General features: G+C 38.6%; 1 protein-coding gene across 4 annotated transcripts; it reads right to left on the bottom strand.

The window, feature by feature from the left end:
* Window positions 1–33,881: 33,881 nt before the first annotated feature.
* MED23 (mediator complex subunit 23) lies at window positions 33,882–71,855 on the bottom strand. 4 transcript variants are annotated; one of them, XR_008436090.1, is made up of 31 exons: window positions 71,745–71,855; window positions 68,972–69,003; window positions 68,780–68,867; window positions 67,823–67,947; window positions 67,571–67,682; window positions 66,681–66,779; window positions 66,030–66,131; window positions 65,014–65,083; window positions 63,340–63,452; window positions 62,082–62,177; window positions 61,523–61,540; window positions 54,825–55,025; window positions 53,293–53,436; window positions 51,781–51,926; window positions 50,966–51,211; window positions 50,625–50,767; window positions 49,922–50,096; window positions 48,045–48,208; window positions 46,828–46,952; window positions 46,132–46,337; window positions 44,968–45,148; window positions 43,285–43,455; window positions 41,849–42,065; window positions 40,809–41,045; window positions 39,542–39,707; window positions 38,527–38,599; window positions 37,168–37,382; window positions 36,538–36,658; window positions 35,750–35,881; window positions 35,564–35,666; window positions 34,887–34,972 (listed from the first exon to the last, which is right to left on the bottom strand). XR_008436090.1 is itself a non-coding variant. In XM_053972229.1 (31 exons), exons 1-30 carry the CDS (start codon window positions 71,802–71,804, stop codon window positions 35,643–35,645), a joined length of 4,002 nt encoding a protein of 1,333 aa, XP_053828204.1. In that variant the 5' UTR covers window positions 71,805–71,855; the 3' UTR covers window positions 34,888–34,972; window positions 35,618–35,642. The 4 variants fall into 4 exon arrangements, 3 of the variants coding, with proteins under 3 accessions (XP_053828202.1, XP_053828203.1, XP_053828204.1); XM_053972229.1 differs by having other exon boundaries at window positions 34,888–34,972; window positions 35,618–35,666; XM_053972227.1 differs by lacking the exon at window positions 35,564–35,666 and having other exon boundaries at window positions 33,882–34,972.
* Window positions 71,856–72,089: the final 234 nt, after the last annotated feature.

Genomic DNA, 72,089 nt, shown 5'->3' with positions numbered 1-72,089 from the left:
TTTTTAAACCTCTTCACTCAGATTGTCTCCAGCTTGAGCAGAAGATGCATGATCCTGTATGCCTTCAGCATTTCTACCAAATCCAAATCAAGGACGTGGCAGGAATACCTATTTTTATATTTTCTTCTGATACGAACCAGGGTGCAGCATGGCAGGTGGAGGCTGGATCATGCCCAGTTCTTTGTCCAGCACAGGTAAGGAATAAGGTTGATCAGGTTGGGTGCCTCAGTATATGTGTACTCACCCTTTGGACTCTTTGGAGTCCACCAGCGTAGATGTAGGTCCTGAAAAGCCAGAGTCTATGTTGGTACCTGAGTGGGAGAGATATTTCAGAACAATGCTGCACCCTTATGGAAAACCAGTAGGTCTACTTCTGGAGAGATACCAAGTTCATTCATCAGGCACATATTGTTTCTTTGCCCGCAACACCATTAAAACACATAATTAGTACTTATTAAACCATCCATGGGGACTGACAGTAAAATGTTGGTAGACACAAGCCTCATATATTGTCAACTCGTCCTTTTCAGGTAAGAAAATAAATGAAGTAAACAGAATAAAATCTGACTTGGCCCAGGCACAGGGGTTAACAGTCTTGGCAAACATACAGCAAGCATTGGTCACATAAAAGATAGGAGAACTGTAGACCTAAATCACTTCTGAAGTGAGACACCTAATTCATCAGCAACATGAGCCATAACTTCAGGAGAAGGGAAGAGCACCATCTACTGAATGGCAAAGGCAGTTATTGCTTTTCTAACTCTTTCATGGGATCATTGGAAAGGACCTCTGAGACCACTGAGATCAACCATTAACCCAGCACTGCCAAACCCACCATGTCCCCAAATGCCACATCCATTCTTTTAAATACCAACAGGGATGGTGACTCAACCTTCCTGGACATCCTTTTCCAATGCTTGACAACCCCTTCAATTAAGACATCTTTCCTTATATCCAATCAAAGCCTCTCCAGGTGCAATTTGACATCATTTCCTCTTGTCCTGTCACTTATCACCTGGGAGAGGAGACTGACCCCCACCACATTACACCCTTCTTTCAGGCCATTGTAGAGAATGATAAGATCTCCCCTGAGCCTCCTTTTCTCCAAGCTAAACAACCCCAGCTCCCTCAGCGACTCCTCATCAGACTTGTCCTCCAAACTTTTTACCAGCCCTGTTGCCCTTCTCTGGACTTGCTCCAGCATCTGTCTTGTACTGAGGGGCACAAAACTGGACACTTTCAGTAGAGGCTGCTCATTCACAGACAAACCAGCAGGTACTGGAGACTGTATGGGGAAGTTACTTAACCAATATTAACAATTGGCTGGATTCTATCAGGGAGAAGAAAGGATTACATCCCTCTCAAATTTTTAAGACATTCCTAGAACTCTGACATTCACAGTAGCCATAATGTCTGAATCCTGTCATACCTTTGCTGTCTTTTACCAAAATCACAGAAATCACTGCATTGGAAGGGACCCAGAAGGATTATCCAGTCCAACCCTTAAGTGAATGGCCCATAGAGGGATCCAACCTGGTGTTATTAACACCATGCTCTATCCAACTGAGCTAATCTCTAGCTAAGCTAACTCATTAAACTTTAAAAATATTTTAAAATAAGAAAAGGCCAGAAGGGGATTTTGTTAAAGATTAATCAATAATACAATTAATGTAATGGATTGTGAGTCAGCCAAGAAATCACTCATCTGGGTTGACCTTTCCTACTATTGTAGTAGTGTGCTCTTCTACCTATCATCGGTCCTTTGCTCTCCACTTAAATATGCTCTTAGAATAAAATAAGCCTCAGAGTTATATTTCTAGAATTTTTTTGGTCATGAGTTTAAGTTATTTCATAGTTTGGCTTTTTAAAGCACTTGCTAAATTTGCTTGGAATATGAAGCTACAGTAATCCACCATCCTCCCACACTGCAGTCTGTTCTAGCCTACACCACATAAAGACTTTTGCTGTCATGGGTGGGAACTGTGCACCGAAGCTCTTAAAATAGATTCAAGAGGAAAAGAAGAGCTACAAAGAAAAATGTGAAGACACTCGAGTGTTCTGTTCTGTACACAGCACAAACTGCATGTTCACATCACCATGTATTTTCAAAAAATTGGCCCTTTTCAAGGAAATTCAGGATAAACTCACCATTTTGATTCAATTTTTGAAAGCTATAACCTTATTAAAGATTAACTTCTAAACTCTGGTCAGCTCAACAAGCACAGTATTACCAGCTCTGGAAAAAGGAATAACAGGTCTCAAACCAGAGATGCAGCCATTATATTTAAAAAATCTGGCCTGTATGTGTTAATTGCACAGTGAAAAGTACCAATCTCCACAACACAACCATTCCTAAAGACAGCATAATCACACAAAAAGCCCCATCTGCATGCTTCCTTAGCCTCTGGTACTTCACTAAACATTTTACCAAAATTATATTGTGACATCTGATTCACTCACACCATGATCCAAATGAAATCAATACATGACATGGTAACATAATTTTTCATCTTTTACTTGGAAGCAATTTTTAAACTACACTAAAGACTTGACAAAGAGATGGTTTTCTTAGATTTGCAAATATAAGACACACCAGTAATGAACAGTAGGATTGTATCAGTGTTCTCCTTTCAGAAATATAATTCATACAATTTTTTAAGAAGTACAGAAGCTCTCAGTTTAAGCTTTATAGGCAAATTGGCAACAAAGCCTGATCAGCTGGTCAGTTCAATGATGTACTGTAAATTAATTTCCCATTTCAAAAAGATTGCCACAAAATCAGAATACAAGTCTGACCAGAGGTCAAAAGAAACTTCAAACCATCAAAATTTAGAAAAATCTTTAATTAAAAAAACCCATAAGGCCAGCAATGATTATATTTTGCTTTCAACAAAGTATCCCAATTTTAATTTGTCTAGCAAGTACAAAACATTTTATAAACAATACCAAAACCTCATTTTGAAAGGGAAAAAAAAAATACGGTGAATCATTTCTATTATTTCTGTTGACATCAATGCAGTGCAAGATACTTTCAAGAAATTATTGACTTCTGACAGAAAAGCAACCTTCTTCAGAGGCATCTGACTGCTGTTGCCTCTGATCTCCCTGTTCATGTCCTGCTGGGTAAGATGTGTTTCCCACACACAGCAATTCTACTGTCAATGCACTGACTGTTAGGGAAAGTCTTTGTGGACTCAATGCAGTGATACACAAAATCCTTACCTACAAACTGCTGCCAATGGCTCTGGTGTCGCATTTTTTCTCTATATTGGACTGACACAATCTCTGCAGCATGGCACTTTGTCTGCAGGATCTCTGGACACAGCAAACCCCTGCAGCTGTAGGTGCCTTTGGGCACTTGTGCCATCTGCTGTTGCTTGCTCCCAGCTTAGCACATACCATTTTATTTTTGAAAGACTGAACTATCAGGTCAGGCTTCTGAACTCCTTGAAAGGAAATTGAGTGATTCTTATGGACTATGATCTGCAGAAGGCCATGATGCAGATGTAGACACCTCTTCTGACACCTTCAGTAAAACTGATTAACTGCATTAAGAACCAGCAGTTCTCCAAGTATCTAATGTGGCAGTTTGGTGTTTTTCAGTAATAATATCTGGAGGCAGAAGAATGTTTAACCTATGCTTTGTAACCTATGATGCTGGAAGAGCATTGCATTCTTTGTGTGGTAAAGCCTCCAAGTCACTTTGCATTTAACCATTTCCTTAACCACACTGAACACTTGCTGGTGTTACTGGTGATCTTTGTGGCTAGAAATGACACCCAGCTCCCAGTCTGGGAGTTGGCAAGTATCTCAGTTCCACCTCAGAGAAGGTAATGGCCCATGGCCTTGATGGTTTCACTCAGAGGACAGGGACAAACACTTGTGGTATTCTGATTTCCCCAGCATGTGAAAGGAAATGAGGGTGATAAATGTTGTCCTGTTGAAGCTGACCTTTCTGTGTAGGAATCTGCATCAATTTTCTTCATTTGTGGAAAGCTAAGCAGACCTCTTCCCAGAAAACTCAGCTGCTTCCAGATACCTGCAAGGTGCTGGCATGCTCTCCACCCTCACAGGAAACTTGAGATGAGTAGATATTCTGACTCTGTGACTGGATAGAGGTAGCAACCCCAGCACAAGGAGAGCTGAAACACCCTGGTCTACAAAAGGAGAAAAAAAGAGCTCTACACATTTAAGATAATTTCTAGAAAGCAGAGCAAAGTGCAATTTAATAAGTGAAAAATTATACATATACATACATATACATGTACATGAAAAATATACATATACATTATACAGAATGCAACTGCCCAAGTACAGAGTAGGGCACAATGGTTAGCAGGTGCCCTTCAGAAAACAGTTGATCTCAGTTGCCTGAGAGCAAGTTAAAAAAAATAATCATCATCCTCAGGGAAAAAAAAAGGAACCTCATCCCAGAATGTAAAAAAGGCAGTATCTGTTATCTACAGTAATACATAATTCCTTTGGTTTACTCAGTACTGGTGAGACCTGACTGCAGAACCAATCCCAGTTTTGGTACTTCAGGGAAGAAACTGATCAATGGAAGAAAGTCAGCCAAAGCGCAACAGGAATTACCAACAGTCTAGAAAGCACAAGCTACAAAGAAAGCTGGAAGCAGCACAAATTGTTTGTCCTAGATAGTAAGAGAAGCAGAAATGATCTGACACAAGTCATGCTAAGAGAGATGCAGTAATTTGCTCACAACATTCACTACAGAGAAGGCAAGTAGGAAACTGTCTCAAGGAGACAAAAGATCAACATCAGAACATCAAAGGAGAATGGTGAAGCTCTGAAATTTATATGTTAATATTTCTCACTCATATCTATACCGTGTGCCCTTATTTACAGGCACAGAAGGTCTCTGTTGAAATTTCTTCTGCAAGATTACTTCCCATCCATTCCACTGGCAGGTGCACTGAAAGATTGATCATGAAGCTAAAGCAAATGGTCATCCATTTCTGAGGAGTTATTGCTGCCCTTCACTATGTTACAGGATGAAGTTACATCACAGCAAAAAAAACCTTAGAGGAAGTTTTTCTTACTGTGCACTGCCAGTGCAGATTTTGTTAAATGTGCATCCAAAGACTAGGCAGACACAGACACATATGGCACCTAACTGCTAAAGTTACCACTCTTCTTAAAGGTGATTGCCAAAAACAAGTCAGTGAAGTGAATAAATTGGTTACTGTAAAGAAAATTAACACCTTTGCAGCCAAAGTCTGGAAAATGAGGGAATGCCTTCACTATTATATCTCTGTGGACGAGGCAGAAATTAATCTGTGTGGACAGAAGTGTATACTAAGTGAGAAAAGAAGAGCATCTATTACCCTCTATTACCACTAAAAGGATGGGAATTGATAGGTACAATAGATACTTTGCTTTAGCAAAAAAATATATATAGAAATATACATTTCAAAATGAGATTGTGTACAACTGAAGTTGGTAGTTGGAACTACCAGGAACTTGACATTAATGTGTTTTCCAGTGCAGTATGGAGCTCTATCTTTTATTGTTCATGAAACACATCATTATGGGTGAGCTGGATGCTACTATTCAGTGAAGAATACTTGCTCTAAAGTACTGATTTCTTCTTCTTGTGTTTCATCGAGTGTAAAACTCAAGCTGTTTTTTAAGAACAAAAGTCTTAACAAAATTGAAGGATTTGCTCCTTTAAATGTCCATTGACATGATTGAGTCTTTTGCACCTTCCACAGTATGGCACTCAGCAGGTCTTTTCTTTCCTTTCTGCCAATCCCTCTAACTAAGGTGTTGAATCCTAAAATATGGATCCAAAAATCCATTGTAGAACAGATTTTGAACAGCAACTCTTTCATACAAACCATTAACAGACATGGGTGATTGAATAGTAATCTTCACCCAGCAGCAGGAGCATTAAAGCTGCAACAGAACTTGTGACCTTTGAACAAGTCACCCCCAAATGATTAAACAAACATTCCTCCTTTCCTCTATATTGGGAACATTACCTCCTGATGGAATAATGATCCTAATTGTGATAACAGCTGTGACAGTTACAGAAAATGGAGGTCACAATGCATAATTGCTAATTCCGCTGCAGTGTCTGTACTCTCAGTTGGAGGTTTCCCTTCATTTCAGAAGCTGAGCATCACCCAATGAATAATTACAGCTTTACTACTATTCCCTACACAGTGAAATGATTTAAACTGAAATCCCTGTGATCATTGTTTCATTTCAGGCTTTTGAACAAATGCCATCTGAAAGGGCTAGGCAAAAATCCTGGTTACCAAAGGTAACATTTGAATGAAGCAAAATGTCATTGTATATACAGAGGAGTTCATTCAGATGTCATTGTCAGCTAACTATGTTTTAAATAATGTCCTCAGAGCACTTAGAGTCAAGCTGCTTTTTGAAAACTCCCTTTGCTATTCTATCAAATGAATTTAACATCTTGGAAATGAGTCAGATTTCTACTTATCTGGAAATAATGTGGCAGAGGTCAACATACATGAATTAATGTATAAGATTTCCACTTATTGCCTCTGGCCTCTGAAGCCCTTTTCAGTTCCTTTTGGTGCACCTGCCCAATCAGATTATTTTCAGTCACTGGGGTTTTGGCAAGCATCAGCCTGGCTGGATGGGGGCTGTCCCTGCAGGTGTCTCTGTGGGTTTCTGGGAAGGGACAGGCTACTTGTTTATTTCACAGCTGCACAGACCAGTGCAGAACATGTTCCTTTGGCTCATACAGTCTGTTGTAAAAGATTTTCGACCCCATTCTTTGCCTCCAAGATTTCTGCTGAGAAATACATGCTTTCTCTCTTCCATTCTCTGTGAGCATCACTATTTTTGGAAACACAGCTCTAGAGAAGCAGCTCAGATCTCCATGCTGTGTGCTGTGGCAGGGCAACGCAACCCATATAAAATAACGTCGTTGTTGGGGGAAAGAAATGTCCACCTCCAGAACACACCATTTTGAACTGTCATCTAATTGGATGCATTCTCAGCCAAAGAGCACTGGACCTGAAAACTCTGGGACATCTTGAGGACTGTAGGATAATAAAATTCATTAGACACTTAGACATTAACTTGTACTTCAGCTAAATCCCTCTGGTCTTGACTCCTCTCTCTCTTACAACTTGATTGGTTGTCCATCAATACATAAGGTCTGATGATGGGATCATTGTTCACACAACCAGCAATGCAGATTTACTTGTGTCACATCTGGGGACTTTTCACTTGAGCAGGACAAGAAATACCCCAATGTACCCTCAGTAGATTGGAGCTTAAAAGTGCAGCTCATGCTAATGTGACTCCACACGTCCCTCTCCTTGCCTGTGAGTGGCATCCTTCCTACACTGAGAGTAGCCCAAAATCCTAACTGTACTTGAAGCAGATGATGCCAGGATTCTTTTTTTTTTTTGTACCTAGAAAATTACAATCCAAGAGTCAGAAAAGGTTCTGTAGAATGTGAGAAGGCTCATGGTGGCTACAGTCAGAAGCAGGGATAGGAGGTATTTCAGCTGATGCCAAGGGAAGAAAACATGATTTGTTTGGATAGGGAAAATAGGCTGCAGAGTGGGGAAGACAGCATCCTTGCTTGAAGAATCACCACAGTTGTGTGTCACGTAGATCTATCTGCTGCTGTTCTTGGATGTACCTCTAGGTTTTGGCCTTCTGGCAAGATGGATCCCATTGGGAAAAGAAAGTAGCCAACAATTGAGGAGAAGGGAAATGGATGGGAATGTGGAAAGTATTTTCACCATTTCCCCACTGCTGGTTTTGAGCTGTGCAAATGACTTTATCATTAAGCTAGTGGTCCCCCCCCAGAAGGCCCTGGCCTCATCTATAGCAGATATGTCCTTGTTGCAGATTTCAGAGGTCTCTGGCTGAGCAACAACTGTTTAACAGACATAAAGAGGAGAACAGGCTGAAATACTTAAAGCTAAATGCACTGACATTTCTGTGAAGTGTGGTCTTGGAGTTATAGACCAGTCAGCATAAAAAGGCTTAAAAATGTCACTAAATCTATACCGAAAAGCAGAACAGGATGTTTGTTGGACATTTGCATTGCATAGAAGAAGCCTGGGTTCTCTTATCACAAGACTGACTTGTATCTCTAATTTAAATCAGAAAAACACTGAATCATAAAATAAGTTAATTTGGAAGTAATTTGTTCCAACTTTCCACTCAGAAAAAGGCTAGCTTTAAAGCTAGAGCAGATATCTCAGGGTTGCATCCATCTGAGTTTCAGTACTTGTGAGGATGCACAGCCTCACTGGCATCTGTCCCAGAGCCTGACCAAACTTCCTGTGAAACTTCTTTCTCCCTATGTTGAATCATAATTTTTCTTGTTGCAGCTTGTGTTGGTTGTCTCCTGTCCTTTCAGTGCGCACCTCTAAGAGGATATGTCTGTGAGGTTCCTAACACTACCCATAATGTGGTTTGTTGAAGGACACAGCTCCCTCCAAAGCCATCTCTTCTCCTGGATGAACAAGCCTCTCCTCCTATGTCACATGCTCATGCATTCCTGACCCAAACCAAAACCATATATTCCTGTTCCAAACCAAGAACCTTTATCAAGCTCATGTGTGAGAGCATCTCTCTGTGGTGTGAGCATAAAGGCAATATCAAGAAGGTACTAAAGATGTGAACAAAGGCAGAACAGAAAGAAAAGAATGGCTTCAGTGTATTCATCCTTGTTAAGGACCCTTATCACTGCCACTGCTCCCCTGCAGTAGGTATACCCGGAATTAGGAATACCTTCAGTAGAGTCAAACCTGCTTTTTAAATTGCTACTCACCCTATTTTGTACTATATGTTGGCAATTCGTATGTGAACTTATATTTTTCCTCCATATTTTGGTTAAGTAAATTATAATTTTAATTCTAATTTAATTCTGAAATACCTTTAGTAGCACTCCATTTACCATATATCAAACACAACCCTCTAAAAATAGTCCTTATTAAATTTACAGGTACTTCAAGCAGCTGCAGGACCTCAGTCTGTAGGAGGGTTTTGTCTCTGTGCAAACAGGAAACTAATGCATTTGTTTCACATCAATACCTTACTAATGGCCATATCCACAGTCTAGTGAAACCAAAAGCCTGAGGGCTGTTGGATGTGGTGGCCTCTGTGGTGGATTGGGCCTCCAGCTACTGAAGTCTGAGTAATCTGTTGGAAAAGAGAACATCTGAGCCCTCTGAAAGCTGCCTTAATCAAGTCTTTTAATAATCAAACCATCAATACCACCACTTTCTACTTTCTATTTGACATCTGCACTTCTTATCACCATGACAACATAGCAATGTGACCTATCTTAGACCCTTCTAAAAATTTAAAGCAAAGTATTTTACCAGCTTGCTAATGCTGATCTAAACCTTTCTAAACAAAGGGAACAGCAAGGCTTCTGTTTGCTAAACTAAAGTGCAAATACACAGGGTTTCCAGGATTCCTGGTAACCAGAAGTCTGCAACACTTTCAGAAAAATTGTTAATCAATATGAACTACTCTCCTGTTCAGTGCAGAGCATCAGAGAAGTGATGGTGTTTCTTTTTCTTTCACTCTCTAAAATAATTTCTTTCAGTATTTGAGATTGAGGTGTTTGGTATAAAAAATACTAAGAAACTACTACATTTTGGAAAACATCCACCAGTTTAAAAGACAAGCTTGCAGTGAAATGATTAATGGATTTTAAATATGATTTAACTAAAATTATGCAAGATTTAAAGACAGTGAAATAGATTCTTTTCTTCCCTGAAGTCCTAAGTGCTATGTAGTATAATTTAAGAAAAATATTCTGTTTATTTACCTATTGATTTATATAATAAACAGGGTCAATTCCAAACAAGGAGACTGATTTCACAGATGGATTAACTGCCTGCTAAAATGTACATGATCTTCAAAACCTTGATCACTGCAACCTTCCAATTGTCAGCCATTCCTGGGTTTTGACATTCCCTCTAAAAATCTCCTTGAATTCCTGCCTGGGGAATCAAAGCCTCACAAATCCCCCTTCTCAGGCAGATCCCTTCCCTCCTTGCTCCTGCTGTGGCACCTGCTGGGGTTCGTATAATCACTCTGTCACATCTGGTGAACAAGAGCAATTGCACAGCTGGGATCCTGTCCTATTTTCTGCCTTAATTACTCATTAGAAGTCTCACCTGAGACGGGAAGAACAAGATTATTCTCTTTGTTGTTTGCATCATGTTGGACCCACATGTCCTATGTAGTTGCGGATAACAGTTGTGAGATACTCTGCAGTTTACCAGAGAGCTCCTCAAGCCTTCTGCTTTGAACTGCACCATTTTGCATGGAGAGAGGAATTGCGAACATCGCTCATTAGCTATTTTACATATTCCTTGCTGTACTATCTTGAGCTAGGTGTTAGATATTCAATCAGCCCCGTGAATTCAATCAGGACTTTAATGGCCTAGAGAGAAACATGACTAAAAATTAGATATTGCAATGTCCTGTTGTCCAGGAATACTATAGGTACCAACTTCCACCTGGGTTCTTACATAGAGCTGTTCTTAAAAGCATAATATTGCTGCTTTCCAAAAGGCCCCAAGAGGGCCACTTGAACCTGAATGTTGGATCAGACATGAAAGCCTCAAGAACTTCAAGGAAGGTTAGACTTAAAACATTCCTTCAACATCCTTGAATCATCAGCCTTTGCAATACCAAGTTATAGAAAACCTCAGAGGGAAGGGAAAAGTCTTAACATTTAATCTGGCACTTCACAGAATCACAGTAAAATTTAGGGTGGAGGTGACCTAGTCCAATCTCCTACACTAAGTTTAGCTAGTTGTCATGCAACTGCAACACATGCACTGAGAACAAGATCCTAAGGCAAACTTATTCTATGCAGTGAAGCCTGGAGGTTTCTCAGTGGCTTCCATACTCACATGGACCAGACATCCAGTTCAGGTGTGAGGGCCCAGAGCTGAAGCATTGAACAGATGCTTGGATGGTCTGTCATTCTAGCATCAGCAATGCTGCTCAAGGGCCCCATCTGGGGAGTCTGCCTGAATCCTATTTGCCATGTTACTCTACTGCCTTTGAAAACCAAGACTACACAGGCCCTAAAAAGACCTCTGCCTAGACTCACCTGCAAATCTCCTTGCAATTGGTATTAAAGTATTAAACTTAGGTCAAAGGTTGAACTTGATGATCTTGTAGGTCTTTTCTGATCTTAGATTCTATGATTCTATAATAATAAGTAAAAAAATGTATTTCTATTGAGGATAAATGGGGAAATAGTTGAGCAATCCAACCTTTTATTTTCAGCTGCTGTTTAGTAAAGAAACATAAAATAAAGACTGGGTTCCACAGACACAAGCCTCCATCTACACTTTGTTGTTCCCATTTTTCTCTCATTTTTATGTTGTATTGTATCCTCAAATAATCTTGTAATATCTCAGTGCTAAGATTTCAATATGTCTGGATTCATGTAGTATGGAAGTCAATATACAGAGATTTTTGGCTTCTTAAATCTTGATCTAGTGCTGGGCTCAAATCCTACTTCTGCTCAGATGGGCCTTTCTGCAGACATTAACCCTGTGTGAACAGGAGTGGAACACCTTCAGACAGGTGGATGCAGAGTGAGAATGGCAGGCAAAGCTTTTCTGTGCCTGTCTCAGTGGCTGCCATGCTTTCCTGTGGGTAGAGTGAGGTATGCCAGCAACTAGATTAAAAATCATGATTCCCTTAAAATAGCATTTTTGAGAGAGATAGGGTACCTGGTACAAACAGAGGAGAAAAGTGGGTAGAAATGAGTAATGTCACAGTCTGGCTACCCACAGCAAGTGACTCTGCCTGATATTAGGAAGCAGTGCAGATCTGTAGGAGTCAAGTGCACTGTACTTCTTTAAGAGCCTGTGAAGAGAAGGCTGAAGGGAGGTGTTCTGGCTGTCTGCCACTGATCTGAGAAGACAGAAGACATGAGAAATTCCTATTAGATATCAGTAAAACATTTTTTTGGCATGAAGGTGGTCCAATACTAGAACAGGGCCCAGGGACATTAGAGAACCTCCATCCTGGGATGACCTGACTGGACACAACCCTTGGAAAAGGTAATCTGACTAGATCCCAAGCAGAAGGTCAGAGTAAAAGGGACCTTAGAAGATGCCTTTACACCTAAATTATTCTGTGATTTTTCTGAGCCTGTGTTTCAAGACACACAGAGCCTGTCAGGGATAAACCTTCATTCTTCAGTCATGAATTGTTTTGATCCCTTTCTGAGTTACCTGGTCTAGTTGGTGTCCCTGCCCATGGCAGGGGAGTTGAAACTAGGTGATCTTCAAGGTCCTGTCCAACCCAAACCATTCCATGATTCTATGATTCCTTGATATGTTGAACACATGTCACTTTCAGCGTCCACACATACAAGTGGATGATCTAGACAAGGTCATGCTTTATTTTCTTTGAATATGTTCAGTGGAATCAATTAGAAAAATTTTAATTTCTGAACTTCTGTGCAGGACTCCTGCAGATAATAGTGGAATGTTGATCCAGACTTTTTGAAGGTTAAAAAAATTAAATTAGATTCCAAATCTGGATTTCCAAGATGAGACTTGGAGCCTGATAGAGACCTCAATAATTCCAAAACATGAGTTTATCATAGTTTTCAATGGCTTTTTGACTGAGGAATTTGTGGAGGTAATTTCCACACAGATATACTAAATCTGTTGTTGGAACATTAGTACATTATGGATGAACTCCTGATTATACTCCAATGCCCACTGCCATTTACATGCAGAGGTGTAGGATTTTGCCTCTTTTGCATGTTACTTGTAGGTTCTTATTGGAAGCCTACAGAAAATAAATTATACTGAATATGACTAAATCGTCACACTGTTGAAGTCTGTCCATTGTTCATACAGGCGTGCTGCAAAAATCGGATACAGAAGTAGGTATCAGTTCAGAGGAGGCTGATATTAATTTCTCCCACAGCCGGTACCATGAAGGAACCTTTGCCCCTGAAAGCTTGTGGTTGCTGGTGGTCCCTCTTCAAGGTTATGAGCCGTGCCTGAGCTGATGCAGACACACAAAGCTTCATGTTCTCATCTGTTCCCATTCTAAACTAATAAAGCCTTAATTATACCAGCAGAGGAAGAGAAACTATTTTTGAACAAATTAAAATACTCGATCATGTGCTTTGTGCTTTTTTCTAAGCAATTTTTTTTTACCATCCTCATTAATGCTTTTCACTGACGATGCTAATGACTCACTCAGCAACAATGCCATTGCTTTTAGTTAATCAGTGAGTTAGCAGCCACTGCTGGTGTCAAAAGGAAACCAACCTCCCTGTCTCCCATTGAGTACAATTCACACTGTGAATGTTAAGCAGCGGAAACATCCACAACAAAAGGTGTGTCATAAGGTAGCTTTTGCCAGATACTTTTCTGTTGCAACCATCAAGCCAAACTAATCTCGAACTATTAATATTTGTTATCAGTAAGAATAAATTCCTCTGCATTTTCCTCTCATCTGTAGAGGGAAACATTTACACAAACATGTATAAAATGGAAATAAAAAGTTTTCAGTTGAATAGTTTATCTAAAGATTATTTAATGCATACAATGAAATGGGCAACAGTAGAAACTTTTGAAGAATTGTGCATTTACATATTAGTATTGTCAAACTTTGACAGCTGGAACTAGGGATAGAGAACTTCACAGAATCACAGAATCAATGGGTTGGAAGAGACCTTTAAGATCATCAAGTCCAACCCATGCCCTAACAACTCAACTAAACCATGGCACTGTTATGTGTATTTTAGATAATTCATGCTTGTGAGAAATAGATGTATGAAATATGTTATACTGGTAAGAAATATTCCTCTAAGTTTTTTTAAGCACTCAAGCCGGGATGGGAAGGTTGCTTCACAGTATTTTGAAACCGCAGCTGGCAGCAGGGAGAAAAGGACCTAATTTGCAAACGAATGGACGTGGGAGATGGGTGCTTCTGCAAGGTAATCTCAGGAACACCCAGGCGATGAATACTTGATAAATATCTCAGATTGAGATAGCCAGAGCCATCAAGAAGACGCATCTCAATGTCGAGTAACCCTCTGATTGGCATACATCGCTTCCCAGATACAGTTTTGTTCAACTCAGCGCAGAGAAAAGGGACTCTATGAATATGCTGGACTTTGAATGGAAAGAAAAGCCCAATCTCCGAAATCCCTGCCTCAAGTGAAATAAACTGTATAAAAACCACTTGATGATTCCACTACCTCCCCAGGCAGACTATTCCAGTACTTTATCACTCTTTCCATAAAAAACTTTTTCCTGATATCCAATCTATATTTCCCTTGGTGCAGCTCAAGACTGTCCTGTCATTTTGTCAGTTGCTGCCTGGAGAAAGACACCAACCCCCACCTGACTACAACCACCCTTCAGGGAGTTGTAGAGAGTGATAAGGTCACCCCTGAGTCTCCTTTTCTCCAGGCTGAACACCCCCAGCTCCTTCAGTCATTCCTCACAGGGCTTGTGTTCCAGGCCCCTCACCAGCCTTGTTGCCTCCTCTGGATGTACTTGAGCGTCTCAATGTCCTTCCCAAACTGAGGGACCCAGAGCTGGACACAGCACTCAAGGTGTGGCCTCACCAGTGCCAGGTACAGAGGAAAGATGACCTCCCTGCTCCTGCTGGCCACACTATTCCTGATACAGGATGCTGCTGGCCTTTTTGGCCACCAGGGCACACTGCTGGCTCATGTTCAGCCAGCTGTCAGTACCGTCAGGTCCCTTTCTGCTTGGCCATGAAGCGATACATGGAATAAATACATAGACACCACAGCCTGGGGTAGTTATGAATTGGGTATGTATGTCAGTGCCCGGCACAGGTGAAATAGCTCTCTGAAAACTTGTGCCCCGAGCCTCAGTCTGACCCACACCTTTATTCCCAAAGGTGTTCCATACGCAACACATTACACAACTTTCCCATGCATATTCAACCCCTGGCCCCGCCTGTCCTCGCTTCTCATGCTAAATAGGTCCACACCCTTCTGGGCATGGGTTTGCTGTGGTGGTCCTGCAGGGGTCTCTCAGGGGTCTCTGAGGCTGAAGATCGTGGTCTTCCTCATGACTGAACTTTTTAACTTTTCCTCTCTGCATGTGCGCTTTTGGTCCTTTGGTGCTTATCTGAGTAGTCTGTCAGTCTTGTTAGGCTTGGAGACAGAGGAGCTTTTTTATCTGGGTTCTTTGCATCCCTTAGTATTATTCTTTATGCAAGAAATTTGCATTTTCCTATGCCCTTTTTACCAGGCAGAGGTTTCTTAAGTAAAAGGTTAAAATTCAACACATAACTCTACAAGCTAAAATATAAATGCTTAATTTATTTTGTTAACTTAAGTGAACTCCAAAAATCTCTATTTTCAGCCACTGTCCAGCCACACTGTCCCCAGCCTATAACTCTGCAGGGGGTTATTGTGGCCAAAATGCAGGACTTGGCACTTGGACTTCAGAAACTTCATCCTACTGGACTCTGCCCATCCATCCAACTATTCCAAGTTTCTCTGCAGAGCCCTCCTACCTTCCAACAGATTGACACATGCTCCCAGCTTAGTGTCATCTGCAAATTTACTAATGAAAGACTCAATCCCCTCATCCATGTCATCAATAAAAACATTGAACAGAACTGGCCCCAGTACAGACCCCTGTTCACCACTGGTGACTGGCCCCAGCTGGATGCAGCACTGTTCATCACCACTCTCTGGGCCCGGCCATCCAGCCAGTTCTGAACCCAGCAAAGAGTGCTCCTGTCCAAGCCGTGGGCTGCCAGCTTTTCCAGGAGTATGCTGTGGGAGACAGTGTCAAAGGCCTTGCTGAAGTCCAAACAGACAACATCCACAGCCTTTCCTGCCTCCACCAGGCAGGTCACCTGGTCATAAAAGGAGGCCAGGCTGGTCAAACATGACCACCCCTCCTAAACCTGTGCTAGCTGGGTCTGATACCCTGCCCATCCTGTAAGTGCTGTGTGACTCAATATAAACTGCTCCATAACCTTACTGGGTACTGATGTCAGGCTAACTGGCCCATAATTACCAGGATCCTCCTTCCCACCCTTTTTGTGAATGGTCATCACATTGGGCAGCTTCCAGTCATCTGGAACCTCACCAGTGAGCCAGGACTGTTGGTAAATGATGGAGAGTGGCTTTGCAAGCTCATCTGCCAGCTCCCTCACTACCCTGGGATGGATCCCATCTGGGCCCATTGATTTATGAACATCCAAGTGGCTCAGCAGTCCTCTGACTGCCTCCTCCTGGATTAACAGGGGAACCATTCTGCTCCCTGACACCATCTACTTGATATTCTCAGTTTTTTATTATGTTTTAGGTACCCATTTTTACAATAATTTATCTTTATTAAAGATGAGAAGAATACTGATTTCAGATTACAAAAGGCTTGGGTAACACTGGCAGAATATGGTGAGGACAATTAGCAATACTGACCCCTTGTCTCACTATTAAGGCAGACAGAGAATATGAAAAAAAAACATGAATCATTGAGGAGTGAACTGAATTTTACCATTTGGTTCTCTTGTTATTACTTCTACAGGTAGATTTGCAAGAAATCATTGATAGCAGGACTCCCATTCAATGCTGAAAGTACAGAGACACACTGCATCAGGGAGAAAACACAGTCTGAGAAACACACCCATACATAGTTACAACATGCAAAAAGAGCTTTTGCTGTTGTGAGAAAGACATGCAGAAGAATTTCAGACAAGTGTGTTTGCAGCATGCTCACAAAGCACACCAGGTATAAATGCTTACTGGTGGTGTTCTCCTTTTCTTGTGTTTTCTGAGTCATTTAAATCTGATCCCTAAAATTAGAAAAGTATTTATAGCTTGAAAAGTCAACCTTGCATCTTATACCAGGCTGGATTAATTTCAGTCTCTTCTACTTTGCCCTCATGAATTTGCCATTCTGAGTACTGAGTACTGAGTACTGCTCATTAGTGGTTTCTTATTTCAGTTTTTTTTTTTAGATTTTACCCTATATTGCTGTAATTTGGACACTTTGTGATAGACTTCTCACACATGTCTTCTTCCATTAAAATCCCCTTCTCTGACACCAGGCTGAGGCATCCAGACAGATTGCCCATGAGTAAGGACTAGACTGGAGGGTACAGAAACTTTTGAGGATGTTTTTAATTCCAATCATTATCTCCTATCAGAGCCAGTGGAAAGACTCCCATGAACCAGGGGCAACAGACAACTAAAGTTCATCAGTAAAGAAGGCAATTTACAACTGATCTCAAGGGTACTGACTAACCAAATATATTTGTAGCTATTATTTGTAAGACAACCCTATTTATTACTCAGTTCTGTCTGAATTCCACAGAAAATATTTTTTGAAATTAGCCTTTGTTCTTATTGAAACTTGCAAAACAAAAAAATAAAGTAACCAAGGGGATTGTTGACAGAGCATTCACTTGAAAAAGCAGCACCTTTTGAACAGTCTTTAAAAATACATATATGCCCCTTGGAACAAAGCAATTCTTATACATTATTGGGTACCTTTAGAACAGTTGAAAGTATCTATTTAGAAAGAGGAGCTATTATGAGGATTGTGTGGGACACATTTATCATCAGTTCCTTTTTCTTTATTCAGATGAAGTGTCTACGGGAGCATTTGGGCCTCCAAAGCTTTATCTCCCTAACATGTATCATGTTTCCACACTCACACTTTCAAAGCCACCTGCCTTTGCTGGACTTTATAAACAAATAGGTGGAATTCTGACCCTCTATAGCTTTGCATGAAATGATTGCATGTTCCAGCTCAAACAGGAATTACACCATCAGAGCATTTGTTGCCATCTCCCAAGCAGCCATAAAAGCCTCATAGCTTTCCTTCGCTATCAGACTGTGGTGCAGTTGGTCAGTCATGCAACCTTTCTCTCTCTGTCTCACTCAAGGCACAAGCTGTGAGTATTAGAACCATAACATAAAAGGTTTCTCCCTGACTTTGTCTTCTGGCGACATGACTGCTGATGAATACAAACTAGAAAACTCACTGCCAATTAACTCACTAGGTAGCTGCTTGTTATATAATTTGCTCTATTTGTGATCAAAATTATTTAAGGGTAAGAATAAAGCTGTTGTTTTTAATAATTTTTTTAAAGCTGGATTGGCAGCAGTGCTGCTGTTGTTCTACTTCTTCATATAAAAAACCAAACAAAGACCCTACTGAAAAAATGTTTAATCCTAGAGGACGTTTTTTGGTAAAATGATCTCGCCAGGCAGGTTTAGGAGGGGCTGGTCCTGATGAGGGAAAATGCACAGAAACCACTGTTAAAGAATGAGTTTTGTGCAAACAAACGTGCTCAAACAAACTCTTCAGTGTGCTCTCAAGCTGCATAGATAGTAACCATTGATTAGCCCAAGGACACCTGACGCGTTTTTAATGGTCCATTAGTTAAGGGCTGGTTAGAGGAAAGACTCATGGGGAAGCATGGCAGAGTCAAAGCGCAGGGATGAGCCACAGGGAGGTATTGAGGCCCAGGAGACCCAAACCAGGCTTTTTTGGAATTGTTCAGAAAGGACAAAGAGTGAGGGTGGGTCAGGTGTATAAATGTCAAGTGTATAATTGTAGGTCCCATGTGAACTGCAGAGACTACTGTCTGCCCCCACTCTTTGTAACAAATGGTGTATTTAAAGTATTTCCCTCTCAGATGAAAACACCCTGAACGAGTTGATGATTCATTAATAAATAAAACAAAATATGTTGTGCACAATTAAACTCCTTGCAATTTGGTTTTTAATTTTGCTTCCTTTCTATATCAAAAACTGTTGTTTTGAATGAAACATCAAACCATTGTAGTCCAACAGCATTAACATTAAACATTTTGGCATTTTCATACAAATATTTTGTTTCCATGTTCCCCTTTTTTTATGTTGAGGGATTTTACAGGTCTATGTTGCAAGTAGAGCAAGTACAAGCAGAACTGATATATATATATATATATATATATATATATGTAAATATACATGAGTTTTCTGAGATACTAGTATGCTACAACACTGAGGGCTATATAAAATTGTATATGTATGATGTACAAATAGATTTAGAGGAATTAGACAAAAATTCATTAATAATTTCTGTACAGGATCCTATAAACACCACTTTCAGAAGCAAATTCTTAAATGTAGATTATTTTTATATATTTATTAAATTATTACATGCATTAAGGTATTAAATAGTGCATATTAAATATGCAATTATTGAATTATTTAAATAGAAATATAAAATAATTTAACAGGGTTTCGGTTCTACTAAGTTCTTTTCCCCGGTCTGATAGAAGCCTACATTAAAAACTCTGATTTTGGCCTATCTGTTGGTAGATGGAAAAAAAAAAACCCTTCCAGAAATTACTTTTGCAATTCTGGCATTGACCTGCTATATTACCACATGGTCCAGAAATTTCTCTTTTTCTCCAATAGCTTTTCCGTAATCTGCCTTCCACAGCTTTTCTATTGACAAGGGGAGTGAAGTGTTTACAGAAATGGGAAATGTGCAGTGGCAGTGTAGCAGAAAAGGCTCCTGGTAAAGCCACATTGCATTTGTCAGAACAAAAGGTGAATGTTCTTCATGAGAATATGAGGAAGATGTAAGGTGTGCTGGTTAAGCTCACACAGTTTGACCACGCTGTGACCTCGCTGCTGGGCAGGACTGGGCAATGTGCCCTGTGGTCTCTGACCAGCCTGAAATGTGGCAGGTCACAGGGATGTGACTGGCCATGCCCACAGTGTTTGCTGCATTGCAGGTTTGCCCTCCCTGCTCTGCCACTTGTGACACCATGTTCAGGCTGCAAGGAACAGCAGCGCAGGCCACTAGCACCAATCTTGGCTCTTTTTTGGCCTCATCCCAGTTCTCCTGGAGCCATCTCTCCATGCTTGTCTTACCTGGGGAGACTGGTGGCCATTGCCTGTCCCTCTACCTGTGGCACTCAGAGGCAAGGTCCTGCCCACTAACAGCCCATTCATCCTGAGAAACACTTTAGGCAGACCAGCCAGTGTTCAGGTGACAACAGACTATCCCAGACAATCTCCAGTGCTCTGTTGTGTTTGCTCTACCCACCTTGCTCTCCTGACCCCCAGCCACTGCAGGGAAACTCTCTGCCGAGCCAGAAAACACAGCAGTACATCTTATTTTCCTTTCTGTTTTGTTTTAAACCACACTGACAAAGAACCACCTTCTGCTTTCCTTTTCATTTCCTTGCAATTTTAAGTCCTAATCAAAGCACTCATGTATCCCCCACTGTGCTATCACAGTGTTTATGAGTTGGAAAAATTGTAATAGTCTTTCCCTAGCTGAGAAATAATGAAGGAATATCTCTGATCTTTATTGCTAAAATAAACCCAAGAAAAGAAACTGATGAGTATAAAATCTTGCATGTTATAGACTTCCTTACCTTAATGTGGGATTTGCATTTGTGACATGATTTGACTGCTGTTCAACACATGTGTCTGACTTTCCTCCTTTCTGAAGGAAAACTGTGAGAACTGTGCTGTTTGAATAAACTCCAGGTTTTCGTTTGCAACTTTTGTGAGTTTTTAAAAAATTTACTGTAATGTGCAAATTTATGATTCTGCATGTTACTGAATACTTGCAACATTTTTACTTTGCTAAAACCAATTCCACATGGATTTGAAGCAGTATGACATCAAGATTTTTTATGTCCACAGCACTACTTCATATAAAGGCCAACAACCAAGACTGGATGAGTGGAATATATAAAATGAAAACATGACTAAGTTGACATCTATAATTTGCTGGGAGTTTATATGACAAGGATATGACACCTTGAAAGAGCATGCTTTCTGAACTGGAGCATGTACCCAGTTTCATTCTTCAAAAATATTCTTAGTGAGGCAAAACCCAGTTCCCCTGGAAATCAGGATTTTTATTGAAGTGGCAGTATTATCATTCTGATGAAGGTTGCTATGCCAGCATAAATACCTGGATTTAGCTCATCAGAAAGCTATAAAAGATCCTTCTAAATTACAATTTATTTACTTGGTTTCAAGGTTCTTAGTCAGACGCGTGAACAGCAGAGGACTATTTCATAGCATTCTCAGTAAGACAAGCAAAGCTTTTGAGAAGTACTGTGCAGACATCTCAAGGAAAGGGAAATGTCAGAATCTGCATATTTCTACATCTTTGAAGGTCTCGGGTTTTCAAGCACCTAATGCTACAGTATAGCTGTGCCTAAAAGCCCTGCTGAGGGGAATTAAAGCTCTGCTTTACAAGTTACTGAGAACAGATGCAATAAGAAAGAGAATTTCTGTCCCAGGGCAACTTTAGACCTCATATGTGATGAGACACAATGGAGAAACACACTAAATATCTAGGGAATTTGGCCAATGTAAAATGATCATTTAGTATGAACATCATTTGCAGTTGAAAGATAGTTTAATATCTCTCTTGTAAACTGAGGGGAATACTAAATCTGAGCATAATATTTCCATGTGACTACTGGGACACCTAAAGCATCTTAAAAGCAGTATGTTATCTGTCTTCCCTCACACACTCCTGAACCTCCACACAATATTCGTATGACACCACTCAAAACTTTTTCCCCTCCACTACCTGCTGATATGAGCAGCTGCTGTTTTGGAAGCTGCAGCTTTGGCAAGGCTCTACAGTACTCTGCAAACGAACTCTTCTTCTGAATGTTCAGAAAAGTAATGGAAATGTCTTTATTATGAAAGGGAGAGGAGGAAAGGGGGAGGAGGAGAGCTGGTAGATTAGAAAGTTTCTCTGCACCAGGGTTTCTGACAACAAATTCCCACTGATAGCTCTTTATAAACAAATGGTAACAGTGAGAGGACAGAGTCTGGGGAAATCAAGACTCAGCTCTTCATGTGATCAGAAGTGATGTTTTTCAAGTCACTGTAGTCTTGCATATGTGCATGTGGGCAAACATGATCTCTACCTGTGTAAGGGGTAAGAGGAAGGAAAAGGGCAAGATAAATGTCTTAATCCCACCTTTCACTTGAAAGGGTAATTAAGTGTTAGGCTTTTTTTTTTTTTTTTTTTTTTTTTTTTTTTTTTTTTTTTTTTTTTTTTTTTTTTTTTTTTTTTTTTTCCCAGGGCTCAGCTAGGAAATACTTGCCCAGAAAAAATGCTGGTTTGAGAAACAGGGACAGTGCAACCTAAGGCATGATCCCTGCTTCCTCTTAGGCTCAGTTGGAGAAATCCCCCCCTGAATTGCTTCTTCACCATGAGAAAACAAGCACTATTATTATCCATGAAAAAAATCCATGTTATTGTGTTGAAAGTATAGTAGATATCCATGTTGTCTAGTCATGACTCGCTTGGCAGCAGGCAGCGCCATCACACTGTCCCCAGCCTGACACCAAGGAGGGACTACAGAGTGATGTTAGTCACAGTCTGCTCATGCCCCCACATTGGATCAGCCTGCTTGTTCATCCTGTTCACTGGACTCCTAGTAGTAACACAGAAGTGCTGTTCACAGGAAAAGCAGCTCAAAACAGAGCCGAGAAAATTATGAGTGTCCAATTTTTCCTCATTTGTAGCTGTGCTGCTGCTTTACCACTTTGTAAACAAGGAGGTTAAAGAAGCTTAAAAGCACCTTGGCACAGCACATGGAAGGATAAGGACAGTGGAAGGACAAGGCCAGCAACCTCACTGCAAGGTGGAAGAGCTTAACAAGGGGCATCATATATCATCCATTACATGAGCTATAGAGTTGCACCACTCTAACACACCAGCCTGGCTGAGCAGCACAAGTTCTGCTATAAACAAGCTCTTAGTTCTGTTCTGGACAAATTCTTGCTGACAGTTTCAAATGGAGGGGCTTGACTAAGTTAATACAGGAACAAATTTAATTGTTTGGTTGTAGAGAGGTTGTCAACAGTTTTCCCATTACATACTGTCATTAATTTTTTGTCTTCTCTCTGTCACCTGGCTCCAGGATGAAAAGCTCAAGAGTGAGGGAGCCATCATGCATCTCCTCTGGCTAAGTGGGCCTCCTTGTCATGGCCTGAGGCTGGAGAAGGTGGGACATGTCCTGGGGGTGATAAATAGGATTGTGGACAGTGATTTCAGTCAGAAATGTCACTCACTTTGATGTCTGAAAAATACATAGAGGAAATATGATCTTGTCCTTTGAATGCTTATGTCCCTACCTGAAACTTCTTTTTCTACCCTCCTTCCTCAGAGGAAAACAAAACCCACCTCTGTCTTGATGGTAATTTTAGATTTTGACCTACCTGAATTGTGGTACATTCGGTGTGGGGCACTTAAGGCTGATTTCAGATACTACAGACAGCTGAAAATTTTCTCTAACAGGCAGAACCAGGGTAGCAGCTGACAGTGGCAGTGGTGACAGCACAGGAGCACAAGTTTGAGAACCTCTGCAGAAGCCAAAGAGGACAGTACCAGGCTCAAGGGGAAGGATGCACTTAGCAGTTCATGGTTTTTCCTGTTATTTCCCTATGGCCATCACATGGCCCAAATTACTGCTAAGTACATGAATACTTTACAGCCTCCATGGCCCAACCAGGAGGTAGGGAAGCATTGTTTGCCAAGTTTTAATGTGAATTCCAAAGCTTTGTCTAAGATCATTTGGGAAGGCTGTGTCAGAGAAGAATAAACCTGAAGTTCCTTCCCATATCTCAGCCATGAGCCTTGCTTGTCAGCATTTTATACTTTAATTTTTAAAATGCTTCCACTCTGTAGTGTTTCATCCTAATGCTTTTTTAATGCTGTCCTACTTTTCTGTCTTTTAGTTTGTCTAATTTCAGGGAAAAATATAGACAACTGATGCCAAGGAAACCTATATATATACACTATAAACACTTTATATAATTTGTAACACTACTGAAAAATCTGTTTGAGATTTATGTCGCTGCAAATGAAATGTGCCATTTGCAAGCTGCCTTTTATAATTTATTAAGCAAGCTGAAATGTTTGCTAAAACAAATTTTGTTAGCCTGTCATCTACTGGAGTAGAAGAAATATTTTGCTGACAGATCATAGAAATTGGATTTTTAATGCCCCCCATTGACTTCAAAGGGTTTTTTTTTTTCTCTGACAGGGTTGACACAGGATGCTACTTCAGAGGCATTGCATGTGCTCTAGGGGACCATCTCTGTTTTTAATTCATACAACAACCCATCCTACATTTTCCTTGAGTTAGCTGACTACTCTATGTTCCAACACCTTAATCTGGAAAAAATGGGTATATAGAAACACAGGTTAAATGTTTAAGGCTGATGTAATGCACACTTGGAAAGCTTTAAATCAATCATTTATGCCACATAACCTGCTTTGGACCCTCATTCAATTGCAGAGCAACCCCAGCAGGCAAACCTGGCGACTGAGCTGTGTGTGCCAGTCTGAGAAGGGCAAATCCCAGATCCAGATCCAGTGAAGTGATGACAGGATTTCCCTGGGCTTCACTGAAGCTTGACAGAGGACCCAAAGGAACAGACATCTGATCAATCTCTTCACTTCAAGACTTTCTTTCATGAGCCCAAACACTGGGGAGGTGCCTAGAGCAAAGACTATCCTAGGGGCTGTTCTGGTATTTTGGGATATAACATTAGAAAAGCCTCCTGTGCAGGACAACTTGAACACCCTGCATACAGTTTCCAATGTAAGACCCAGACCAGGAATGTTCATAAATAAATGTGTTTCACAGCTTGCAGTGCTGCAGCTTCTGCTTGCACAATGGCTGGAAATGTGCTCAAGCCAAAGAGTGCTCATTTTGAAGAGAAGAAAGAGGTGGCCCAAACTGTCTCTGAGAGGTGAGAGCACCATCAATGTGCTCAATAAAATTCTTTGCAGGCTGGAGTTTGGACCACTGCCACAGTTCATGTGATGGCACATCTCTCAGAAAGCTATGGAAAATAAGATTAAATAGTAACATTCCTTTCCAGGTGGCAAATATCCTGATCCTACTCACATGTTATGGTGACTGAGAGAGGAAAAAACCAAATAAATAAATAATTTCTTTTAAAGTTCCATGGCAAATATGGGTCACTGCATTTTTCCAGAATTCTCAAGGGATTTTTGTACTTTCTCTGAAAATAGTAATGATAAATTATATTTAATGCATCTATTATTTTCTTGATTGTTATAATTTCTCTTGTCCTCTTCTAAAGACAGAAAGTCCCAAGTCTTCACCAAAGGATTATTAGTATTTGCAATATGTATACTCCGCTCTTGGCTGATTCCCATGCTCACAGGGGTGAGCAGCTCACAGCTGGAGGAGGTTGAATACAGTGGAAGTTGTGGTTGCTGGCCACTGAGGCTCTGCAGAGGAAAGCTGTGATGACAGCAGTGAGAGTGGGAGCATGGAAAAGTGAAAGAAATGGGATAATGCCAGCATGGAGGCTGCAGAAAAGCAAGAGACTGCATTGCAGTGGCTCGTGCATGATAGGGCCACCCTTCATGGGCTGGTCTGGAATCTCTCCAGTTGCTCACCGGGTGAGAGAGGAGAATGCTCAGGGGTGCAAGATCTGAATGCAGGGCAGCCTGGGAAGGCAGGCATGGAAAGGTGTCCCTGCTCTGCAGAGCCCTCCCCAGGTGTGCTTGCCCAGTTGTGCCCCACATGTGGGGCAGAGCTTCTTGCAAACACTGAAGCACAGGAAATTTTCTCTGACATGTAGCAATACTGTGGGGAATCATGGAAGTCCTCTGGCCTTGATTTTGTGAATCTTTTCCTACAGAAAATGCTGAGTGAAAAAAAAAAAAAGATAGGAAAATCCCCAAGGAAATCTCAAAGGGAATCTGAGAGAGTTGCTAGAGCGCAGGGGTGACAGACTTGTTATCTGTCAAGCGTTATCCATCTTATTAAATCAAACGCCAAAATCTACTGTAAAATGGAGCTGTTGAGGGGGAAAAAGAATAAAGGAAATGAGAGGAAAAAAAAAAAAAAAACCCACCAAAAAAAAAACTTGACCTAAATTATAAATAGCAACATGAGTCACAATCTGTGAATGCATTTTTCTTTCAAAGATACTCAAGAGGTGCTGCCCAGCACTGTATATCATGGACACACATATTTCTTAAAATCTGCTAAAGTGGCATTTCAGTCATATGACAGATTGCAAAAAGCCAGTCTAAGAAAACAGTAGAACAATTGCTGCCCTGCAGAAAAGCTTAAGGACAAGAAAGCAGTAACTGCTGCTGCTGGGTTTGTGCTTTTGTTTTCCTGTGGATGGAAAAAACTCTACATTCCTTCTTAGAGCAACTTCACTTCTGTTGCAGGTATCATAATGAGTGTCAAGTTGAAGCAGTGAGCTGGAGTAATTGGAGCTCCTCTTTCCAAGGGACAGGCAAACAGCATTTCTGGCTTCTGTCAGATCAACCTAGAAACACTTTTGCTCAGAGGCTGCAAATGATTGAGTTGCCACTGGCTGTGACCTTTCTTCAAGGCTGTTCATTCCTTTTGTACAAAAAAAAAAACAAAACCAAAAAAAACCCCAGAGCTTAATGGAAAATACAGAAAACTCTCAGCCACATTTTTTTATAGTGGGAGGAGAAGGAGTTTTTGTAAATATTTCTTTCAGGCTTGACATTTTTTTGAACTTTCACGACTGTCTTTGCTTTGATCTTAACATAGGGATTGACTGGGGAAATGGGGGCGGGGGAATGGGGAAAATGACAAGTTAGTTTTGCCCAGTGTTCAGGACAATTGGACCCCTCTGCAGTATCTCATCTCACTCCTCTCTTTTGGCTTGTTTCTCCAAACCTCAAACCAGTCAAAAGCAGCTATTAAAATATGTAAAACTGACTCTAAATATTAGAGAATGCATTTTTATTAAGAAAAAAGGGGAAGTTAAAATGAAATTACTATGGTGGCTGTTCTCTCCCATCTATAGTGTGGGAGTTTTATTTATCCTAGTGAAAAAAGAGAATTTAACATTCTCCACTTGAAGAATGGAGATAGACAGCTGTGTACCATAACATAACAAAATAATCTGATATGAGGCTGCTTCTTCAGCTAGGTACAGCACATACAGTGCTTCTGACATATAAAATTTGAGGCCCACAGGACTCCAGACAACATCTGGGTGCTGTTCAGTCTTCCCTCAGTTGCTCCTTTAATTCTAGAGGTGGAAGGCTCAGAAAGGCTTTGCAGTTCACTGTCAAAATTCAGCTTGACCTGCAACATGTGAGCCCTCAGCACCCTCTTCCCTGCACCTACAGCCAGGCTCCTCTGAGGGACAAGCAGGGCATTGGCCAACAGCCAGGAGGTAGCAGGAGAGGTGAAATCCATCCTGTCCTGTACTTGGGAAGGCCATGATACTCCCAAAGCATCACAAGTTTCAATCTGAGATCATAGGTATGAAAGAGACAATAAAGACTCTGTTTTCTGCTTCTCCTAGAATTTCTCTGGAAGAATCTGATTCACCAGGCAAGCTGTCATAAGGAAAACAGGCACAAAGCCATCAAAGAAGAGGAGGTGACATGGCTAATGTGTGACCTGCATTTCCAAAGCATTGGCACATGGAGGCTGAGGGACCCATTACCAGTGTGGCTTGGTCCTCTGCAATTCCAGCACCAGTCTGTGCTGTGGCTTAGCTAGATCAGCAATGCACCCACACTTCCTTTCCAACCTCACAGGGCTTCCCCTGTCCCTTCTAAAGCTACTAAGTGCCCAAACATTCCCAGTCCACACTCAGGATGTAGTCCTCCAGCAGCACCTTCATCCCATGTTGCACCTCCTGCAGCATGGAGGCTGGGAGATGAGAAGCTCATGATGCTGTTCTTCCTCCAGGCCCTGGTGCTCATCCAGCCTCTCCCACGCCAGATCCCAGACGGGATTCACTCCCAAAAGAGAAAAGCAATATCAATTTTCATAGGATAGTTCTGCAGTTAGGGAGGAGAGGAGTCACTGGGGGCACAAATAGAATAGGTGGGAAGGGGGAAGCAGAAGATAGTGCTACTGCTGAACTCTTTTTATCACATAGTTTAACATGGTTTCACCTACAGAGCAATACTAGTTCTGCAGTGGTAGAGAGGATACATTCTCTGGCTTTCCTCTTTCTATCCGTAGTCAGAGCACTGCTGCTGCTTAAGGTGCTCAGTGCCTGCTGAAGGCAGATGACAACCTGCTCTGCTATCATGCATGGAGTCAATCTACACTCCTCTAATCATTTTATCTAACCTTTACAAGAAAGACAAAAAAAAAAAAAAAAAAAAAAAAAAAAAAGGGCTGGTTCAGCTGGAGCTTGATAATATGAACACATAACAGAAAAGATACTGATGTGATAAGCTACAGCCAGGACTCCTTTCTTCAAAATTACATCTTAGCAGAAACAAAATCAAGGAAGGAAAGAACCTATGAGGATTTTTCTTAGAGAATTTAACCGCACAACCCTTCAGAGAAAATTAACAGTTTTCCATTCCCACATTCATCTCATCCTCGCCTCTTAAGGCCTTTCATCATTTGCCAAACATCTCCATAAATTCATTCAAAAGTATCACACATAGATACTGCTTTTGCAGCACTCACAGGAAAATTGACATTCTAATAAGAAAATCCAACAAATCTTTTCTTCCTCAAGTATATGATTTTTCTCTTTCTGCACACTGTCATTTATAGGTTGAAAGTTCCCCAGGGCAGGGACTGGCTCATTCAGGACTTTGTTTTGTGCTCTTGACTTTGACATATTTACTAAACTGTGTCCCTTGGGTTATAGCTGCAGTGGGAATTGCTGCTGAATTTCCCAATTCCTCTCAAATCATACAGATAATGCTATCTGTTCTGTGTTATTTCACACAGAACATGCTAATTTTATTTTATACAACTTTCTAAAGTAGAACTTATACTAATTTTAAATATATCTGCTGTTGATGTCATGACAGATATAGTCTTAAATCAGCGTGGAAGAGGCCACCTTAGCACAAATATTAAACAGGACTGTCAGACTGCTTTCTGTCTGCTCTTTTTTCACTGTTTGTAGCCACCTGTCATCTGTTTAGAATGACGTGAGACATAACTCGTAGACACTTGCTTGTCCTCTCCTTGCTTGTTTTGCAGTATTTAACATGCCCTAGAGCTCACTAGATATTATATCCCATCAACAGGACCATAAAAATATGAAGCATATGAAAGTTGTTTTGTACACGTGAGGAAGGACTTGCACCTGAGAGACAGTAAGTGTGACAATGGCTCTTCTAGATGTGCAGGCTGATTTCACTGTAGGCTGAGCCGAGCTAAATCAATAATGGAATCCTACCTTAAATCTGGAATATCAAAGTTTCAATTTTTTTTTAGAACAACAATATGATCAGAGCCTCACACAACATGTAAATTATATCCTAGGAACTATTTAATAATAGTTTAATAATGAGTTTTTTCCTTTGCCTGCACGGCTTCCCTCAGTCTCTCCTCCATCATGCAGCATTTTGAAGCTTTTTGATTCAAAGGCACCAGGGTTGCCTAAGAATTTCCAATGTAGCACTGATGTGGGGGCAATTAGATGCAGGGACTTTTCAGCTTTTTAATTAAAAATTAAACTGTAAAGCAGCCTGGGCCTGCTCAAAGCTGAAGCAGGGTTGGGACAGAGCTACAGATCCTCTGCCTTTGATGGCTGACAGGAGCCGACTGCACTCCTCTCACTAGGACACAGGATTCCCTCACATTTCAGGAAAAAAATATTAGAAGTTGCCCACTTACCTTTGAAACAGTTCACTCCTATTGAATCTGACATCAGATGCACACACCAAGTCGTAGAGCAGTCTCTGTGTGAAACACAAACGAGGTGAAGGACCAGACCTGAACAGCAATGCAGCTTATGAGAGCTAATACAGAACAGATATATAGGGGAGGGAGAGGAGGGAAAAAAAAAAAAAAGAAAAAAAAAAAAAAGAAAAAAAAAAGGAAAAAAAAAAAAAAAAAAAAGAAAAAGAAGAAAAAAAGAGACCAACCTCACCCCCTCTAAAACAAAGATCTTTCTTTTAATTGAAATTATTATAAGAATGATTACATTATAAGAATGATTATATCAATATAAGAAATTCTTCCTTTCAGGAAAGGGAATGAAATTTTGAAATCAGAGGCCAGAGTTGAACAAACACTCCAGAAAGGAGATATGGTCCATCAGAAATGACATTGCAAAGTCCTGAAAATTAGAAATGGAGTGACTACAACCAATTGTACTGAGATGAAATGTGGTGCAGGGAAAAGAACCAAAACTTGCCCAAATTATTCCCTTTGAAATCCCTAAAATCAGGAATGAAAGGGAAACAAAGACACAGAAGAGAAACAGAAGGATTGAAATTTCAAAAGGAAAAAAACCCAAAACCTGCTAAGAGGGGAAAACAAGAAAAGCCAATGGGATGACCTGAAGTGCAGGAATAAGGCCTGAAGCTTGCCCAATTGATCCTCATTGAAATAGCAGGATTTCATTCCCTTTCCTGAAAGGAAAAATCTTCCTTGTTTTGTATTTCAAACTGCAGGCAGCCAGTATGGAAGAGACATAATAGTGCCAGACTTCCTCCATCTGACTCTCACAGAGTACTGATTAAGTAGGACTTGAAAGTTGATCAAAATGTGACTGGCTGAGTCAAGAGATTACTAAACTAAAAAAAAAAAAAAAAAAAAAGAAGTCAGGAAAAATTTGAATTCCCTTTTTAGCCACCAGAGGGATATTTCTTAAAAAAAATATAATCTGGTCGTCAACTGTTTCTGAGTATAATGACATATTCTGAACGCTCAGATCTTCCTTGGATCTACCAATATTTTTATCTAAGATTTATCAACATATAGGCGACATTACACTGTTGTCCTTGATGTTTGAAATATGTTTTATTTATCTTCCTCAAAAGCCTGCTGGAAGACCCCAATGAACTATGGGATTTGCAGTCTTCCAAACAAATACAGAGATTTTTAGTCGTTCAGAATTGTCTCAGATTTTTTTTTTATAAAAGCCAATCACTTGATTTATGCAACAGTTACCAAATTTGATGACAGGATTTTGTCTTGATTACAAAAAAAGCAGTAGATAAGAACCACATATTTGGTTTTTAGCATGAAGGCTTTTTTGGAAATAAATGGATACCTGTGGCTTGGCAGGCTGTCTCTGAAATCATGCAGCCTTATTCTGAAGGTGAACCAAACAGGGGTAATGTCTCTGCAGCTCTAAAAGATGGTGAATATTTTTGGCCTTCCCTGTGCTTTTGTTCCTTCAGCAAATACAAGCACAGGAGGGACTCTTTTTCTGGTTCAGGATCCAGAAAACCAACATGGAGAGGTTCCCATCCAACCCCACTATTCATTCACTTGTGCACCTGCTGTTAGCCATAATCAGAGAGATACCACTGTGCTTCTCCATCCATTCTTATAATCATTATAAGATTTATCATTATAATCATAGTATCATTCTTAATCATGATTTCTGTATTGATTATAAAAGTCAAACCCTGAACCTCAGACTTATATTACTCCTCACTGCTCCCAACCACTTTGAGTTCAGCAGACCGACAAATTTTGCCTGGTGTATTTTGAATTTTAAAACCCAGCCATACGACAGCCATAATCATTAACAAACATATGTCTGAAAGTACACTAGAATTTTGTCTTGCTGTGCTAGCACTTTAGAAATTGGTTAACTGGACTTTAAAGGGCAAGATGTTTAACTCAAATAGCAAGCGTCAATACGAATTGATTTTTAGACCAGTACTGCTGCTGAAAATGCAAATGTAGATTATTGCAGAAGAGATACCTTATTCCAACTAGTGAGGGTTAACACCTTCAGAAACTTGGTGAGTTTTGCAGAGAAAAAGTGTGCATGTTGGAAAGAACAGATGGTCTTCCTTTGCATTTTGCAACATATGGAACACGTAAATCCCTAATCCAACTAGGTGAGCAAGGGTCCCAATTCACAGCACTGTCAGTGCCTTTAAGCTTTGGGACAAAAATTAAAATCTAGTCCAGTACTGATGAAACCCAGGTTTTTCATTGATTTGCCAGTGCCAGTCCAGTTGAGGCAAATCCTACCCCCAGTAGTGCCAGACCAGTGTTCTAAAATTAGCTTAACATAACTGCACATGTGGCAAAGACAAAGAGCACAGTGAGAGAACTTTAAAGAATTCCAACAACTTTCAGGATTTGCTGCTGATGACAGTTAGCCAACTTCCTCAGTACACCCTCTAAAATCCCTGTGACTGAAAACAGGTGTTTAAATATTAAAAGGGATACTCTGGGTGCCACATAAGGCACAAAAACTATTTCCATATGAAATAAGACAATTCAGGAAGATGCTCAGAACAACAGTTAGAACACAGAACTAAACACTCTTTCTACAGGCTTTTCTATTCACGCACTGCAAAAAGCGCTGAAGGAAAGAAGTCTCACTGCCAACAAAAGTGTGCAAACCCAGAACCAAAATTTTGCTTCTTAGGTCTGCCCAGAAAGCCTTTGGGAAGGCCTGCACAGAACAGTTCAGTGGATTTTTGGAGACCAACTATTTGACCAATTATTATTTGTTTGTCTTGTTGTCAAAATGGAGCCCAGTGGCACTAGAGTGACTTGACTCTGGAATGGAATACAAGATGTTTAAAAACAAACATAGAATCATAGAATTATTAAGGGCTGAAAAGACCTTTAAGATCACCAACCTTTGACCAAGCACCTCTGTGTTCACTGCTAAACCACATCCCCAAGTGCCACATCCATGAGCTTATTAAAACACTTCCAGAGATGGTGATTCCACTTCAGCAGCGTATTTCAGTGCATGAACAACCCCCCAGTGAAAGAATTTTTCCTAATATTAAATCTGAAACTTGAAACCTCTCCTGGCACAACTTGAGACCATTTCCTCTTGTCTTGTCACTTGTAACTTGGGAGAAGAGACCGACCCCCACCATACTACAGCCTTCTTTCTGGCAGTTGTAGAGAGGCATGAGGTCTCCTCTGAGCCGCCTCTTGTCCAAGTTAACAACCCCAGCTCCTTCAGCTGCTCTTTGCAAGACTCCAGACTCTTCCCCAGCTCCACTGCCCTTCTCTGGACATGCTGCAGCACCTCCATGTCTGTCTTATAGTGAGGGGCCCAGCACCAAACAGGATTTGAGGTGTGGCCTCCCCAATGCTGAGTACTGCTGACACTGTAGTATCTCCCAGTATCCTGCTGAGTCCTGGGCAGGATACGCTATTCCTGATGCCATTGGCCTCCTTGGCCGCCTGGGCACAGCTGGCTCATATTCAGCTGCTGTCACCAGCAACCCCAGGTCCTCTTCTGCAGAGCAGCTTTCCAGCCACTCTGCCCCCAGCCTGGAGCAGCCATTGTTGTGACCCAAGTGCAGGATGTGGCACTTGGCCTTCCTGAACCTCATACAGTGGGCTTCAGACCATGGATCCAGCTGTCCAGATCCCCCTGCAGAGCCTTCCAGCCCTCCAGAAGGTCAACATTCCTCCCTAACTTCATGTCCTTTGTGACCTGACTCAGGATGGCCTCAATCTCTTTGTCCTGATTACTGATACAGACACCAAGCAGGACTGGCCCCAACAATGAGCCCTGGGGAACACCACTTGTGACCAGCAAGGGCCAGCATAAATGTGGTTTTCTGTCAGACTACAAATTCATTAAAGAGCACTCACAGTTCTGTTACTCAAATTACACTTGGCAGAATTTAGGATCAAAGTACAAGAACAGCAAAAAAGCAGACTAAAGAATTTGCACCCACTGAGTCACCAACTTCTTTCCATAACTGTTACATTTTTAGAGATATAAATCAGATGAGACCTGAGTTTATTAATTGGGACTCTATTTGTAACATGTTAAAACAGTCATTAATTCAAAGCTGATAAAGAACTTGGGACATGGAAGTATCCTTGCTATGGTCAATCCTTATTTTTAAGGTAATGAGTATGGAAAAGAAATAAATTTAACAATACTAATATGGACTTTTAAACTGTGGGGTTTTTTTATTACAAATTTGCCCAAAAAGATGATTATTTACAAAACATTGAGCCTTTAAATTCTGTCATCAAAACCCGCTGAGCACAGTACAGATAAACCCTAAAGCAGAATATGAGACAAATCCAAAATGCAGTAAAATCAGTAAAATTGATGTGACTGATTTAATAAAAACTATACCATTTCCTAAATAGGAAAGATCAAATATGAACCAGCACAGCTTGAAGTGAATAAGCAGACTTCCAATAGACTCATTGGAGACAGCCTCCAGGGTGTAACCCAACAGTCTAGTAACTGACACTACATCAAACCCACTGAGGTGTGTTTAATGAAATCTGTACACACAAAATTTACAAATATTTTCAAAGGTTCATTCTTAGTCTTTGGAAAGATGTCATAATAAAACTGATGCAATCTCTCTGTCTAGAAGTGTTTCTGTATAAGGGCTTAAACTGTCTGCCCAAAAGACAAAAAGGATTTAAATTCTTCTGTTGGATGAAAAAATAGAAATTTTTAATAAGGCAGAACCCAAATTTTAAAAGGCTGTTTTACACACAATGAGAGTCTTTTCATATCATAGGCAGAAAAAAGGAAAAATCCAGATGACTCAACCCAGGATAGGGTAAACTCTTCAGAAATCCATGTATTTGTTTGCAGAGGATCTTTACTCAGTACTTTCAGAGAAAGGCAACTATCCCTTATCTAGTGTCTAGCATAAATAGCTAAGAAGACTGGCATGCACAGAGCAAGGCAGCTTCATGATGCAAAAGAAATCAAAGCAGAAGTCTGTGTGTGGTTCTCTATCCTTTTATAAAGCAACCAGATTTCAGAACAGATGCTGCTTCCTTTGGTCAGTAAGAGGAGGAAGCCCTCCCACCAAGGTCAGCCCAGCAACTCATTTCACTGGGTTACTGGCAAGGCCACGTTGACGGGCACTTGGCTGGGCTGTTGTGCTGGGGACCCACTGCTGAGAGGCTGCTGTGAAACAGCAGCTGGCTCCATTTTGCTGATGTGTGTTATGAAGCGCAGCCGAAGTTTCAAAGCTGGTCTTAAATTACAAATTATCTTCTCTACCTGTTTTAAAAAAAGAAAAAAATGTGTTCAGTAAAAAACAGGAGTATTTTTACATGCCACTACGGTACACAAGCATCACACTAGCACAACAGAAAATGGGAAAAGTTGTAGTAAATAGAGGTATTTACATAAATATTTCATTAAATATTTAATATTAATATTATAATATTATATAAGAATACATTATATATTATATAATATATAATTTAATTTAATATTAATAATTAAAATAAAACTTTGGGACCTCTTCTGATAACCAATCTTAAAAAAACCCTTCCTGTTGTAAGAGTTGTGCACCAAAGCTTTGTAAAACAAGTCACACAGCTGACACTGTTAAAAGTTCATACTGTTGTAAACTAGAGATAAATTGAGTGAATGATTTTTCACTGAACATGAATGAAGTCTTCCTTTTGTCACATGTCAAGTTACACTACTGAATCAGAAATTAACTAAAACTTTAAAGAAATAGATTTAAATTAATAGAAGTTATGAAATATCCAATAGCTTTACTTCTAGCAATAGCTCTAATAATAGTATTTAAAGCACCCTGAAGCTGCATCTTAAATTTCAGATTACATAAATTAATCTTACAATCTAGATATCCAATCTACTCCATCTGAAGCTTTTCCTGCACCAACGTCTTACTTTGTATATGGAGACTAATCAACTGTTAAGCAATTCGTTGTACTGCTACCTATGACAAATAGTTCACAAAAAGATTAAATTATTATATGGGAAGAAAGACAACTAAAGTATCAATATCTACTGTTTACTTACTTGGTCTTTCACACTGTCACCTGTAAACATGTATTTCATATGATACAAGAAATCACAAATGGGATCCATGTAGTTCAAGTGGGAGCTGTACCGATCTGCATTCAGGAGCATTTCATAAAATGCCACTCCAATCTGTTTACACAGACACAATGAGCAACCCCAATGAAAACAGGTTTTAAAATGCTTTAGATTAACAATACAATAAATATGTACTGCTTTTTAAGCAGCTTACTTTCTTACTTTCTTACACAGACGAATGGACAGGTCTAAGTCATCCCATTATGCTTCACTATATGACTCTGAAGTTAAGTTAAGCTCTTCTTTCTAGCAGGGTCTCTGATATCTGACATTTTTCAGCTAATCTGCCTACTGGTGAGCTCCATCTCTTTTTTCCTCCCCTAACCTTATCCACACTGAATGTAAGAAACAGCTCATGTTCCTCCATCTTCACAATTCACCTCTTGCATACTCCCAGGCAGTAAGACTGATGTATATTTTGCAAGTAGTTTGAGAGTCAAAGCAAACATCTATTGCTTGATATTTCTGGGGGTTTATTTCTTTTCTTGCTTGAAAAGAAATGTACTAGGTGTTTTATCCAACAAGATTTCAGTTAACAGGGTAAGGTGAATACCAACTCAGCAACTCAGATCCTTGCAATTACTGTTTCATCTGTATAGAATTTAATTCTGAATATTTATCACAGATTTTTATCCCATTCTGATTCATGAGTTAATTGCAAATGTAAAATAATCCATACAGTATAAAGCAAAACATGAGCCAGACTTTACCTCTATCATGCACCGTGTCCTCTCCTGCTGGAATCGTTGCAGGAAAGGGCCAACGAGGTGGTAAACATAGAGCAACTGGAACTCTGTTTTCACAATGGGTATCAAAGCTTCTGTGAGGAACCTACAGTAGTCAAGAGATGTACTACATCAACTGTTTGGTTATTTGGGGTTATTTCTTTCACCTCCACCAAATTCTAAAACATCAAAGTCTCTCTCACAGATTTAGACCTTTATTTCAGGAAAAAACAGTGTGCCTCTGAAAATATGAGCTATTCAAAATAGGGCAGCTCTAGAATTAAGAATAATATTTACTGTTACAGTTACAGATGCTTTAGGAACATGCTACAGTCCACGCTTTAAGAAAAATTTAAATTAATAAATGCTAATCTAGATTTAAAAAGGCTTATTAAAGGCAGTCATACCACATGACAGCTCTAAAGCCTACAGACAACCAGAGTTATGTCAATGGAAGAGGGAGCTGGAAAAAACCTTGTGATCCATCTGGCAAGTCTTGGAGCTCCCCTGTACTTATTTATTCACTGGTATAAGTAATATAGGTGGAACTTTGTTATCTACATTATGTGTGGAATTTAAAAGACAAATTACATTATCAAATATCATTGTACCTACTTAGGAATGAGAGAAAGCTGTCCAATGCTGGAATGATGCCAGACTGCATGTGCCAAAGCCAAAGTGTAGCTACAACTCATCTCGGAGTAAGACTGGTGACATGCTGTGAAGTCAAACAGCTGGAATGGGTAACCAACCCACTCTGTCTCTGATGTCAAGCTGGGACTGTTGATGACATTAACAATGCAATCATGAAGAACAATCCAGTACGGCTCCTGGGGAAAAAAACCCAAACCAACAGAACACACCTAAAAATTCAGAATTGTTTATAAAAAGAACATCACCTAAGACAATGCTTCCTTAGCTCTTTCGGCTATTATGGCATTTCTAAAAAGTGTATATACACATATATATGTATATGTATAAATAAAATTGTTATAAATGACATATGGTATACAAATGGTAGTTCATAACCATGTCTGATGAAGATGAAAATTAAAGACGCTCAATGCAGAAAGCATCTATGTTAGCGGGTATGGCACGCTCAAGGGTGTTATCAAGGCATATCTCATGAATTAATCATTTAATCACCTGATATAAAGGTCTTGAAAAGAAGCAAAGACAAGGCAAAAAGACTTAGTGAAAGAGGTCTGAGAATTATATCGTTTTCTAAGTGCAGGCACAAACAGACCAAAAAATCAAGATGGAAACAGGAAATAAAAAAAGGTACAAAAGACAAAGAATACAGATGAAGATACAAGGAGATGAAACAGGAAGAGTAAGTAGCATTATAAAAATAATAAGGATTAAATTCATGTTGGCTTCCCTCCAAGAAGAGGAACCATTTTATTGCAGAAGAGAGGTCACAAGGGAAGGAAAGCTCTGACACACACAAGCAACACATTTGGCAAGATCAAAATTACTTCGGGAGTCTTTGTCAAGTACCAAGAGTCATGATATTCAGAAGATCAAAGTTTCTAGTGATACACAAACTGCAGTACTGCAAACATTTCATTTTGCTATCTTAGCCACATCTCATTTACATGGTTTAAGAACTACAAGATGTGAAAGCGCAAGCAATAATCAAAAAATAACTTTGTATGAGAACCTTTATAGATCTTCCTATTACATAGCTCCAGTTCTCAATACTACATATATGGCATTTACCTATATATTTAAACAAGAGTGATTTACTTCTTTTCATCCTAGCCTCAAAACATAATAGAAAAACAAAACACCTGGTCAATTTTTCTATGCTGGAGGAGTAGACTTTTCTCAAACATGCACACAGCCTTGTAAATAGCTTGCTGTGTAATCTACAGATGTTGGCTGTAAGTTTTTACAATGTACTCTAGAAAAATGATAAATGTTTCATGGAAGAGTAATTTTTTTATTTTAAAATACTACATAGTGACTCACTGGTAACGCTGTGATAATCAGTCCAATTGCATTCATCCAAGCCGTGATGTTCTCTCTTGGCACCAGAGGCTGACTAGAGACAAAGAAAACTAAAGCTTCAAAATGCACAACTGCAATTTATGTTTCGCATGCATCTACAGACCAGGTCTTCTTACACCAAGAATGTTTGTCAAGTTTAGAGAACTACAAAAACACACACAGGTATTTACAGAGGCAAAAGATGGTATAAATGCTATTGGGATGTTGTGTGCAAAACTTTATGCAGGTGTGTTTTGCATTAGCAGCAGGTTTCCTTCAAAGGCTTCAAACTTCTTTCTTTAAGCTTTAGTGTCCAAGGGCTGTTTGTCCCTTTACTGACTCCTTACCTTCATATGCCCCAAAAAGAGCTAACAATAATCTATTACTAAGCCAAATGAGGCTATACCCAAGCAATTCCAGTTTGTCATTGCTCAGTGATGTCAACTGAATGGCTACAAGAACACCAAGTCCCGTCTCTCACTGCAGGTTGCTCAAGAATCAGCTATGGGTCAAATTGAATGCATTGTGACAAAAGGTCAGCCTTGGCACACCACTCTTTCAAAATACCTCTGATCTGCATCAGGAAGATTCAGAGCCCTGCCAATGATTCCTGTCCCTTTCCTTGCACTCCAAGATGCTGTAGTATCAACTGTCCTCTCAGCACAGCTCAAAGAATAACAGATTTTCTCCAGGCTTTCCTGCTGAACCCAATGGATAAGATCTTGGCCTGGGTGATATCTTCCCTCTAACTTTTATGGGCATCATGCCATGTCAACTGTTCCCGAAGCATACAATCCACTACACCACAGGAATCTAACACATGATTTTTCTGCTTGATCCCTGTCACCTTGCTTGTCATCCAAAAATACTTTATATATAAAATGTTGCCTATATACACCTTTTTTTTTTAATAAGAAATTTAGTATCAGAGACTACCTTAGCAATCTCTAATTATGTATGATATATTGCAGAAAACCATTTCAGAAATCCAACATACCTCTTTAGCACTACATTCAGCAGAGCATTGCCCACCTCCTTCCCTGGAACAGCCAGAGCCATGAGCTCCACACAGGTAACGTGCAGAGCATGGGCAGCTGGGTTAGGAAACTCATTGAATCTCCAGTCACAATTTGGAAATGGACCAGGTGATTTGCCTGCCATAGGTGGCAACGGTTAAGGAAAAAAAAGCTGCCCCAACACAGACAAGTATAAGCAGCACAGTGATTAAAAATAGATGCATATACCACATACTAAACTGAACTAAAAATTATTGAAAATAAGTAGAACAATCACATTTTCAAATATTGAAAACAAGTAGAACAATCACATATATCAGCATCTTATAGTCATACAGAAGTATGACTATAAGATGCTGATAATCATTGAAGGACTGCATGAATTCATAGCTATAAATATATTACACACACAAAGGATAAACTCCCCTGATTAAGAAGTGGAAAAAACACCAACCATCTCACTCACTGTCTGCTTCCAAGAGGAGAAAAAACAAATAATAGGAATTCTCTATGCTCATATTCAGAAACCATTAATTTGCCTCTCTGTAAGACCTTCTAGCAGCCTTCTAGGGTGACAGTTTATGCAAAAGGAGCATCTGCTTAGTCTCTGAAAATATTCCACTTTCCCAAACAAGACTTATTTGAAATACATACAGAAAAGTTCTCCACAGTTAACATTTGCATAAAAGCAGGAGTTTATATAATTTTAGCTTTCTTTGGAGACCCTGAATAGACTTCTTTCAAGTTACACACTTAAGAAAGGGAAGCTCAGGAGAAGGAATGAAAGAATTTGTAACACCCTGAAGATTGGTCAACTCTTGTAAAGTTGCTCCGGAAAGAAGCCAAAGTCCCAGAAGACTCCTATTCTCTAATTTGCCAGCAATTTCCACATCTTAAATATGGCACTGCTCTCAATATTTTATTCTCAGTAATACTAATAAATGTCATTAGAAAACAGTAATAGTAATCTAATTTTTGAAAAGTTCTTTAAAACTCACACTTTGCATCAAGCTTATTTTTTTTGACAATCAAAATTCAATTCAGAAAGCATGAACATCAGTAATTGCATTTCTAAGTGATGCTTAAACAGTGAAATATTTATACAGCTGCACTGTACTTCACTTTCACCATATCTTTTTAAGATGTCTACCTGTTTAGAATAATAAATAAATGGAACTTCATATTTTGAAGAAATGAAGCTGTAAGACATTGTCACAGCTTACTTAAAGCAAACTTTTAGAAGGATATTGTCTACTAGTCTTCCAATGAGCTTGCAATAGTAAGCATCATCAGGAACCCATGGATTCTCTTCTCGGGGATTCATGGCACATTTGAGGTAAGTATCACTCAGACACCAGCCTAGTGGACGATTATCTTTGAGGGAGCCAATTATGGCATGAACAAGTTTTCTCTTGAGGTTTGTGCGCTCTCTCAGATGCCCCTCATAATAGTGAAGAGTGTTGTACAGGTAGGTCACTGGTCGGTCTGCCAAGGAGAAAGAGAAAACAATAAAAGCCAGAAATAACTTCCAGCATCACTATCTGTGGCAAACAAAACTAAAATCAAGAGCTCTGCAAGACTAAGTTGCATTTATTAAAAAACAGAACATATGGAATTTATTAACGTACTTTATTTCAATATACTCTACAAAACTGATTTTCCTTTGTCTTGTACATACTTCAGTGTTTGTGCAGAACAAAAGATCAGTATTACTAAAAGTTCACAACTTAATGGTAATATTAATTTATTTGTAAGTAAACTGACTAAAAACATCTCTTCATATGCAAGGTATTAGGTAAGAAGAATCCAGGTATGAAGTCACAATAAAGAAAGACTATTGTAAATTGTCTGAGCATAACATAGCAATGACACCTATAAAAGAATTAATATAAAAGTGCATTTCTAAAAGTATTCAAGTATCAGGTCAAGTTATTTGAATCTTAAGTAAGGATAGAGAGAAACTGCTTTTCAATTGCTTCAGTCTTGGTAACAAAAAGTTTGTTAGGACACAGGTCCAAGTATTTACTACTAGAAGGGAATGGAAGGGAAAGGTGTGAAGGAAGCATGAATTAGCAAGAGATACCTGAATAAAAACAAGTTCACTGTTAGTAAGCTGAAATTCACTAAACAGGAAATGCACTTCTCTGTGTAAATGTACTCAGGGTTTAGACAACAGGAAAGGAATAAGGCACTGCTGTGCTAACACACAAACATTATGAATGAAAGAGTTGAAGAGGACATAATGATCACAACAGGAATATATCTGACTGTATTCATGGATAACTTACCATGGAATTTGTATAAACCTCCAAGATGATCCAATAAAGTTTCTAGTGATTTGGACACTGGAAGCAATTCCAGAAATCTATGAATTACGATGTCAAACACCGGCAAAAAGCGCAGGCATACATTTCCAAAATAAATTGGCAAGTACTGGGGCTGGATCTGAACTGGGGGATTCACTTGCTCTGCCAAGCCTTCAAAATACAGCTTTTCAGGGTATTTCTGGAAGGAAAGAAACCCACCTAAATCAAAATTTCTTTCTTCATAAGTAATGGATTAAACATTCAGCATCTACATTGCTTTAAAAAGACACTTTAGAATCTTCTTTATCACATTTGAATTCAGTGAAGCTTACTGTAAACTTACTGAAGAAAACTGAACTCTGACTTAAATGGAATATTAAAATAGTAGATAACATCTTAAAAAAAAAAAACAAAAAACCCAGAACAAAGTGTCACTCAAAATGGGCAAAAGAGAACATTAAGAACCCCAAAGAAAAGCTGAAAGTGGCCAGTGCTAAAGTGTCTTTTGTCATGTACTTGAAGAGAAAACCTAAGGGAAATCAGCACTACTGAAGTTTCTGCATCATATGCTAAATTAGAACACTAGAAATAGCATGAATGAAATAATTCCCTTGGAAAGAACTGTAGCGTACTCAAGTAACAAATGGGTACTGCTGAGGGCTGAACTTATGTTTTACCTGTGACTGAAATTTCTATATGCCAGGTTGGGTGTAGTGGCTGTGCAGCCATGTCAGAGCACTTCCCAGGCTCATTTGCTTCCCTGCTACACTTACACTTTTAGTTAGGCACTGTCAAAACATTGCACAGCCAAGTCAGAGGGCTAATATAGACCAAACAGTTCCTGGATCAAACTAGATGGCATGTATTGAGGTATATGACAGCTTGTTTGTATCTGTTCCATCTCACTGTTTATTTTTTGACAGAAGAGCTCATTGGCACATCCTTTTCTAACCAGCAGGAACCAGTATGTTTACAGGAGCATTAAAGGCTCAGCAACTGTCTTACCTAACATATCAGGCTATCGTGTTCCTGTCACACAGAAGATAGAAGTTTTAATAATTAGAAGAAACTGTACGTTTAACTATTGGTATAGTATCAAAACACCAGAAAAAATACCTTCTCCCTGATGCACAAAAACTGTTTTAAGTGAATTTCAGTATAAACAAGATTTTTAAATTATTTGGTTTAGATGAGCAAGAATGAACATCCACCCAATTCTTAAGCTACTTCTATCTTTACTATTACTGCATTAGAATTTCGAAGTCATTACATACAGTGATTTATTATTTTCATACCAGCCCAAACAAATTACAGCTTATTAGGCAAGTCCAAAAATTGATAAAGCTGTCCTGTAAATCATGGCTGATATGAATTCCACAGAAATTATTACAATAAAAGAACATTATTAGCTGTGATACCTTGTGGTAACTCATATGCTTTGTGTGCCAGTCATTCTGCAGCCAGTGTTCCGGAGAATTCTCCTTCACAAAGTCACTCACTCTGTTTCTGAAATCATTAGGCTTCAGTAAGAGTAATTGGATTATGAAGTAACAAACTTGAGCTTCATTTCCTTCATGACTACGCATAGCCTTAAGTGAAACAGATCAGATAACATGAAATTACAGTTGACACTGCTGTCTGCTTTATAGCCCTGAAACATGCCAGCCAAATTTTACTACATCTGCACAGAAATTCACACTGAATATATGGTCTTTCAACTCTAATTTTCAAGTGAAGCCATAAAAAAGAGGCAGGTTCAATCCCTATCCCATTTTCTGTTCCATGGGCAGAAGGTCTTACAAATTTCCCAGTGACAGCACTTTCTGAAGGAAATCTAGCTCACTTTTATATGTCTGTTGTCTTATTGAAAATAACCAATTAAGTGACAATGAAGTCAAGATGGCTTTTAACCTCTGGCCACTCTGACATGATTGGACTTCAGTCTGAAAATCAAATTAGAATTCAAACAACCAGCTTTACATTAAGATGAGATTTAAAATTAAATATAAAGGACAATTACTTAATGCAAATGTAGCTCTCTCTAGATGAATACTGCTTTATTTTATAGGATAACATGAAAAGCAAGAGAATGCCATTTCTGTCTTACTATGATGAAAGAGGCTAATTTCTAAGGGAAAAAAGCATACTCAAATGGGTACAAGATTTTCCATATGCTTGTGAAAGAATGAATAGCATGCCATATCCTAACTACCTTTTAAGGCTGCAGGAATGACACAACCATAGAATCATCTAGGGTAGGAAAGACCTTTAAGATCATTGAGTCCTACCATTAATTAAGCAGTAATTAAACCATATCCTGAAGTGCCACACCCACACATCTTTCAAGTACCTCCAGGGATGGTGACTCAAGCACATCCCTGGGCAGCCTGTCCCAACACTTGACAACTCTTTCAGCAGAGGTATTTTTCTTAATATCCAATCCAGCACAACTTGATGCTGTTTCCTCTTCGTCTTATTGCCTGTCACTTCTCATGGAGAAGAGGCTGACCCCCACCTGGCTACACCCTCCTTGCAGGCAGCTGTAGTGAATGATAAGGTCTCCCCCAAGCCTCCCTTTCTCAGGGTTAAACATCCCCAGCTCCCTCAGCTGCTCCTCACAGAACTTGTGCTCCAGGCCTTTCACCAGCGCTCCTGCCCTTCTCTGGACATGCTCAATGTCTGCCTTGTAGTGAGGGGCCCAGAACTGCCCAGCCTGTAGCACTGCATGGGGTTGTGACTCAAGTGCAGAACCTGGCACCAGGCCTTGCTGAACTTCAGACAACTGGCCTCAGCCCATTGATCCAGCCTGTCCACATCCCTCTGCACGGCTCTGAGGTCAGAGACTCAAACCACCAATCACAACATTTAATAATATCAGTTCAATGGCTGCCATTGAATAACCAAGAAATGCTTCCCTGAAGACTCAGAGAACTGTAAGAGTTGGAATGTTACGTCGCTTAAAGAAATAATCTACTATTTTCTTGATTATTAACTTAGCAAATAGTCACTATTTAAGACCAATCTATTTTTAAAAGAATCTTCCTAAAAAATGAGTCATAAAGCAGACTGCATGAACTGTCATCTTCTGAAGTGATACTTACCAAACAGAGTATCAACCTATCCAGGGTTACAATATTGTATTTCCACACCATGTCATTGAGAATCTCAATACATTTGTTGAGCTGCTGTCCTCCTGCAGACGTAGAAAATTCATACACCAAAAAATCTGCAAATGTCCTGACATGTGCCACCAGTGCTCTGGCCCCAATTCTTTCTAACACTCTAGCAGGGAAGAAAAAAAAAAAAAAGCAACAAGACATTGTTACAGTTCCTAACACATTCCTAACTGGTCTATTTGATATGAGTAAGCAGTTTTTAACACAATTGTCTTAAACAAAAAAAAAAAACAAAAAAAAAAAAAAAAAAAACAAACAAACAAAAAAAAAAAAAAAAAAAAAAAGAAAAAATTCCCTCCCTTTTATTAAATTATTGAAGTAAATGCCAAAGCAAAGCAAAAAAACCCCAACTTTAGAGCAAGAGAATTCCTAAGTCAAAATACTATTCAGGAGAAATGCTTCAAGTTCACTAATTTCAACTGCAGTATTCTGCTCAGAACTCATGCTTTACTTATGTAATTGTAGTTATACACCTCTGAGGACAACCTTCTGCAACTCAACTTTATTTTCCTATGCTATGCCCAGCCATAGCATTATAAACTATTTCCTCACTGCATACAAGAATAACACATGCTATCATAAATACTGTTTCAGCAGACCTAGGAAGGACTGAAAAGAAATAAATCTCTTTTTCACATGTGGAACTGATGCTATTTCTACCAGGAACAAATTCTAAAAAATCAGATGATTACTACTTCTGTAATGAATTTTCATCTTAATCCAACATTTGTTTTTTAAAGAAATATTTGTCCTTTATTCACGTATAAAGCTAAGTAAATGAATGCTTTTTATTTTGTTTACTCATTCAGATTGCTTGAAACACTACTATTACAAGTAAACTGCTTAATTCAAACACCTCACATCCTTGTTTCTCAGGAAAAACATGGACTGCAGACCACTGCATGGTGGAACCAATCCTAAACACTGCACAATTATTATGACATGTTGTCTACTATCTAGTTGCACTCTCTTTTTCCATGCTATGCATGCTCCAAGTTAATTAAAAGATCAAGCTGTTAATTATGAATTATGTCCTCTGAGCTGAGAACGCTGCTGTACTAACGTTGAAATAGCACTTTTTAAGCTCACCTGTAACCAATTTGATTAATGTGATCAGTGTCTAACAACATCTTCCACAGGAGACAAAGGAAAAGTGGGGATGAACCTTGAGCAGAGAAGTGTGTGATTATTTCATTCTCACTGGTCATCGACTTCCACTTCCGGTATTCTTCTTCCACATTCTTCTTCAGATTAAAACGGCTTTCCTGAGGCACGTTGTTCTGCTTGAAGAACACCTGAAAAAAGTAGGCTTTGCTGTGACTGAGAGCCTACAATAAAACATTTGAACAGGAAAATTTTGCCTGATTTAACACTGTATGGGTTCCTACTTGCTTGTACCATACAGCCTACTAGGGAGGGCTGTTATTTCACTGTGATATCACAGTGACTGTTTTATCACTAACAAAGATACATGACAAACTGCCTGAAGAAAAAATGGTTTTTCCAACTTTTTATTTTAGTTTTTAATTTTTAAACCACCTGGTCTATCTTGCACCTGAAGTATCAGTTGACCAAATCTGGCCTTAGAATACTCCATGGGAATGTAGCTAACAAGTTTCTAAAGAAATAGCAATGTTATAATCATGCTGCATTCTTTAGGGACTTGAGATTAATGCAGTCGAGACAGGGGAAGAATCTCACCAACCCACAAAAGGCAAAGGATCTGGTTAAGAGAATAAATGCACTGTATTTCCAATTTTAAAGTCTTCAGATTTAAACTATTACCTGCAGAGGAGCTGGAAAACAGCTTAGTGTATGTGATGCCCAGTTATGTGGAGTGAAACTCATGATAGTCTGCAGTATGTCCTTGCACCAAGTTCCCTGAATTGAATCAGAGCCTGTGAAAAAGTCTGGAAAATGGATTGGTGGTATTAGAATTTCTCCTTTTGTCATCATATTCATCAAGGCTTTTCTAGTCCAACACAGTTTCCTGTTTTTGTCAAACTTATCCCAGCCCCTTTCTTTGACTTTATTTGCTCTATAGAAGATGTTGGATATTACCTTTTTTACACTATTAACAATAAGAAAATTATTTATAAGGTTTGAGCTAGAAATAATGCAATCATGATTTTAACATTTTGTATTTAATTTCCTGTAATGTCACTAAAACAAGCTTCTGCTGATTAACTGATTAGACTTTTAGAAAAAAATCCTGAGGAAGATAATGATGGTGAAATTGCCAGATGCCATTTTATTTTGCTTCAGAAAGGCTGTTCAGAAGAACTTGCCCCAATTAAGCTGTAGAAATGAAAGCCTCATTCCCTCAACCCTTGGGCTGATTTCATCAAAGGTTGAGAAATGGTTAAAATAATAAAAAAGAAACCAACACACAGAAGTTCTTTCCCTTTCAAATCACCTCCACCTCCAGTCTTTGTGAATCAGTTGTTCTAACTCTCCAGTGTGTCTGCAGACTAGAACCACAAAAAAGGAGAGAGAAAACATCTCCCTCAAAGCTAACAAAAACCTGATCCATGTCACTGCACACTGTTAAAAATTTAAAAGACACAATGAAAGCTTCCTTTTTTCTCTTCCCAAGGGAAGAAACTCAGAATTCAGACTACGTTTTCTTAAATGCAAGCTATAGAGGGGGTGGTTTCCACATGAGCAATATAGTGGCTGTGAGTATTTAATGCTATTTAAATAGCATGTATCAGTAATCAATACAAATGTTTAGATTTACAATAATGAAACTCAAGACACAAAAAAACCTCTAAACCCTAGTCACAGTGTACCTCTGAATAAACTTTCAGAGAATGTCTCATTGTCTCTTTAATAATAGCTTTTTGCCTAAATACAAGTAGCTGGAAATTAAAATTACACTTTTTGTTCAAAACTAAAAGTACATGGGATATGTTTTATAGGTCATTTCCACTACACTCTTTTGAACTGTACTTTAGAGAAATGGTTTGACTACAGCTTTTATTGGTATGTACTGCTATTACCTGTCACATGTGTTGCCCTGGCCAGAGTTAAAATCAAAGCCCTGTTCAGTTCTTCTGATTCTGCTGAAAGAACTGTTTTGGGATCATTGAGGAACCGTGTGAACTGCGGTTGAACTTCCGAGCTGCCCAAAGCTGTGATTAGCCTTAGAGCAGTACTCTCAACACTGAAAGATGGAAACAGTCCAGTTAGCAAGTAATACTCATGCTGATGCTTCTAAGATTCCAAAAATACCTATTTTTTCCTCCATTTACTGCTTCAAATAATATAGAAACATTTTGTTTTAAAAATGATGTTCTTAACATTTTGAAAAAGTTCACTTTTTCTACTGTTTAATAAATTTATCAACTATTTCAGTACCTTATTTTCAAATAAAGCACTCAAAAGTAGATTTAGCAAAAATTCCAAGTGCAGAGACCCTGATAAAGAACCCCAAGTATCTCCAATTTAGTCCCCCCCTTATTATTTCTTGCATATCTTCATGTAAAGAAGATAATATAAATAAATATATGCAAAACCAAAATAAAACGGCATGAATAATACACAGGAAGCTTCAAAGCTAAATACCATCTTCAAGTAGTCAGTACTAAATTGTCCTTATTAAAGAAATTAGGAAGCTGAGGAAGTATAACTTTTGATTAAAAGCACTTTAATTTCCATTGCTTTAGTTGGAAGCACTTTTCACACCAGGTAGTTTGATGCCATTGGAAAGATTTTTGTAACATTCTGTCTTTGAAATGCCAAAGCCATAGTTTAGTTTATTCTAGTTGCACGCAGTGCTCATTAAAATTTACTAACATCTGTATTTTACAGACTAAGTGACAAAACAAGACTGAGGTCAATAAAGACATCGAGGCCTTGAATTTAAGGAGAAACTTGTCTTAACCTGTTTTCTTTATGTTTGGTAAAGGATAAGCAATTTGAATTTGGACTATGAAATTGAGAAGCCTGATCCAGTGGAAGGTGTCCTTGCCCACAGCAAAAGAGCTGGAGCCAAATGAACTTTAAGGTCCCTTCAAGCCAAACCACTCTATGAATCTATGAATTTACTGTATAATTAGACTTTCTCTATATGAACTGGTAATAATGAAATTACTCTGTCTCACATACTCCCACAGGATTTATTGTACTCTAAGAGTCAACGGCAGTATTTTCCCCAACTATTTGACAACAAACCCCAGATTCTACATAGAAACTGCATCTCATGCTCTTCAACTTCGTTAAAAGTAAGGTAAACTCAAAGCTTTTTGCCTGGAATTATGAGCAAAACCCCTCTAGACCTTCTCTAACCAGCTTTGTCACTTTTCTTGCATTCAAATTAGCCACTGTTTTAGGCTACTCTGACACACACCATAGTAGAGACTCCATTCAGGTTCATGTACAGTCACCATCGCTTTGCACAAATGCCTTTTCAGCTGCAGGGTGAACCAGATTAATTCTCTTATGTGACTGAAAATCAACCTCACATAAGAATTAAGTGGAACCAACTTAACTCTTGTAATGCAATTAAACATCCTCTACAGAAGGAAGCAAGCAGAGTCTCACTGGCAGACAAGCCAAGCACTGATTACAAGTAGCAGGCATTGCCCTTTATCTACCATGCAAGAAGCACTTCTTGGACATGACAGTTCCATCCAAGAACTGTCCTGTGTGCTGACTCATGACACTGCTGCCATGTGTGTGCAGACACTGCCTCATGTGTCTCTGCAGAGCACTACTGCTAACATCCAACAGTACTGCTGAAGCATGCCCTGCTGAGATGCCCCAAAACAAGTCAGTCATAGAAGTAAGACTGGGAAGTGCCATTTAAACAGTTCTCATGCAGCTTTCAACAAGAAGGAGTCTGAGATTATGGACAAATATGGCAAACCCCACTCACCAGAGATGAAGCTGGTTCTGATTAGTCTGTGGCACAGCAGCCAAAGAATGAAGATGGCTGAGGAGCTGGACTCTGTAATGAGGCTGGATGTGATGCATCCGATAGCTAAACATTTCCAGCAGAGTATGCAAAATTCCCCATGCATGAGATTTGAACACTGTTGGCAGAAGCTGACCTTATGGGAAAAAGTTTGAAAGGTAAGTTTTACAACTGACCACACCTTGAAATATAACTACAGTTTTATTAGGCTGTAAGTCACAGACATTTAATTTGAAAAGTGTATTACTTCCAAAGAGTATATGTGCAAGTGCTGTCTGAAGATGCTGTGAATGTATACAGCTTAATAATCTTTTGAACGAACAGCATACATACCGCAGACATGCAAATTATTTTAACAAGAGCAATTAAGTATCCCGTGTGTCTCAAAGTAACTTTGCTTATCCTTTTCCATTAAGCATGTTTTTACAGAACACAGCACAACTGGAAAGGTCCTGAACATACAAGTGATGGCATAAAGGGACAGCAGCACAGCTAGTCTGGAATTTATTGCAGCACTAGGACAACTTTCACAGTTTCTTTTATATTAAACTAATTTATACATGCTGCATCATTATATTTTCAGTTTTACTATGGTCTTCAGTTGCCATTAAACAAAAATACTACTTAACAGAAAGAAAGGGGGGAGAAAGGTTTTCTTTCTTACTGATGAAGCCTTTGATGCCCAAGGATTCTATTTCCATATAAACCAATAGGCGACTATAGGTTTCCACAAGAGCAGGAGCCAAGGCCACGCTAGATTTTGCATGAGCCAGCTTAATTACCCTTGTAGCTATGCTGTGAATCAGACTGAGGAAAAAGAGAAAGTGTTTTTGAATCAAAAACGTGGACTTGAAATTTAACACATTTTTAAATCACACTTTAATTTTTAAAGTAAATTAATGGATCTATATATGACATGTCCAGCCACAGGAAGCCTTTCTGATGATAATTAGCTACACGCAGATTTACAGGTTAAAAAGAAAAAGCTAGCTGCATATACTGTACCTCATTTTGGCATGAACTGTGAGAGAGTCCAAGAGGTTCATTGGCAATGGGGTGATAGACCCTGATGCCATGCAATTAGTGCCTGGAAGAGGTGTCCTCATGTTGCCGTTTCCATAAATAGTCTCTACTAGCACACCCATTGGCAAAGTGAAACACTCTGAATTGGTTGAGTAAGCATTGCACAACAAGGCAATTTTGTAGTCATTCATCTGTAAGCTCTTATTCCTTAAGCTCTGTTGCAAAAACCTGTGTGCCAGAAAGATTAAACATTAAGCAGAAAGAAGAATACACATGCATTAAAGGAATACAGCTACAACAATCTCAGTCATAAAACCCATTATAAAATAATAGAAAAAAATCAAAATAGTTATTAATTGCATTACATTAATAGAATTACTTCTTATGGACAGTTTCACTGTATTATGATTTTTCTACATTGGAGAAATTGCTCAGGAAAAAAACACAGTTAAAAATCACCTTTCCAGACAAAAACTGAACCAAACTGCTTATCCAGGCTTTTCAAACCACAGCGTAACAAAACAAAATTGTCCATTTACTTTCAGATTCTCTATCAGTAATATAGACTAATTATTCTGAGATAAAATATATAATTTCCACTAGCTGGATAACAACATTTCACTTTTTATGAAATATTTTGAATTGGAGCTCTGTCTTTTTGAATGACTTTGAAGTCACTCTACTGATAACCTTTATACAGCATCCCATCACACAATACATTCTGAATACAGACTTGGAACTGCCAATTTCATTATTCTTAAACATAAATCAAAACATAACAAAATCCCCACACTCACTCATGGTGAAGTTTAAGAGAATGAGGAATGGGAATCTGCAACTTGGAGTTGTCACTATGGGCCTTCCGGTTCAGATGAATCCAAATGCAGGTCATTGCAAAAGCGTGAGTTGACTGGGGTTTGTTAATGTCAGGTACGGGAATATACTAAAGAAAGAACACATTAATGTGACATACCATATGGATTAATGTGCAAAAAACAACTTACATAGCCAGTATTCACAAGATCAGATTTTCAGTAATTTTAACAAATTATCTAAGGCCTTGGCAAAAGGAAATTCATACTTAACAGTATACAGTTCCCAGACATATATAGTTACAAAGCATATGCTTTTTCTCTCAGCCTCACACTTACACATTATTCAGAAACCAGTTATGGTAACTCCTTCCATAGTAGGTACTCAGTGGTTCAACAGTACTTTTTGAAAATTCTGAATTATTCAGCGTCACAGTCAATCTTCAAACATTAATACACTTCTCATGAAAAGGTACAGATACAACACAAAATTAAAAAGTTTTGGATCCAGACTTAGCTACAGTACTGCCATTGGAAAAGGAACTCTGGCTCTCCCCTTTTGCCAACATCCACATTTCTTTCCCTTTTTTACAGTTACTGCTGCAGAAACACCACTGACAGTGCAAATGAGACAGCACCAATACATCATCAACAGGATAGCAAGGCAGATCCTTTTAAGAGCAATGTCCAGAGATAACATTTTAAGTGCTTGTGAAACTGAATCTTAAAAAATGCTTCCTAGGATTCAGTTTACAAGCACTTAAAATGTAGCACTCAAAAAGCACCAGTCAAACAAAGACTTTGAATAAGTGTAACTTGGAGCCATCACTACAGGTGAAGTAAGTAATCCTATTACTCTTCCAGTATCTGATGCTGACAAAAGCAATTGAAATCTTCTGAAACAAATTGTAATGAAAAATTTCTGTGGGTCAAAACTAACATAGCAGGGGGAAAAATTTTTACATTATGAGTTTGATACATCACACACCTGTAGTTTTCTATCCATTCACCCAAAGTAAAAAGCACTACGATAAGACTAAGCAATCAGGACTTCACACTGACAGTGCTGCCAGAATTAAAGTTTAAGAACTTCATTAAGTGCCCCCTCCTCAGGAACTTTAATTCTAGGGGAATGTACAAAGTATGGATATTATTTGATCTTCCTCTGCAGAATGAATTTAAAGTACTACTCTGTTTCAACCCAGATGTAACAATACAATTACACATTATTCCTTTACAGTCTCCTCAGTGCTTTAGTAAACTCCTCAAAACCTTAGTCAAACCAAAGCCAAGGAAGAGAGGACTTAACACAAGTCTTTCTTGCCCCTAAAAACAAATGTGGTTACATGGATATGAAATCCTCAAAAAGACTTACGAAACATCTCCCTCCAACTACGCAGCGCACTGTTCTAAGAGTGACTCAAGAAGGATAGTAGTACTGACATATGAAGGTCCCAAGTTGAATTAAAAATAAAACTTTTAATATCAGAGACTTACTTCTTTCTCAGGATACAGGAGGTCAAACAGCTTCATAACTGGGAGGAAGTCAGCCAGTGCATTCTTCTGGATGCTGCCAGAGATGAACTGGAGTAGCACCCACATCAGGTGGTCTCTTCCCTTAATGAGACCACGGCCTGCCAACTGTCAAGAACACTCAGTAACAGACAAATACAGCATGAGGAAGAAAAATCACTGCAAAGATTCTTATGAAACTAGAAGGGCAGACGAAAAGAGTTTCAGCAGAGAATTTTATATCAGGACTTAGGCAGAAACACACATCATTTTCAGAAAGAAGGGAAATAGGTACACTAGTTGTAGCACATGAATGGACTCTGTGAAGGCCACAATTAATGCTGACTTAAAATGCATGTAACTCCTGAGGATCACTGCTTTGAAACATTAGCAACACTTAAATATTGGTCTTAAATTGTCACCTTGTAAACCTGTAGTGAAGTACAGTATTGCCATTACTAGCATCAGGCCACAGGTTTTATAAACTCCTACAAAGGAAGTCCCTGAGCCAGAACAATTTTGGTTTGCTTCATCTGGACTCACCTGGGTTTTTTTTTTTCTTTTTTTGTTAATTAACTTCTTTATCTGTAACAGCAACTCCCTAATAACTAATATTCTACTCTTATCTTGTTTGCTATAGTTTTATACTAGATATGTACAATTGTGTTTTATAATGCCTATTGTTTCAATGGTTTATTAACAGTAATTACAGGAATACAGCCCTGATAAAATTAATTTCAAACAAAGACAGCAAAGAATTACAATCCATCACAAGTGGAACACAACATGCATAGAAAATTTTTATGTAACACGGAACTGAAGACAAATGAAGACGGAGCAATGTGTTGTACATGTTGGAAACTGCATCTAAATAGCAAGGAGAAAGAACATCCCTACCCTACCATCAACAGCATACAGCTCTCTCAGCAAAGAGCTCTGGAGAACTGGCATCACCACCCTTAGAACTATAACCCTAAGCACCAGAGAAAAGGGTGTTCTAGTATCAGTTCAAATGGAATTATTACTAGGAAGTAATAATAACTTGGGACTGTGATTGCTAGTATCATCATAATTGGACAAATTACCTTTGATTGCTTGAGTAGACTGATTAGACAAACAGCAAGTTCCTACATCCATTTCCATGGCATGTTTTTTTTAGTCCACAAACAGGACAGGGCATTCACTCTGTTCAAAACTTGTTTGTAAACTGGATGCAACAGCACAGTACTTAGATCTTCTGAATTATGCCAGTTTATGTCTCTTTATTCTAGTTATTAGCCCACTTTGAATCCAAATAAAATTCAATATCCTGTAACTGAATACACTAAAAACACACCTAGCTCACAGCACCATAACTTGAGAAAATTTGACTTCTAGAGTTATTAAAAAATTTAGTGATTAAAAATTTAATTAATTCTTAAGGTACTTCTTGCAGGGATGAGTGACCCTTTAAAAAAAAATACTGGTTTTGCTTTTTAAATCCCTCTTACCATGTGGGAGTGATACAAACAAATTACCTTTTGATGGAGTGACAGGACCATATGAGGAAAACTTGCAAACTGAAAGAGCACAAAGAAAATGAGCTGGCTGGAGAGATGCTGCCACAGAAGCTGACTGGTTCCACCATCATCAAACTTCTCTTCAGTCTCAGACCGTTCCATGGCATACACCACAAGATCCACCAGCTGGTCCTCCAGCACAGGGCAACGTTGCTTATGCTGTAAGGCAGAGATCAGATACAGTATTCCAAAAGCCTTGCCATTAACTCCAGAACTTGCACAGTTGCAGTTACAGTACAGTATTTTGACAGAAGGCTGGGAAGCATGAGATGAAGTCTGAACTTAAGTTAAGGATAAGCCAGTATATTAAAGCTGCACTATGTTACAGGTCACAATGATTTTTTACATTTTATCATATATTCCAGAATTCCCCAACTCAGTTCCAAAACACAGCTCATCAATGCACAGATAACATCTGTTTTTTTTTTTTTTCTTTTTTTGCGCTGTTTTATGGCAGATTCAGGCAAAATGTTACTTCTCTGATCTCACACTCATAGAACACAGAGCCCATTCTTTAAACACACAGTGGAGGTTCTTTATTTGATTTGGGTTTTTTTGCTGGCTTTTTCTTTTCATTCTTTCTTTTCTCCATTAAGTCCATTTCAAAAGTAGGAATCACCATAAAGAAATGTATCAATTATACCATCAAATTCAGAGAAAACATCCCAATACAAGATGAAGTTATTTGAAGAGTATTCTCTTTTTCACTCTCATATTGGGTTCACCTACCACCTGCAACTAGCAGCAGAATTAACATCTGGTTAATATCCCTATAACTAGATGCTGTCCTATTGACATAGCACCACAGGTTACAACATCAAAAATGCTTGAAAATTAATCAGTGCTGTGTTCTACATACTGTAAATAGAACAGAAATAACACATCAGAGTGAGGAGCCCCTCAGATGTTAGACTGCCACAGTCTTCACACTGAGCTATGCAAACCCAGATATAATTTAAAATACATACCATCCCTGATGATTTTTAATAATGAACAAGTAAGAAATGCATTATATATTCAGATATATTCTGTTAGTACAGAATATATAAAATAGAAAATATAAAATGTTAGTACATAAAGTAAGTCCACTACCAGTAATTTGGAACTCATATTATAAAGACTAGTATAAGACTAGTATAATGTCACGTTACAAGATCTTCAGTGCAACAACTTTTTGTTATTATCCTGCATTTGTATTGTTACAATCATATAATGTACTATAACTCAAAAAAAAAACCAAAAACATGGAGAATTTAACTTATCTCAGAAAGTGCTAGCACTTCGGAAATAATCTAACCTGTTTGTTTCAAGGCAATCTGTATTCAGGAATGGTCACATTTATTAGTTTTTTTATTTGGCCTGATGCCTGTAACATAATGCAGCCTTAAAGAAAAAATTACTACTTTATGATACAAAAGAAAAGGAACTGAGCTGCTCAAACAGTAATCATGAAAATGCATTATCCGTTTCTAGAGGAAAAAGGTATATGTAAAAAAGTTTTAAAAGATCACCCCAATACTCATAAAACATTTCAGGGATGCCTTAGATGAATTCTTTGACTTACTAGCCAGGCAGCCTAACAAAAGGCTATATATAAAGATATAATAAAAGTAAAGAGAGATGCTGAAAGGAGATGCTTGTTCTACCTTCATTGATGATACTCTTTAGCTATGAAGAAAAAAGAAATTCTCTTCAATTAAAAATAGAATGCAAGAATTGGAAAAGTTGACAAAATACAGTGAACAGCATCCCCTGTTGCATGCTCTTTGCCAGCTTAAAACTGCAGAAAGCTACAATTCCAGCTGTGCTCTCTTGAAGCATGCTTAACACAAACCTCTAGCTAAGACAGAAAGCACCAATGATACCTCTTCTCCCAGTACACAACGTCATTATTACAGACCAACCACGGTACAGGTTACAGAGAGCAGTACTGGCAACATCAGTTCAGAACACTTCGGGTCTTTCGTGGCTCATTTTTCTCCCCCTCCCAAGGCAACTACTTATGAAGCAGAGCAGGGTGCAACAGACAACACTACAGACTAGTTTATAATCCAGCATGCAAAACTACTATGTACAGGGCTTGAAATTTAATCGTTTGCTAAGCACTGGGTTAATGTCCAAAAACCTAATCATGTTAGGCTATATTAATTTCGAATAAAGTTATTCAAAGAATACAACAGGAAAAATATTACTGTTAAAAAGAGAGCCAGAATTTCCAGTGGAAATTTTTGCTATTCTGAGTAATTCTAAGACTGGGAAAAGTTTAAGAGCCAGGAAATTAAAAAACGAATTCAAGCTTTTATTCTGAAAACCACACTTTCATTGCTTTAAAAACAATTTTCCATGAGAAAAATAGCAGTGCATCACATTCTATTCTCATTAATTTAATTTTCTGCCAATTTTTCTTCTCTGTATTTTCAGTGAATATACATTTTTGCCAAGATTTTGTATCTACAGTTTCAGAACTCTTGGAAATAAAATACCATGCTGCACAGGAACTCGCAGGATTGGGCCCTTGTTTTATAAGTTGCTCATAAGTGGAAGAAAAGATCAGTATAAACTGAGATGAATAAAATTATAGGTAAGAGCTGATTACCCTCACAAATAAGTAGGAATTCATGTTTTGGCATGGCTTAGCTTAAATAAAACAAAAATGAACAATAAAAAAACCTCCAAATGCTGTTCTGGATTATGTATGAAAAAATATAGAATTCAAAAATTTCTGTGCTTTTCCCTTAAACATGACCCTAATTTTTACAGTTTGGTTGTACAAACACATTCTCCATTTTGTTCGGAGAATGACATTTAAAGATCTGAAAATACTTAATTTCATTGAAAACATTATTGAACTATGACAAAATACGGAGGCAGGGGGGGAAGTGCTTACACGACAACTCGACACTAAAATTTCTCAAGGCCAGCACTGTAATGGATTACTGGTATTTCTTTAAGTGGATTAGAGCTTCAGTTGGATGGTGGCTTGTTCTAATTTGGGTTTGAATTTTTAATTCCTTCTTTTTCTGGGGTGTCGAAACGGGGTGGGTATCAAAGGGTGGGGCAGGAGCATGGCTAGTATTAAAAGTATTTCCTTTAAGAAAAATATTTTAAGGAGTCAGTAAGGGTGGCTGATGGCTTTGATAGCTTTTCAGTATTTTAAACAAACAACATTTAGTAAATATCTACACTTTAGAAATGGACTCAGAAGACCAAATCACAGAGGCCAAGATCCCTACAAGAGTAAATGGTGTCTCTAGAAGTCCAATTCAAAATGCCTAAAGTAGTTAAAACATGGCAGAACTGCTCCCACACTTCCATTTTCAAAAACTGTATGCTATGAGGATACAAAACCTTAAAGCTAATTGTTTATATTATACCTGATTCTATCATCTCTCCCAAGTTTGGCAGCCATTCTCAAGTTTCCCTCATTAAAAAAAGGAGCAAGTTTCAACAAGGAACATACACGAGTGTTCTCAGCGCACACCCTTACAATCAGAAATCTATACAAAATAATCACACCCCTTAAACTAAGTACTTTGCCATGTTATCACCAGTAAAATTGGATAGTAAGAGCCCAGCATCAACTGAAATTTTGAAAATAAAAGTGAAAGTCAATTTTTCAATATTGCATTATGTCATTCCTTTCACTTAACAGCTCAGCTTACAACAGCTTACCCATGCTAATTATCCTGGTTTGTAGCTAGCAGAGAACACAACTACACATTCACCTGCACAGAGTAAGGCATATATAAGCTACAGATCACCACCACTGGTTTAAAAGGTGACCAGCCAAATACACTATTTAAAGAGCAAAATAATTAATTCAATAGCTGCTAATTAAACATTTTGACATTACAGAAACAAAACACCTGAAAATTACCTCCTCTCTCAAATATTCCCCAAAATAACAGTTTTTGATTGATTAGAGGACTGCAACAAGAGCCTAACTGCAACTATGTAAGCAAAAATGGCACTTTATTCTTCATGCAAGTCTGTACATACAGAGAAGGTAAAGAGGTAAACCAAAACCTCCAAAGAGAGTTCACGTCCTTAAGACATTACTTTAGCTCTGTTTTAAGAAACAGCTGTAAGATCCCTAAACCAAATCTTAATGTGGTATCAGTGCACTATGACACTCCAAACTGCTAATAATTTTCCAAAAAAACCAAATTGTTATATGGTTCAAAAAATTATTTAAAAAATAACTAAGAATTGAAATCGACACCCCAGCTAACAGGAGAATATAAATTGACATAGAATTGTTGAGTCATTTAGGTTGCATAAAGACCCTTAAGATAAGATTTCAACTGCAAACCATGATAATATACAGGATAAAATACAATTTACATCTCTACTTCCTATAGACCAATTCAAACAGATATACAAGAGTATGTCCACACAGAAGTACACAGTAGCAAAATCTCAGAGTCCCCAGACACCAACAAAAGAAACACTTTGAAGTCCATATTATTACATTTGGACTTAAAACCATATTCTTGATAAGGTTATTGGAAAACCTTATCCCACAAGAAAACTTAGAATCCTGAAAGGAACATGTGAATCTATAAACATACGATATTTTACCTTCATTTTTCTCCCTGCAAGGTTAACAGGACAGCTGGATTTGTGTATTTTTTACACAATTCAGAGATGGCTTGAGTAAATGGTTTTCTAACACAGATCTGCTTAGTTAAGACTGAACCACAAAATTTCATTGTTCATCTTCAAGAACTAGGACAAATCTGGCTGAACCATACCTAGATTGTGATGCCAAAAGATTCAAATGAAGGCTCCAATCCTGCAACTGGATCTGTGTAAATAGTTGACAGGCATACAAGCAACTCCACACAAATAATTAATGATCATAAATAAATAATGATCATTGCGTTGAGGTGTTTCTGTATTTATTCTGAAACAAACTTGGCACTATTTGCATTTCTAAGTGTCTTTTATTATAGCGACAGTTCAATTTCTGCAGGTTATTTCTCTAATAATAAAATACAACATTATCAGCCATTTTACTGAAAGCATTGATATAGTTACACAACTTCTGAAAAGCATGCTGACTATTTTTGTCAGGCGGCATTAACAAATTACAATAACAAATTGAAATGTGACACAAAGGTAATTTGTACCTAAAAACAAATTTTAATGTTTTCCACAGTTTTATGCAGAGTATATTAACGTTTAAATGGAACATATTTCCTGTTCTATACCACTGTACCACCCACCTCTATATCTGTATTTTCAACTCACATATTTTCAACTCACAAATTTTCAACATCTTTATGATGGTGTAACTGTAGTAACACAGCTATAGTTCATGTTCTGTCAGCATTTCCTTTATAAGCTACATTCTTCACGTTTGTTCCTTGGCCATAAAAGTTCACGCCAGGATGAAACTTTGTGTAGGAATTCTTATACTAGCAAACAAATTTTAAAAGTATAATTTAATACATTTTATTTCTTCAATTACTTTTAGAGGACGGTGAAGTAGGAGTTAAAACCCAGCATTAATATAAATGGGTTTTTTTTACATGAAATGACAGACCATCCATAGTTAGAAGAATAAAATGGGTTCAACATAATTTTTGTCTATATCTTGTATTATTTACCAGCTACAAGACAGATAGAGGAATAATCTCATTTATCAACTCAATGCAGACACAGAAAGACACACAAATACTACTAATTTAAACAGTAAACCTAGCAGCTCAATTCCAAGGTTTACATTTCAGCTGCTTTAAGTCTCAGGTACAAAAGATCATCATATACAACACAGAGTACTGTCAGCCAAGATGCAGGAATCTGTGCATTCAAAAACATTGTCCCAGTTCATAAAATGCACTGGTGTATTCCATTACATTGGGAAATGTACACAAGGTTTCAGGATCATGTAAATTTTATAGTCAAGTTACAAACCTGAAAAAAGTTTCTTAAATGGAAACACTGACACAACCTTCACTATAGTATTGCAAACAGCAACGCTATTTTATAAATCTTAAACACTGTTTTTTTAAAGTAGGCGTGGCAATTATTAGTGTAATGAGGGATAAACTATAACACCCATAATTTAAAATTTCAAGCAGAAGTCCACTTGGTTGACTTGCTCAGGTGTTTATTCATTTAAACAAGTAGTCAAAATTTTAAGGAACTACTTTTTGTGTGGTATTCTGCACTACTCTTCTTTCACCTAGATTGGAGAATATTATAATTGCCTGTTGGGAAGTTATTTACAGAGGCTTCCTAATGATAAGAAAATTCCACTAGTAAACCTTTCTTTTTTTAAATTATGTATTTACAGCCTTATATTTTTACAATTAAGTCCAGTGGATATTTTTTCCACCGGATTAAGGAAAGAAATTTTGAACTAAAAATCTCTCCTCATCTGAAAATTCCAGCAAAGTTAAACTTATGACTGGTAAGGGAAATAGTAGCAGTCCATTCCAATGAAAATTTTAGCGTCAAAGGACCACTGATTGTCAGCATCATGCTGCATCTCTCATATCTCTAGAGAATTGCAGTGAGAATTTGCCCTTGACTAATGGTCCTGCCAATTTCAAGCCCTGACTGTACATGTATTTTCTACCTGGAATCAGTGGCTACAAAGCGGCCAGCGTATCGTTAGTCACAATACAACAGTAAGGTTGTGAACATACCTGAGCAATGTTCAAGGTCTAGAGCATTGGAGGATGGGCAGGACAAGACAGGACAGAACAAAAATAAAGGAAGAAAAAAAGAAAAGACAAAACAGTGACTATGAGGCCAGCCTCAAGGATCCCCAAGTCAGACTAAGCCCCCCCATTCTAAGGTTTCAAAAGAAAAAAATGTAACAAAACAAAGCCCAGCTTCCAACTATTCTAGTACTATAACATTCCAATATAACAGAGAACAACGTTTTAAAAACCAAACTAACAATAACCAGTCTCCTACTGTCTGTCAAAGGTGTACTTGAGGCTGGCCTTATAGGAAAAAAAAGCAATGCAAAAAAAAATCATATTTTAAATCTCTACTTTTCAATTTAACATTCGTAAAGCAATATACAAATGATAGGAATAACAGTGTCCAATTAACCTAATATGATCTCATAAAAAAAAAAAAAAAATCACTCTCTGTACCTAAACTGTTTTGCTTAGTTAGCTATAGCAAAGAAAAGAGAAAAAGAATAGTGCAGATTCTATGCAGAATTAAATCACGTGTTACAGCACAGTACAGTACCTGCTTATTCAGACCTAGCATATTGCAGACCATATCTCTGGAATACGGTTGTTCCAGCACATATCTCAACAAAGCAGTCTGTGGCTCAAACAGATCCTTGAAAAAGAAACAAGCAATCACATACAAACATATATTGCCTCAAGATTATGTTTAATACTGAGCTTACATTTAACTGAATAAACAATGTAAGAATGAATGCTTAATTTATGCAGGTATGTATTATCTGGGAAATTGTCTTGCTCTCTTGTAACTAAAAGAAATGAGGAGATAATCATAGTTCTTAAGTGGCAGATTTTATGAGGTCCAAGTAGAAGAACCTTCTTCATCCAATAGAAGGATGGTACACTTCTTGGAAAAGCCTTGAACTCGAAGGAAACAAGGTAAGACAACTGAGGAAATGCACCAAAATGCATAAAAATCAGAACTGATGTGAAGAAATCAGGTATTAAACAACTGCTCACTGCATCTTCCCACAGCCTGAATCACTTTAAATAAAAATGTTATCTGGAGTTGGGTTCAGAACAAACACAAGGATCTGATTCCTCATGCAACATGAAGCTGAAATGTGGCACTCCTTGTCAAAGGAATGCTGAAAATACTAAAAGCTTACGGGGCTCAAGAAGAGTCTGAAAAAGTATTTGGGAGATGAAGGTTTACTAAATACAGAGAAACCACATCTGTGTCAGGAAACACACGAAATGATAAAGGCTGCAGATTGTGAGCACTATACATGTCACTAGACAGACCATACTTCCTTTCTTAGACATCTAGGGTATGGGGAATGGGATGCAGGACAACATGGACTTTTATCCTGATCCTTTAAATTCTTTCCGTACACCACTACTTCACATTCAGAGTCTTAAGTTTAAATATGCAAACTTTAAGTCTGAACTGTAAATTATCTTTCCTGTGGAATAATGAAGAGCACAGAAAAGAAGAAATTACTTTCCCATTCTCTTCCACCTAGCCAATTTTCCAATCAATTCTCTACTCTCACTTGCTCTCTCACATGCACACATCCACAAAGCACATTAAATTATATCTCATGTTCTTCAACAATCTGGACAGCAGTTATACCAAACATTACTTTCCAGGTCCTCTATATATAGCTTGAAATAATTGAAATATAAAACATCCACACCTTCAAAGTTAGCCTAACTGGAACAGATAGTCACGGTTGAAATTTTTCCCCGCTTTAATGACACAGAAGTTTTGTTTTACTGAATGTAACAGGTTTAAGAAGTTTAATAAGGCATACCTTATCATATGGTAGGAGGCCTTTCAAAGGAAAACGAAGCGTTGTAGGATCCAGCTTCCATGAATTACACATGGCACCAGAATTATTTACCACAGGAAGGAGGCTACAGCGACCTATATGCAATGAAACATAAATTCTTAACCAGTGAAACTGGCCCATTGCCTAATCGTTTTGATGCAAAAACTGGCCTCAGCCATTTTTTATGCTCTCCTTAAATTTCCGCTGTTTAAAGGTTTTACCACAAGGATTGATTAAAACTGATTTTATTTTTCTAATCAACTTGCAACTAATAAAATATCTACGCAGTAAAGTCCCCATTTATTTACACTGGGTACCCCAAAAATAAAAGTATTTGCAAATATTAATCTATAAGCACCCTTAGATATTACCAGAATACTGCTCCCCTGCCACTGCTTGACCTAGGGATTTGATTTTGGCAGACTGACCCTTTCTTCAAAGAAAATAGCCTTATAAACCTAAGTATAATATAGTCTTTCAATTTCCCTTCATTGACCCAGTGGGCAAGACTATGTCCAGTAAAGCAGCCGAACACAAGCGTGTGTATTCCAATTCAAGTCAATGAAGATCCAGTCAATGTAGTCAGCATAGCCTAGTGAGACCAAAACACATGAAGTGTGTTTGGTAGGCTGAATTTACACTTGTTAGTCAGTGTAGGTTAGACAACTAGCCTTTATTTTAGTTCTTAAACATAAGCATCTGAACTGAGCCCCAAGCAAACCTCTATATCAGCAAGTAAATTTAGGTGCCTCAATTTTGACCTCTCTCAGTCCATGACTTCTATTACCCAAACTGGCCATATTATTATCACATAAAATAAGATGTAAATAAATATTTATTTCTTCCCTTCAGTTTTATCTATACAGGTCTTTTAGACATACAACACTTGGAAAAATAAAATGTGACCCCTGTCAGCCACATAAATAAAAGCTATGCCACACTTTCAATACTTCTGATGCTTCTGAAACAAAATGCTTTGGGAGCATTACAGATGAATTTACATTTTTAATTTCTGCACTAAAGAAGCTCTGTCACAATAAACCTTGCTCAGAAATAATGCAGTTCTTATTAAACTACTCAAAGCAAAAAGAAGACATTTTTATGTCTTCACATTAATCACATTAAAACAAAGCCAAATTTTGATCATCAGATTTCTAACAATAAACGAGGATGAGCATTTCTTTCACAGAAAAGTAGACCAAGTACCCGTGTGAACTAGGAAATGTTCACCCAGAAGCCAGCAACAAGAGAAGAGGCTGAGCAGCTGCAAAAGCTCTAGTGGAAACTGAAATCAAAACATTCCAAGACTAACATCCCAGTGGATATGTATTAACTTGGGCACACAAAACCTACAATTTCCCTACTCTACTAGTGACCTGTAGTTACAAACCATATGACCATGTAACAACTAGCACACTTCCACTACCAGCAGGTAGCAAAGAATTATTTTGATCTCATCAGTAAATTTTCCCTGTCAAAACAAAACCTGAAAGGAACCAAGTCTGAGAACAAACTGAACAAGGGCAGAGGTACTAGATGAAACATAAGACCTGAATTATTTTGCTTAGATGATATAGATCCCAAGAGGCTCTAAGAAAAAAATAGTTCAAAATAAATTAATTCATTTTAAAGCCATTCATTAAGTCATTGTCTTACCACAAATAGAATTTATTCTTGCTGTAGGTCTGAAGGTATCCACAAAATCTGATACTAAATTACCTAGCAACTGGGTGAGAAGAGGAGAAAAAAATTAGGGTTTAAGTTCCAGACATTGAAAAGGAATATTTAAGACTTAAAAATAGATATGTGTATGGATTTTAATAAAATATGCAGAAATCTACTAAAATAACTAGCTTCCTATTTCAAAAAGTTGGAAAAATCATCTGGAACATAAAAGCACAAAATGAGCACAGTGGCATTAGAAAGGAGGTGCAGGAAGCACTCTTCCCTGTTTGCAATCAAGAAGGAGTTTATATAAGAACTGTTTCCTATGCAAACTATCTTATTTGAATGCATAACACTTAGAAACAGATTATTTAAAATAAACTATAATTTCTGTTCATAACAAATCTCTGCCACTGAATAACAACTCCAGATAGAAAAATTACCCAAATTAGTACAATCTACTTTAAATCTTCTTTCAAAAGACAGTAACAATTTTCCCAGCAATACAGGGGAGTTGGGATTTTACCCTTTTCCAAACACTTAGTTATTTTAACAGTATGCAAAATTAAAAACTGGATTGGTATTACACTTTTTTTTTTAAACAATGACAACTTTCATTCCACTAGAGTCCCAAATATCTCTACATAACTAAGTTTAAACATAGAAAACACTGGTCAGTTATTTAAAGTGATTTTTCTTATGCTGAAGATACAAAGAAAGCATACAGTGGTAGGTATGCATGACCAGCATTTCCAAACATATTCAATAAAACCAACTCAGTGTTTCAAGAGTTTTGAACATCAGACCATAGGTCAAAATTATAAGTTTCATGCAAGAACACAGGGAACTGCTGCTGCAATCACATCAAGCCTGTATCTTCATTTATGTGACTAAACACAGAGCTTACTGTTGAGCAGATTTTAAATTTTCACATGAACTTTGTTTTAAAATATAGGTATTGTGTGCAACAAAATTCCAGGGTACATTATTTTCTATCATATCATTACCCAGTGGGGAAGTTTTCCTTCAGGATATAGTTTTCTGATTTCTGTAACTGCAAAGTAGGCAGGCAGCAAACAAGCATTTCTTTCCAAGATGTAGGCTACCACCTATAAACAAAAAAATACATCAGTGTAAAAAATCCTGGATAGGGTAAATGAATGTGTAATCTGTTTAATAGTCTGAGACAGCCCACTAAAACAGTTACAAGAATTAAAATACTTTTTGTTAAGTTGTATTCTGATAGCAATACTTCAATAATTCTCAAACCTGTTTTTAATTGTTCAAGCCTAAGTTAGACTGTTTGAGCCATATTAAGACCATGCCTCTATGTCTGCCCATAAAGTACTGAAAAAAACCCCTATTTTTATTCACTAAGAAAAAACTATTCATCATTATTATATCCTATACATCTTACCTTAGTCAAGTCAAGCATTGGGCCTGACTCTCTTATTAGGGATTTTAACACTTACTTAAAATATCCCACAAAAGCATTTTGTTTACTGCATAAACTGCAATTGCAGCAAAGAATTTGAACACAAAGAGTAAGACTTTCCTGTTGAACTACAATCAGAGCTATCCCAACCATCAGAAACTCACTAATAACAAGAGAACGAGGCCCATCTTCTTCTGTAGTGGTATAAAATCCATATAGTTACCTCTCTTGCTGCTAAAAGCTGCTGTACAACAGCTGAGCTCACAGTGTTTGGAATTGTTAGGATTTTCTCTAGGATGACTTTCAGCAGATCGCGCACACCCTGAAAGAGAGCACATGAAATTAACGCTCCTAGATACTCTTTATTGCTGGCAGAAAGATTACACAATCAATATGGTCAGACAATATTTTGACAGAAAAATTAGTTCTTGCTTCTAAGTGTCAGAAGACAAACTGCTACTGACAATATTAATACTGATTACATTAAAATTTAACACCAATTACATTAAATTCCTTATGGAATGTCTCAGTCTTAAGATGCTCCAGAAGAGAAAGTAACTGTTGGTATTTTGTTCTGCATCCAGAGACATCCCACCTACAATGCCTTTTGCAGCCTGACCAGAACACAGTGCTGTATTTTGTTTTCTGCTCTACCATCATCAACAATGCAGCGAGCTGATTATTGGCAAGACATATGTGGTCTCTTACTCCTTCTGTTGGAGCTGTACCATGCCAAGGACTCAGCTTTCAGGAGCTTTTTTGCTGTGTAGCAACAGAGGTAATGCAGATGACAGAATTCCAACCTTAATGCTTGATAGTTTTTATTTTCTGGTGTTTACCGGAAACAAACTTCTGCAACTGCATTAGGGTTATTTAGCTTGTAACTTAAAATGGAGGAAATGGACTGTAACAGAAAAGTGTATGAAGAGTTACACTGTAAACACAAAATTATCTCTTAGGGTAAAGTTCAAAAAGCACTGGAAGTGTTCACTGAATTTTCTTTTGTAAGAAAAGCAGACTTTGAAAAACTGGATGTCTCTTAGATAAAATCACATACACAAAGGTAGCAAATAACATGTCTTTGCAAAGAGAAAGGAATGAGTGGAGAGATACCTTGTAGTCTACACCTCCGATAATCTTCCGAACCAATTTGAATGTTAATGCCCACAGCTGAGTCCTTTCCCACTCAAGTGTATCGGAGTTTATCAGAGATTCACAAACCATCCTAGCAGAAGAAGACAATGCAAGAATGAACAGCAGATAATAAGTACATGTTTTCCAGCAGTAACTGTAGAATGTCATTGCAAAAATACCTCCAATATAACATCTTCCATGTAGCTAATCAATTATTCCAACACGGCTCACCTGGGTGGCAAAAGTCCAGTTTCTACTGCCATTGCTAGGCAGTCATAAAGAAAAGAAATTCTTTTAGGACTATGTTGGCTATGTATGAATCTTACAATCCATTGGACACACTGTTCATGGGACTCCTGAAAAAACAACAGAGGGGAGAAAGAATGTATTTACAGGCAGTGAAACAAACTATAAAATTCATATAGTATCCTACTATGAAAAAATAAAACTAACACAAGAACAGGACTATAAACCTACATCTTATCAGTTTATAGTAAACTGGATCACTTTACTTGGTAGAAGTGATCCAGTTGCCCAACCTATAGTTTTTCCTACAAGTCTTTTGATCTTATTTGGAAGAAGCTCATTTGTCCAGCATAAGTTGAGGTCAGTTCTCCAGTAAAGGAAATATTTCCTAGCTTAACCACTGATTTCTGTAGTCAACTTTGGTTTTCACAAGCACAGTTAGCACAGACTAAAGTAAAATAGATCTGTTCTACATTATTTTTTCCCTTTCATTGTTATAATCAAATTCAGTGAAAATAAAGATGAACAGGTCTCCAATTATGGAGCAGTGTCTGGAGTTATCTAGCTTTTGGAAGGTGATTTTTTTAACTTAACCATCTTATTTTATTTTTTTCTCTTTTACCTATTTATTCACTTCTACCAAAAATTCTGTAACAAACTACCTTTTATTGTTTATTTCTTTACTGTTACACTTCTGTTTGCTTATCTTTATTTGCACTGCACACCAACCTCTACTGAACAACTATGTAACCTTACAAATCTCAAAACTACCTTTTTTTTCTTGCATGGGCTTCCTATATTCTTTACTACGCCATGTCTGAAATCAGATTCTGAATGACTGGACACATTCCTTACAGCTTAAGTGTTTGTCTACTAGAAAATATCTTTATATTAAGAAAGTATATAAAGTACAAAGATGTAAGCAACAAATCAAATGTTAACCTGGGAAAGACTGCTCCAGAACTGTCTAAAAGCTCCCAGGCAGCTGATCAGTTTGGTTCTCTCATCTTCAGGAGTGTCCATAAACATCCTAATGCAAACATGAATATTAGTTATTAGCAGTACCCAGTGAAACAAGTAGAAAAATACATTTACACATAAAACCTTGCACAAATAAAGCAGTATTACACTTACCCAGGAAAAGCTTCTTCAATTACTTCTGTTTTCTGTAAGAGAAAAACCCCAAGTAAGCTACTGTTAGAAGGTTTTCTATGACTATCATGGCCCCAGGATGAAGCACAAAAGACAAAGTCAATTGTTATGGGACTGTACCAGAGAATGATAGGTGTCTTCTGCTAAATCACACTATTCCAAAGATGAGATTGCTTTGTTTTCATACAGACATATAAAAGTTGTGGATCCAGATGAAGGCTTTGTTTCTTTGTTTTGGGTTGCTATTTTTTTTTTTTTTTGTCTTCTAAACACCTTGAGATCAATTCACTTCCCAAAGCTGGAGAAGTTGTTTAATTGTATTATTACAGCTCTCTTCTCATCACTTGAAAAACTAGTATTTTTGAATTCCATTAAGCTTCTGCCCCTCTTATGTTCCATGACATTCAGTTACACAAATCAATTAAATACAATTACTTTCTCATCCAAATTTAGATCCATTGCTTTTTAAATTTGATTGAATGATGTAATGGTCTTGTACTAGATAAAAAACCAAACATGAATATTCAATTTATCAGCTATAAGACCTTCCTTTACCCCCTCCCCCTCTTTTTCAACTTCATTTTGCTCAAAGGCTTCTACATCATTATTCTAGAACTTCAGCAAATGGGTTCTGGAAAATATTATCCTAAAGCCTTTCCTACCTTTTGTAAGAATTTCATATTATACTCAGGTGTGATCTCTCACTGACCATTATGTATTTTCATTGTCATATTACAGACATAAAAGCATGTAACAAAATCAACTTGCTGGTGTTCCTTTTCCATCATTTGGCCCAGAATTGTCTGTCACTGCTACTCAAGAAGCAAAGCAGAAGCTGACACTCATCTGATCTGCACAGAAAGCAAGGTAAAGCTTGCTGTTGTCCACCAAGTCTGTACCAGCAACAGGGAAAGCAGTAAGTTGCTATTTTATCAGTTATGGCTCCAAAAATACAGAGGAATTTTCTCAGGAACTATTTTGTTGCTGTTCCTTATGAATCTTAGGCAAATAACAGTACATAAAAACAGGCAGTGTGACAACACAGGCAAATGACAACATTAAAAATGTCAAAACAATCTGAATGGCAGCGCCAAAATGAGGAATCAGTCCCGTGTAGGCAATTAATATGCTACAAGCAACTTAACACCACATAAAGAAAAGTACATCATACACCTTATAATGCCAACTTAAAACAGAATGGTTGGGCTTTTCCTTCCTCTACTGAAATTCATCACAAGGAAATAATTTTCAATTGCTCTGAGACCTACAGGTTCTTTCCACTTCAGACATTTCAATCAGCTTATTTTTTTGTCTGAAATGTCAGTCAGACTCCCATTCAGGATCAGCTTCTGTCACCCCAGTGTTTCCAACTGTGAATGTCTCATATCTACCAAGAAGTTCATTCATTTGTGCTCCATACAAGTGCGATTAATGACCCACTGACTTGGCTTCACAAAGGGAAAGTCCTGTTTAACTAATTTAATATCTTTCTATCATAAGGACACCCACCTAGAGAGGACAAAGAAAAGGCAGTGGAAGTACTTTTTCTGGATAATGCTTTTAATACTACCCCTCACAGCATCCTTCTGGACAAGCTGTTGAACTGTGGGATAAGCAGGTTCAGAGTGTGCTGGGTGAAGAAGTGGCTGGAGGGCAGAGCTCAGAGGGTGCAGTCAGTGGGACTCCATCTGGCTGGTGATGGGTCGCCACTGGTGTTCCTCTGGGCTCAGTTCTAGAGTTCAATATATTTATATAATGGTGCAGGAGGTAAATGCACCATTAGCAAATCTCCTGATGATACTAAACTGGCAGGTGCTGTTGAATCTCTTGAGTGATGAGAGGCCTCACAAAAGGATGTGGATAGACTGGAGCACTGAGCAATCAGTGGCATGAAATTTAGCAACTGCCAGAGTCTGTACCTGGAACAGAGTACAAACAAGTACTCTGGGCACAAGAGTGAACTGCTGGGCACAAGTATAAACTGGGAGAGGAGTGGCTGGAGATCAGCCCTGCAGAAATGGATCTGGGAGTGCTGGTCAGCAGCAGCTCAGTGTGAGCCAGCAGGGAGAGCCTGGGCAGCCAGGAGGGCAAACCCCATCCTGGGATGCATCAAACCCTGTTCAACCACTCAGACAAAAGAGGCGATTATCCTGCTGCACTCAGCTTTGGTATGGCCACACCTCGAGTACTGTGAGCGGTTCTGGGGCCTTGAATGCATCCATGGGCAGGCAGCGAAGCTGGGTAAAGTGTTGGAAGGAATGCTGTATGAAAAATGGAGGAGGCCTTTGGGGTAATAATTGTGCTTCGTTTTGCAGGCACTATCGCGCGTGTGCATTCCCACAATCTGATCATGCCATTATGCTGGCTCGCCCACTCGGGTCATCCATCTTCTCCTAGTCTCCTTCAAAACTCCTTAAACTGCTTATTTTACAGCAAATTCAGCGCTCTGTAGTTGGCTAAGCACGCTGTTTTACGGCCAGTCCTCTGTCCCAGCTTTCCTATGAAGCCCAGCGGGGGCAGACGACAGCCCTGAAGGGCCCTTCCCTCACGGCTCCCCCGCCGCCGGGAACTGCGCCAAACACGGCCGGGGACGGCGGCGGGGCTCCACCGCACCGACAGCGCCATGAAAACCAAAAGCACCTCTCCCACCTGCTTTTCATCTCCTTCAGGACGGCCCCACCCCAGAGGGAGCACTGCGGGCCGCGGGGACCCGGACGGGGACCCGGACGCGGCTGCGCTCCGGGGACGGACTCACCACCACCTCCTCGAAGATGCTCTGCAGCTGCGTCTCCATGGGCACCATGGGGATCGCCATGGGGCCGGGCCGGGCCCGCCGGGCCCTTTGTCAGGCGCAGGCGGCGGCGCCCACCCCTCCTCCTCCTCCCGCCCCGCCGGAAGCTCCGTCCCCGATCCCGCTCCCCGGGAAGCGGCTGCTCGGCACGGCTGTTCCGGGCGGCGGCGCCCGCCCCGGCCTGCCCGCAGCCGGGGGGAAGCAACAGCGTCTTAAAACTTGGATTTGTTTTTCTTTTTGCAAAAATATTCGCTTTGGTTTTGCAAAATATTCTTTGGTTTTTGAATAATCTTTTCTTTGAATAATTTT

This window comes from Vidua macroura, chromosome 3 (genome assembly GCF_024509145.1).
Source record: "Vidua macroura isolate BioBank_ID:100142 chromosome 3, ASM2450914v1, whole genome shotgun sequence".
In the NCBI taxonomy this organism is placed as follows: Eukaryota; Metazoa; Chordata; class Aves; order Passeriformes; family Viduidae; genus Vidua; species Vidua macroura.
The sequence above is the reverse complement of the archived record's forward strand: the minus strand, read 5'-3'. Positions and strand labels throughout refer to the sequence as shown.

What these genes read in the sequence shown, in the direction of transcription:
- MED23 (XM_053972227.1), bottom strand. Translation starts at nt 71,804, where the DNA reads ATGGCGATCCCCATGGTGCCCATGGAGACGCAGCTGCAGAGCATCTTC. An exon ending in TCCTGTCACTCCATCAAAAG is followed by an intron (nt 53,437 to 54,824) that starts GTAATTTGTTTG and finishes TGTTCTTGACAG; the next exon opens with TTGGCAGGCCGTGGTCTCAT. An exon ending in AGCATATGAGTTACCACAAG is followed by an intron (nt 42,066 to 43,284) that starts GTATCACAGCTA and finishes CTTTCCTTCCAG; the next exon opens with AAATACCCTGAAAAGCTGTA.